The sequence below is a fragment of the Gouania willdenowi genome, chromosome 9 (genome assembly GCF_900634775.1).
Source record: "Gouania willdenowi chromosome 9, fGouWil2.1, whole genome shotgun sequence".
Lineage (NCBI taxonomy): Eukaryota > Metazoa > Chordata > Actinopteri > Blenniiformes > Gobiesocidae > Gouania > Gouania willdenowi.
Genome location: NC_041052.1, coordinates 12718898 through 12780837, shown reverse-complemented (window position 1 = coordinate 12780837; position 61940 = coordinate 12718898). Strand labels below are relative to the sequence as shown.

The window sequence follows — 61940 nt, the reverse complement described above, 5'->3', positions numbered from 1 at the left end:
TGTTTACCTCCACTGGCGCGTGCTTGTGATGTCATCTGTTTGCAACGAGAACCGCAGTGTGACGTTTTTACTGTTTACACGGTGGCGAGACATTGGAGGGTCACCAGGTTTCCCACTTTGGAAGGTGGTCCGGGAATCTTGCGTTTTTACCTCGTGAAAACCCCGGCGCCGTCTAAACGATACGGAAATCTGGGAAAATATTTTGCTGTTTTCACCCGTGAGCGTTCTCGTGTAAACAGGGCCTTAGAATCAGGAGGCCTGACTGGGGTTGTGGCTGTGGTTGTTCTAGTTGGTGTTGAAGCAGGGCTGGTTAGGAGAGGAGCTGTCTGTCAGTGTGTCAGCTGACAGTGCACTTATGATTTCAGTTTTGGCTCTAATTATTGCTTCATAATTGTCACAGTGTGGTGTAGGTGTGACCCAAAAGCAGAGAGCGATGGAGGAAGCAGGCAGATGTAGCGTTGTGTTATGGCAATTTTTATATTCATCATCATATCGTCAAATGTATGTTCATGTGTACAATTTGTCATGTTTTAATACATGATGACTCCATTACTCTTTGCACTTTTGAACAGCTGAGTCACGTTAGATTAAACAGTACAGATCGTATTGTACTCAGTGCAACACAGAGTCTCTGCTGAAGGCCAAAACTCAAACTCACACGCAGATATACACGAACACACACACCATCAAGGATAGATAAGAGTGGCGCCCAATCTTCCTCATAATATACACGTCTTCATCATCCTCAAATGTTTCCACTGTTGGGCATCTGACTCCCTCCTTCTCCTCACCTCAGGGTGGAACTTTTCTGTTATCTGTATAAAAGCTTAAGCTGTGAAACTGTTAGAGTGGGTCTTGCCTTTTTGCTCTTTCAGGATGGAAGCTTCTTTTTTACTCCTTTTTATTTTATTTTATAATAAATCTTTTTTATAAAATCATCAATGCCTCGCCTGGACTCCATCATTCAACCAGAGCAATAGAACATGTCTCCAAATAAGGTCAACCGCAAATTTGCCGTGACAGTTGGTAGTAGTCCATTTTTAATAATGAAACCCAAAAAGACTCAAGGAAGCACAGGGAAAACTGGGAGCAGGAAACAAAACACATCAGGACACAATGAGGGTAGACAATGCAATGATCCGGCAAACATTCAGTGTTCAAGCACTCAGCTAAATAGTGGAGGAGGCCTGATCGGGAACGGCCCACACCTGGGTGGAAACATGAGGGAGCTAATCAGTCACAAACCAAGCACACAGACATCACTAGGGGGTGGAGCCACAAGCAGGAATACCTGAAACACAAAGACAAGAGTCAAACACAGGAGGCCAGACTCAAACAGAATAAACAAAGACACAGAATAACAACAAAACAGAACCTGACAAAACTCTATTATTATAAATGGGTAGAAAACAACCCAAACAACACAAAGGTCATAATATCAACCAGCGCATTTTATTATTTAGTGAAAACTTTTTTATTTTTTTTTATTTTCTTGAAATAGAGGTTCCTGACAAAGTCAAAAAGCCTTGATGCAATAAACACATTTATGTGACTCTTTTATGCATTTAAAAAGTAAAAACAGGTCAGTGCCGACCCTAACACAAGACGAAGGTTAACAATTCTACATGCAAATGACCTAATATATCTTAAGGTTTAGGGAATTCAGTTACAGATACCTAGAACTGAACTAAGTAGTTTATTAGAAGATACTTATTATGATACTATTTACTTTACTTTGCTTAATAATCTAAGTATCATATGTGTTACATAATCCTACATTTCCCATGAACACCATATCGTGACGTGTCATACAACAATTGGCTATGTGATTACGTTAGCGTGATTGTTATGGTTTGGTATCAGAAGACAAACAGAACGACACAAAACAAACAGCAGGAGCTGAACTGAAGTTGTAAAATTAGTTAGGAAAAACCAAACGTGGATATATTTATCGGGTGTTGAAAAACCAAACATGTGGATATATTTATCGGGTGTTGAAAAACCAGAACTGCAAAACAAGGAAGGCTGCTGCTGACACAGCAGAAAATGAAGATGAAAAAAGACCTGAAAAGAAGAAGAAATTGAGGAGTTTTAATACTAAATGGATGTCGGGTCATGAGTGGCTGGTATTCGACCATATGTTCATCTTTAAAATGTGCACTATACAGTTTGTGGGGAGTGGGATTTGTTTACATTTGAAGATCATGCATGTTAGTAAAACATTTTTTCTCTACATTACATGTAATTCTTCTTGCTGATTACTTCTATTCTTTCTAACTTTAGTGTTCCAGGGATTCAATTTTCCTCCGAGTTAAGTTTGTTTATTAAGTTATGAGAATATACTGTACTTCATAAAAGGTTCACTTCTCCGACACACCCAAAGTTCAATATTACATCTTTTAGGCATTGTTACAACATTGTTTTTGAATTCAATGTTTATGCTTTTACCATTTTAATGTATTTATGCAATCAACTAAAATAAAAACACGAACGCCTAATTATTTTCTGTGGCACTCATAATGGAGTTTATTTTTGCTGGAAAAGTTTTGGCTGGTGGAAAATCTGGTTGGCTGGTATCCTTAAGAATCTACTAGTCACAGTGACGTGACTAGGGTTGGGTAGGCAGGGCGTTGCAAATCAAGACCACCAATGACATTTCCAATGATGTTTCTGCTGGCAAGTGTTAATTCAATTCAATTCAACTTCATTTGTATAGCGCAATTTACGACAAAGTCATCTCAATGCGCTTGTCAGAATATAAAATTCATAATAAGAAAGAAAAAACCCAACAAGATCCACATGAACAAGCATTTAACCATCTAACAAAATCAACATTGTAAAACACCATGAAAGAAACATAAACAATTATTCAATATAGACTCCATACTCTCCCAACAATATATATCTCATGACACAACAGCGCAACAACAAAGCCAATCCTTCATTTTGATCCATTCACTGTGGAAAATACGAACAATTTTCTGTTCTTACCTTTGCTAAAGCTCTGGTTGCTCAGGTGTTAGTTTCCCATCTTTTAAAAGCTGCCGTTTTTCCTCAAAATAAAGTTTCTTTATCATCTCTAGCGCTGTCATCCTGCCTGTACTGTTATAATCCCACCCACTCGCTAGAGAACGTAGCAGCAGCGGTCACGTGATATCAATTCACTAATGCACTGTGAACTTACGTATAGCATTTAGCATAGCGCGGTTACGTCCAAAGGCAGCGTAGAGAGCTGAATTCTTACGTAAATGGTTTTCATTTTGGGGAACTGACTGCACGTGCACAAACACATAAAAGCACGCTAAGGAAACAGAGGCAGAGCAGCAATGTGCTTCTGGGAGAGGGTGTGGCCTGTGAGACTGTGCAGCATCTCACAGCGATGTTTAGTCATTTGGGCTATGAAAAGCACAAAATGCTGACACTTTCAAACTTATAGTTACTGCAGGCTATTGGAAATAAAAAATATATATGTATATGTAATTAAAACAAATATTAATAATAATAATAATAATAATAATAATAATAATAATAATAATAATAATAATAATAATAATAATAATAATAATACGTCACTGACTAGCCATGCTGGCTGGTGATCTAAAAGGTCAAATTAAAGCCCTGCATACAGGTATAGTAATCATTACCTTGAACCCTTAAGTAGCCTACAGTAAAATAATTACAGCAGTATAGTGATTTTACAGCATGTAGTGATTTTAATGCAAACAGGCCATTGATACAATCAAATTTGGCTGACCCACCACCCCAACCAAGCTCCACTATCCCTTATATTTTAAGACAAGTGTACAGGAAATCTAAAATAACCACTTGTCAATCACTTACTAAATACAATTATGTGTGTACAATTATCTGGTAGGCCAACCTTCATTAACAATGCAATGCTGTAAACATTCCTACTAGACCTGGGCGATGTGGACCAAAACTCACATCTCAATATACAGTATTTTCTCAAATGGTGATATACAAAATAATTTGCTGATCCAACATGCCATACAGACTCATTTATTAGCACACAGCTGCACAACATGCACCACTTTTGGTTTTTTTCACCTGTTAGGGACAGCACATGTGAGTGAGTTTTGTAGTGTGGCTTGTTATGGGGAAGGTCTGTGTTGGGACACACTCATTGATTCATTTAACTTAGCTTTACATGCTGTTCTGAGAAGTAAAAGCAGCGACTCCTACAATAAGTATTTTTTATACAAAATACGATATATATCGATATATGCAATATTGTAGTTTTCTATATCGACAAAATAGAAAACTTGATACATCTTGAATCTTGATATATTGCCCAGCCCTAATTCCTAAATTTTAATACAGCCTAATTACAAACATAAATGGGTATATGAAGCACATTTGTTTATTTAATATACTGACAGTTCATATACAAGTTAATACGTTGCATATTTACTGTTAATTTCAAGTTGCTTGTCTTTAAATTAGACATTAACATATTATTTTCATTGCCTTGAATTTTAAATAAATAATCTAAAACCCATGTCTTGTTATATGTAAGACATATCATCAGATTATAACTGACATAAAACAGACACTCTGTGGTTCTAGAAAAAAAAAGATCAGAGACATTTTTTATCCACATTATGTTTTATTCAATATACAGTATATCATATCAGTGAGTAGAATGTGAGTGTGAGCAACCATTCTCAATCTTTTAGTTTCACTTATGTTCCAGCTGAGTACAGTGGTTCTCACCCTGGGGTCCACATTTTGCCACAATCATTAAATCGCGACCCACATTTTGTTAGAAGTCAACCAATCAAAATTAGTTGAAAACACATGTATAATCTTTTTTTTTTTTTTTTTTAAAAAAAACTTGCATCTATATATTTTCCTGTGCAACATGCATTTCACAGCATTCCTGTCAAAATAAAAGTTTCTTTCAAAATAAAAGAGTCCAACATGAGAGACAATAAGTATTTATTTATTTATTTTTGACCAGCTTTCTGTGACCCACCCAGTACATGTCCGTGACCCACTTTTGGGTCCCGACCCACCAGTTGAGAATCACTAGCCACTTTTCTTTTGATTTACATTCAAACTTTATGATTATTCAGATTATATCAGCATAAAGTGTTATAAATGAGCTTTTAGTCCATTTTCGGAAATGTGTAGTTGTTTTTGTTTTTTTTTCTCTAACCTTCGGCCGTCAGATTATTACGTCACCTAGTGGAAGTGCGTCTGAATGTCAAAACAAACGTGAAGGCCTTTCCGCAACTCCTCTCCTAACACCTTTCCTTAACCCCGTGACGTCATCCATGGAAAAGTGGATAGGAAAGGAGATAGGAGGGACTATCAAGATGACTTGATTTCATTTATGAGAGCTATATTTGATAGTTTATAGACCTACAAGCTCTTTTAATCTATTACAATATCCTTAAAGGGCCAATACGATCTAACAATTGATTGTATTGGCCCTTTAAGGATATTGTAATAAATTAAAAGAGCTTATTTAGCATTAAACTGTCAAATATAATTCAATGAATGACTTCAAGTTCTTTTGAAGAAGAAAGCACTAACCCTAATCCTTTCAGTCTCTTTTTTATAAGGTGGAAAATTACCTGTTATTGGTTGTATTTGCCCTTTAAAGATATTTTAGCAGGTCTGTTTGTTTGTTTATTTATTTATTCATTTATTTCAGCAAAAAACAAAAAAAAAAAACACATTTTATGTACAATACATAACACGTATTCAAAGGAGAAAGTGCTCAAGAGGAGGAGGCAGAACTATTATACTACCTCTCCTTCACAAAATAACATTTTAAATTAAATTAAACTTTGCTGTTTCAAAATAAGGATACTATACAAACATATACAGTGCATATACATACCTTTTTTTATCGTTTATGTTCGTTTGTAATAAAAATGGAAAAATAAACCAGAATATTTTCTTTTTTAAAACGTTTATGGTTGTTCGAAACAAAAAGTAATAGAATATTTTCTTTTCTTTTTTATCGTTTATGTTCGTTTGTATCAAAAAAAGTAATGGAAAGATAAACCAGAATATTGTAATCTGCCGATAAAACGTTTTCATATGGAAACCAGCAGTTGTTGAATTGTGTGTATAATTTGTTCTATTTATTAACCATCACCATGTAAATCTGAGCCATTTTGTGTTCTGTTAACAAAGCACAATTGATGCAAATCTCTGTCATTTCAACGTCTTTATTCAGGTCTTATTAACATAGTTCCTTATTTTGTTCAGTAAGCTCTTTTGTCAATGATCACAAAAGTTCAAATTTAGCATAAATAAATAAATATCAAACTTATAAATATAACTGACTAATATAAATTGATAAATATAATAATAAATACACTTCAGTGTAATAAATAGCTCCTCAGACAGCTCCAGGCTGCCACCTTGTGATGAAACTTGACATTGTCAATACATAGGCACTTGGTACAAACAGTAAACAGATAGATCTGTAATCATCAATCACAAGTTAGTGCAGCTAATAAGCTGTTCCACTGTCCATCTGGTATCACAGCGGTCCTTCAGATCAGGGATATGTGGCGTCTGTGTAACTCTCTCGCTGGATGTTGAAGGTTTGGTAGCAGGAAGATGCTTCCTGAGACATGATTACAGCCTTGTTGTCTTCCTCCGCTGTGCTGATGTACCAGTCTGGGTAGCAGGCGGACATTAGGGTGCTGTTGTTCACGCCCGTGTCCTGTTTGTAGAAGAGAAAGCGCAGCATCTCGCTGTCATCGCTAATCCTCGACAGACTGCTTTTGTCTTCCACTTCCTTAAAAATAGGAGAAACAAACATGGTGAGAAGGTTCTGTGGAAGGACAACTTTTGAAACTGCAGCGTGTGTTTAAAAAAGAGATGTTTGTGTGAGAGGTGAGATGTTTACCTCCAGGTGAAGTGTGGGTTCATCACCCTCTAGGTGACAGGACAGATAGAGGTTAGTGTCCTTGATACCCAGAACTACCGGTCTGGCGTCGACGGGGGGCATTGGGTGCACATAGGTGGACATGTTCAGGTGAACTGAGGAGAGAAGATGAGATGATATATCAATTTCATGCACAGACGTTTCTGGCTATAGGCAAACTACATGCAATTGCATGTAGGTGTGTGCCAAGCTGAGGTTTTGTTAATGCTGACAAGGCTTTTTCAGGAAATGTTCAGGAATGTTTTGACTGTCAATTGCCAGTCTTTGTCAGAGGAGTTCTGCTGATCATCTATGATGGCTCCTTTAAAGTTCCACTTGACTTCCATGTAATAATTCCATCTAGATTCATTTTGTCTACTTTTTGGATGTTATGTTATGTTGAGGTTTTCCTTTATTCAGATTTAAGGTGTAGATAAGTTTTAATCAATGGACTCCCAAAGTTTTCACAGTCTGTGACGTCAGAACGACATTTAACAGTTAATGGGTGATTTAATGGATTCAGAATCTCTCCATAAAGTTTGGCAAACTCGGGGCCCCCCAAACGGTATTTTGCATAGGGTCCCCACAAAGCTAGAAATGGCTTTGCTTTGAGAAAACTGATAAGAGTTCTACTTGAGTACTGAGATTTAGTTTGAGGTAAAATTATGTCTACTTGAGGTCTTGCCAACCTTGCCTTTAGGCCTGAACAACATTGAGGCAACGTTTCCCAGTGAATTAACACCAATAGGGTGTTACACTACTAAACCATAATTCTATGAAAGTCAAACCAGACTTTCTTAAATAATACAACCAGAAGAATTTCATTGAATGGTATGAATCTTTCAGTTTTCATAGCTCAGGTTTCCAGATTGTTACTTTTGTATTTACCTTTCCGCTTTCCGCTGCCGCCCTGCAGTAACACTGCATGAAGCTCCATGCTGTCTTTGACCAGAACCAAGTTCCTCTTCTCACTGTCCATCACGCTACATGTATGCACACCCGTCCGTCTGAAGTGAGGGGGCGGAGCCGAATACGTCTCATACACTATTTGTTTTGAGGGAGATGAAAGAGTGCATTGTTAATTCATGCTCTGGGATTATTAACAGAGTGACTCAGCTCTGATGATTGGATCGTCTTACACGCAGATAATGGTTTTTAAATGTTTTATATGATTAGTACCTTCCATGAAGCCATCCAACATGATGCTGAGCAGGTTCTGGTCTCTGAAGTCGGTCCTCAGCACAGACCTGGACCTGCTGCCTTTTAGCCTTTCCATGGCGATGATGAGGTGGGCGACCTTCTTCATTGTGAGTGGATGATGGGAGATCTCCAAGTCTACTCCTTCAGGCATCTTGTGGCTCCATGTATTGCTTGAGTTAGAGTTACACCTTTTCAGAGATCCCATTGTTTTCTTATTTGAGGAAAAATCTGCTGCCGGACACAGAGAAGGAACATGTTCAGGTAAGAAAAGCTGTACTTTCATGTTAAACTTGAACTTAATTCTCTATTAATGCTACATTGCAATTCAACTGAATATATTTCCTATAGTGTAGCAGAGTGAAGCTGCTCCAAACACAACAAGGTTTACCTGTTGAATCCTGTCGATCAGAGGCTGTTTGCTTCCTTTAGTCTCTTTAGTTCAGTGCTGGTGACTGATGTGTCAGGCTGTGTGAACGCTGCTCTTTTATCCTCTCCCTCTTTGACGTCACAGACAGGAAGCTGGAGTTTCTCGCTGTGATCTTGTGCAATGATGAAATTCTGTACTTACACACAGGCTGAAGAAAAGACAAGAGCAGCATTGTGACGTGGCGGTTTTATGTAAGGGAGATAAGATGCTTTAAAAAAAAACAAAAAAAAACCTTTTCATCATTCTAAATCGTAATTCTATCCATTGATAATTAAAAACCTAATATATTAGACATCTATTATGTATTACCGTTTATCAAAATTATTATTATTTTATATTACTGGAAGAAAACATATTTCATTTTATGTATTGGTTTATTTAACAAGGACAGTGCACATGAATATCCATACAGAAAATATATAGCCTAAACTGAAGAACTGTTCTCCTCCATGAACCGCCACCTTAACGTGGTGGAGGGGTTTGAGTACCCGAATGATCCTGGGAGCTATGTTGTCGGGGGCTTAATGCCCCTGGTAGGGTCTCCCAAGGCAAACAGGTCCCAGGTGACGGGTCCGATGAAGAGCGGTTCAATAGCCATACATGTACATAAAACAACAAAGGCAGTTCACGTCGCCCGGATTGGCGCTACCGGGGCCCCACCTTGGAGCCAGGCCCGGGGTTGAGGCTCGAGTGCGAGCGCCTGGTGGCCGGGGCTTTGCCCACGGGCCCCGGCCGGGCAGAGCCCGAAAGGACGACATGGGCCCGCCCTCCCGTAGGCCCACCACCTGCAAGAGGGATCATATGAGGCCGGTGCAATGTGGATCGGGCAGTCGTCCAGGGCAGGGGCCTTGGCGATCTGATCCCCGGCTACAGAAGCTAGCGTTAGGGACGTGGAATGTCACCTCTCTGGCGGGGAAGGAGCCTGAGCTTGTGTGCGAGGTGGAGACGTTCGGACTAGATATAGTCGGTCTCACCTCGACACATAACAAGGGCTCTGGAACCAGCCTTCTCGACAGGGGTTGGACTCTCTTCTACTCTGGAGTCGCCAATGGTGAGAGGCGCCGGGCCGGGGTGGCTATACTTCTTGCCCCCCGACTTAGTGCCTGTACGTTGGAGTTTACCCCGGTAGACGAGAGGGTAGCCTCCCTCTGCCTTCGGGTGGGGGGACGGATCATGACTGTTGTTTGTGCCTATGGGCCAAACAGCAGCTCGGAGTATCCACCCTTCTTGGATTCCTTAGAGGGAGTACTGGAGAGTGCTCCTTCTGGGGATTCCCTCGTTCTGCTGGGGGACTTCAACGCTCACGTTGGCAGCGACAGTGAGACCTGGAGGGGCGTGATTGGGAGGAACGGCCCCCCTGATGGGAACCCGAGCAGTGTTTTGTTGTTGGACTTCTGTGCTCGTCACAGATTGTCCATAACGAACACCATGTTCAAGCATAAGGGTGTCCATATGTGCACTTGGCACCAGGACACCCTAGGCCGCAGTTCGATGATCGACTTCGTAGTCGTGTCATCGGACTTGCGGCCGCATGTCTTGGACACTCGGGTAAAGAGAGGGGCGGAGCTGCCAACTGATCACCACCTGGTGGTGAGTTGGCTCCGATGGCGGGGGAGGATGCCGGTTAGACCTGGCAGACCCAAACGTATAGTGAGGGTCTGCTGGGAACGCCTGGCAGAGTCTCCCGTCAGAAGGAGCTTCAACTCCCACCTCCGGGAAAACTTCAACCATGTCTCGGAGGAGGCGGGGGACATTGAGTCCGAGTGGGCCATGTTCCGTGCCTCTGTTGCTGAGGCGGCTGATCGGTGCTGTGGCCGCAAGGTAGTCGGTGCCTGTCGTGGCGGCAATACCTGAACCCGTTGGTGGACACCGGCGGTGAGGGATGCAGTCAAGCTGAAGAAGGAGTCCTACCGGGCCTTTTTGGCCTGTGAGACTCCGGAGGCAGCAGACAGGTACCGACGGGCCAAGCGGAGTGCAGCCACGGCGGTCGCCGAGGCAAAAGCCTGTATGGGAGGAGTTTGGTGAGGCCATGGAGAACGACTTCCGGACGGCTTCGAAGAGATTCTGGACCACCATGGTGGAAGTGGCCGGGGAGAGGGAAGTCTGGGCCTCCCTACTGAGGATGCTGCCCCCGCGACCCGGAAACGGCTAAGCGGGAGAAGATGGATGGATGGATGGATGAAGAACTGTAAAAAGTACATCTGAACATCCACAAAAACAATAATACAGGGAATACAATGACCCACAAACCCCTACAAATGTGACAAATTGAGCCAAATTTAGAAGCTAAACTGTAATAAATAGAAACTCCTTAAGTTAAAGGGATAAAATGTAAAATCATACAATAGCGTTTAGAAAAGGGTTCTCAATAGAAATGGGCTACGTGATGCTAACAGCCTGCTTCTTTAGTGCCATTGAGCACGTTGTTGGAAAATGTCCACACACTATGATAATGGTTAGATGTTTACGGATGGGATTATTGTGGTTATGAGGTGTTGAAAGGGAGGAAATACACTATTACTGAACTCTACAAGTCATGGCACGCTGCTGGCACCATCCACCATGTTGGAGGAAGAAGAGTTTATACCAGAGGTAATGCATAATGGTACAGTGAGGAAACACAAGAGATAAATAGTTAGTTAACCAACATGTTATTATAACACATTGTTAAAAAGTAACTTTTCAATGTGGCTTATAAAAATGATGCTGATTGGCTGCTGGGTTGTTTTTCACAAAAGTCTCAGATAGCATCAATCACCCATTGATAAAGCTTTCAAAGATTTTAGAAACAATATCAGTAAAACTAAGTACTTAGTGTAAGTAAACTAAGGCTTTAGGTCTCCTTAAAAATTCCATTACAGCAGAAGTGCGGAAGTACACGTCCAGTGTCTACAGGAAAATGTAACAAACTGCAAAGCCACTTTTGGAAAAGAGAATCTAATTGATGAACAATCAGAAGCAGTTTGTATATATTTGATTTAAATGTGTAAAAAATGAAAATAATCGTTACCAAACACAATAACAAACCCCAATATTGTGAAATCATTAGTACATTTTCACTCGTGCGAGGAATGTGCTGTCAATGTGTGGCACACTTTGTTTGTTTCTGGGTGTGAATAACACGCCTTTACTATTAGTTGACTAATATCGTTTGTCGTTACTATCTTGAGTTTCTTTCTTGTTGAATGAATACACTTTCACAATAGAAACTGGGCATGTTATTGCTCTGAGAGTCTCACACAGGAAAAACAAAAACCTGGATCACAACAACATAGTCGCCGTTGTGATGTAACGACTTTCGTAGTGTGGGCGACACTTTTAATATTCACAGCGATCCTTCAAAAGCTTTTATTTTCAGGTCCATTTCTTTAAAAGTTGTCTACAATTTTATATAAAGCTCGAGCCACATAATATCTGATTTACCTGGAAATGAAGTCAATAAGATGTCAGATCAGATTAAAGAGGAAAAGCCTTTTAGTGGATAATGTGTTAGTTATGTTAAACATACAGTAATCACTGAGATTACAGCTTTCTACTTAGTCTGTGGGTTTTTTAAAAGCAAAACTTGCGCCTTTTGGAAGCTAAGTTCAATAATTTGTAGGTCAAAGGAGGAACAACAGATCTTTAAGCGCTTGTGTATACATACATTTTCTAACCTTCAAAAGCAATGTCATCAAAGCTTCAAATAAGAATGATTCATTTCAATTCAATTCAACTTTATTTGTATAGCGCAATTTACAACAAAGTCATCTCAATGCGCTTATCAAAATATAAAATTCATAATAAGAAAGAAAAAACCCAACAAGATCCACATGAACAAGCATTTAGCGACAGTGGGGAGAAACAACTCCATTTTAACAGGAAGAAATCTCCAGCTGAACCAAGTTCAGAGGTGGCAGCCATCTGCGTCGACTGGTTGGGGTTAGTGAACAGAACAGGATAGAGAGATAGAACATCAGAGTGTTCCAGACTAGTTGAGCCGTGAACAACAGATCAGGAACTGCCATCATCAGCTTCATGACACCTGAAACAGAGCAGAGAGAGAAGGACGAGGAGAAGGCACTGACTGCAGAAAAACATGATACGATAATATCAAGTCAGCCTGCCTTGGCCTTGGGCCTCACTGCCAGTGGACTAGTCAACACTTATTATAAAGGTGACGAATCTCTTCCTGTTTATTGGTAAGCAAACAGCGACTCCAAGGTCTGTAAATGCGACCGTTCACAGACCAGCCCGTATCCGCTCTAGTGGTTATGTTATGTTATGTTATGTTATGTTATGTTATGTTATGTTATGATTCAGTCCTGTTTATGCGGACTGTAAATCATAACCAGCTACATCAGAATTTGAATCTCTTCCCGATCTTTCATTGCTGATGTTTCAATGACCTGGACATCAGTCAATTTCTTTCTTTCATCACCTCACACAGATGACTAAATGTATTAACATGATCAATAAACCTGATACATGTAAAGCTGCAGCTCAATCGAGGTTCTCTACGTCTTTCGCAGCAGACTGCTCCGCATGTAAAGACATGTTTCTCTATCAGATTCCACTCTTCATCTGTCTGACTCTTGTTTTTTCACCTACAGTTCTGAGTTCAGGGGTGGGAGTTTGACCATATTAAGGGATTTTATGCGTGTTTGAAAACCAAAGGTTGATATAAATGACTCCGAAGACAATCCTGAGATGAATTATTGACAAAATTATCCAGCTTATCGCTTCAAGCTACCTTTAGGAATGTGTGTGTGCACGTACGTGTGAGGGTCGCCCTCGCCTTAAGCTTGAGTCAGATGCGATAAGAACACACCTGCCCGGAACTCTTATCTTCATTTCCCATCAGCTATTCTTTTTTATTGCTTTTAGCCTTTTCTTGGATGAACCTTGCAATATTTTAACCTTCAATGATCCCTACTCTCCTTCTAAAAAATAACTCCTAAATTTATTGACAGAAAACTTCTTAAATCATTGAACATTAAACGAAACATGTACAAAATATCTTCTGAAGTATTTAATGGCCTGTTTAGGTTTTTGATACTCATCAGTGTAAACAGTTGTGAAATGACGTAAGAAGACAAATGAACTTAAACGCTCAATTTTCTAAATTAGCGCAAAGAATGTGTTTACTGTACAAACTTAATATGTTTCTATTATACACCAGTTTAATAGGTCATTAAAATTTTTGAGAAGTTATTCTTTTCATATTTTAAAAAAACACGTTTCACATTCTGTGATCTGGGTTTATTTTCCTGTAATATGTACACAGTGGAAAATAACCCTTAGGGGATGGATTGGAAGCTGAAATAATCCACATTTGGCACAGGGCCTGTATGTTTTGTCCTGACACACCCTTCCTGGCTATGCGATGACTTCCCACATCAGGGTAAGTCCCAGTGCAAAAGGCTTTTTATCATCAAACAATGTGTGATTACTGCCCCCGCATTTTCTCTCCTCCTCCTTTGTACGTCCTCCCAACAGGTTTCACAAACAAAATTCCCAGTCGTAACAGGAGCTGCACCTGTGGAGTTTCTGCAGGTTCAAAATTCACCCGACTTCCTACTGACGGCTGAATTGCATTTCCCCTCCCACGCCTGAATCTGTGGTCATTCTGCCTGCAACAACGACGACACATTTTGTCATCCTGTGGCACAGATTGGGTTCCTGAGTGAGTCAATAGAGGAGGAAAAATACAAGATGGATTTTTATTTATTGAACCTTGATAGGATAAGACATTGAAGTGAGGACTGACACAAAAAAAGTAAAGCGAAGTATAAGTAAATAATAATAGGATCAATGGGGTTTATAACAAAAAAAATAAAGAAAATGGTTACTTTTTCCATATTTCCACAAAAATGCACAAAATGACATCAAAAACACATTACACAAAATATACCGTAAATGAACAGAGAATATTAATCAACATGGGAACAAAAATTACCCTAAAACACACACACAAAAAAAATAAACAACACAAATATGACAGAATGACAAAAAATATACAGTAAGAACAAAAATATACAAAATCATTTAAAAAAAAAAAAAAACCCTCACAAAATGAAAGAAAACAAATGCACACAATGACTCTTAAAACACATGAAACAAACACAAAAACTCCCAAAATGAGAGAAAAATATACAAAATGACAAAATCTTATACAAAAGGAAGACAAAATTCTACCTATAAAACAAAAGGAAGACAAAATTCTACCTATAAAGCAAAAGATCTGTCTGTGTGTGGCTCAACTACAAACAGAGCTGAGACTTTCAACACGGCTGCTGCTTGGTTCAAAAGTGTGCAATGTCGGATTTGTTTGGACTTCAACGATGCCGATAATGAATTATTTCATAACATTGTCCACCAGAGCCTTTGCTGGCTTTGATCAAGCGGAACAGCTGGCTGGGTTAGAGGCAGCCTGTAGGCGCACCAGAGCCAATCACTTTGTGGGCAGGGCGGACGGTGTCCGGCTGGGGGCAGCCTGTCCTGGGTGGAGGCGCCGCGGCGGCCCAGGGCTGCGGCACCGCGTGTGTGTGTTTAATTCAGAACTTAATTTGCATTAGGAATTAAATAATTACAAGGTCAGTTTAAAGAGGATTTAACTTTTATTCTGAATTAAAGAGGAATTAAAGCTCCCATGTAAACCATCTATCTCATCTGGATCAGTGATCCCGATCATGGTACTATGATCATTAAGACTTTAAAGGCTTGGCAGATATTGACATCTCTATTAATAACAATACAGTAGGTCCAAATGAATGGACATCACATTTCTTCAAAAACACTGCCATGAACTGCACAATCCCAATGCAATCTGGATGAAACTTGATGGGGTTACTGAGAAACCAACTCGACAAAAGTCATATTTCAAAAGTTCAGTCAATTACGAACTGAGATATAATTTTTTGAAATATCGCCAATGATGAGAGTTAGGGATTTTTTAATTATTGAAACTGATCCAGAATCAGTATATTGATCTGGATCCTTTCCAAAATGTAATGGAATCTTCCTCCAGATGTGTAAAGATGACTTAAAGGAGTGGTCAGTGATATATGTGTATATACACAGTATATACTATGCAAAAGCACACAGAATGAGAATTAGAATTGGGTTTTGGATTAAGTAACTAGGAAAAGTTATCAGTTGATGACCAATATTTTTTGGAGGTTATGCTCAGCCCGATTGGAGAGCTGTATTTTCTTTCTTTCTTTTTTTTTTTTTAAGAATAAACCTCTTGAATTTCAACTAGTTTTCTCTTTTGATCACTTTAAACAATACTAAAACCATACCAAGGATCCGGGAAGACAAGAAGGACCCTCAGACGTCAAAGGAGAAGATAAAACAATTCCTAGATGTGTAGTGAACTAAACAGTTCTGCTTCAGTGCAAGAAACGGAATAAATCAGGACAATCCCAAAGTTCTATAGAGAAATATATCTCATATTTATTTATTAATAACTTTCTTTGTCTTCAAAAGTCATTAAGACTGAAATTATAAAACAGTATTTACAGCGTAATTCTCTGTTTTTAAATTAAAGCATGCCAGAGAGAATGAAGAACAATCATCACTTTCCCTCTGAAGGCCCCATCGCTCCATTCGCCCTGTTCCCAAAAAATGAAATCATGACAATTAAAAAATATCAAAATAAAAAAATGGTTGAGCACAATCACTGACACTTTTCTGAGGTACAAAACATAACCGCACTCGATTTTTTTTTTTTTTTTTTTACATCATTTCACACACACACACACACACACACACACACACACACACACACACACACACACACACACACACACACACACACACACACACACACACACACACACACACACACACACACACACACACACACACATAACACAAACAAACCCAGTATAAGTCAGAACAGGTACACAGTGAGTGACCACAACAATCTGTACAACAAAACAAAGAAGCCACTTTTAAAATTGGAGCATAAAGGCAACAAATCGCTGACTCAGTAAAAGCCACAGACGTGTGAGAGGAAATGTGAAATGAAAAAAAAACAAAAAAAACCAAACCAAACAAACCCCAGTCAGGTCTGGGAGAAGTTGGTTGAGTAATCCTGGTAAGTGACGATGTTGCAACAACGACACCAGCAATTTTGGCAAATCAGTCGCTCTTTGGAAAAACACTGCTTTGTTCAACACAGGAGTGAAATCAAAGCTCCTGTTTGGGCTTCAGTCAGTGTGTGAAAGTTTAACATGGCCTGGATGTGGTTATTATTCAGTTACAAAACATTTCGAGATGATCAGCCATCTACAATCAAGAATTAAGTCCAAAACTTTATTTATCCTGAAGTTTAGAAAAGCAAACTACTCTATTTTACAGTTTTCCCATACTTATTGTATTTGTTTAGAAAATATACAATTTCATTGGCTTAATATTGCTCAGATTTGAAATATTCTGATGTAATATGTGAGGTTTTTTTTATTGCTGCAGGCAAATAAATTGAAATTAAGATAACAGTTTAGTCTGAGTGAAGTAACTATACAGTTTTTTTTTTTTTACTTTTATGATTGTGTTGACTATTTTATGCTTATTTTCCTCTTCAACAGGAACCAAAGTGTGACTGTCTGTTGTGTAGCACCTGATTTCTCATGTGTTCATTCATTGGTCAGAGTTTATCACAAGTGATGCATTGAGGGAGTGAATGAAGAGTCACTCCATTTGAGCTTCCTGCTATATTATATCACCTTACCTAGGAAAAAACTACAGTACTTAGTTATTCTGTCAAAATGGGATGTGAAACACATTTTTTTCCATACATCACATTGTTCACTTTGCCTTTAACATGTTATTTAAAGGACAATAAAAGTTGTTTTGAAAGCCTTTCTGTTGGTATTTTTCTAATTATCTTCTATCATGAGTATAAAAGTCTCAGTCAGCTGTTTGTGAATTGAAGACTGCCTCAGCTCTTAAGACAGGAATAAAAAAATTAATCTAAAAAAAAATCTGAGATTTTATCCTCCCCATTCATTGGTTTAATCGCTTTTCATTTCCAAACCAAATTAAAATATTAATTTATACATACTGGCAAAAAAATATTGCTCAACGTGTATGTGCAGTTCCTCCATTCCATTATAGGAACTCAAATTGACATTAATACAGCAGATAAATATATTACATTTATTTTAGTCTTTCCCTGTTGATGTGGAGTAACTATCACGCAAAAAGAGCATTTTGTTGTATTAAAAAAAACAAAAAACAAACTTGTTTTAAATATGAAAGAAAGAAGATGACGTTTTGGATTAAAGTACAGGACAGAATGATAAAATATTTGACCATTTATAAATGTAGGTCAAAAAATTCCATTAAAAAAAGAATATTTGGTGGTTATTTGAGGGAATTTTGGGAAAAATAATTTGTAGAATTAAGGGAGACCGTGGCTCAGGTGATAGTGGATCGTCTTCTGATAGAGAGGTTGGGGGTTCAATCCCAGTACCTGACTATGTGTCGAAGTGTCCTTGGGCAAGACACTGAACCCTAAGTTGCTCCCAGTGGTCGACTAGCGCCTTGTCCTGTCCCACTGGTGTGTGATTGGGTGAATGAGCTGATATGTAAAGCGCTTTGAGACTGCTTCAGTGTGGTGATAAAGCTCTATATAAAATCAAGTCCAAGTAAATTTTGCATCTGTGGGAAATTCCTGTCCGGTCATTTGTGAAATGTATGTTTTACCACCGGGAGATTGAGAAACTCTTTAAAAAGACATTTAACTCACGAGCTTGGGTTTCAAAATCCTGCTGGAAACAGGGAAACAAGTCCTCTGTGCTTCCTCCTTTTCAGAAGCGGGAAATTAAAAGCTGACACGACTGATGGTCAAGGATTTTTTTTTTTAAAGTTCCCGTTACCTCAAACAACAATTTTTTATTTTACTTAAATGGCCAAATAAGTAGCCTTACATCAAAATAAATACCCTTTGAAAGTAGTTTCCTTATCTGCTGCTGGATTGGCAGCCATCCTAAATGAACACACCTGAATCTAATATAAAATGTAATTATCAGGGGCTGCAAAGGGTCTGATAACGAACTATTGATAGCTTTCAGGTGTGTTTGAGCTGCTAAAAAAGCAGTACAGCAGCTCTACATTATAGCTACTCCTCATGCACTACATAACCCAGAATGCCTTTCAGCTCAGACATTGAAAGCTGTGAATAATAAAATAATCTGTAAAGTGGCCACCAGCAGGGGAAGGTCCATGTAAAAAAAAAAAAAAAAGTGTCTAAATCAATGATTTTAGTGTCTAAATCAAGTTACACCATCAAACATGAACGTCCGAGATTGTAAAACAATGAATTGTGAAAGCTCTCTCCTCTGAAAGTGCAATGACATTAACAGTGGAGTGTACGCAGTGCACAGTCATCAAATGTAGCCATGCCCAGCTTTGAAAATGGATACCCAAACAGAACCAGTGAAAAATCTCACATTGACGCCTCCCCACCCCTAAAATATCTCAACAAAAATCTGTACACATTAAAAAACACACACGCACGCACGCATTACATTGAATAAATAAAATAATCTGATTTCTACTTTCATTTTGGGAGGTGAGCAGGCTTCCCTCATTTGGTTTTTCTTACCATCAGGTTATTTTTGGTCTCTTTCGCACTCACACAAAATGGCGGCGCGAGCAAACGCAACGGTCAGGCACTCCTCCGTCACTATCAGCAGAAATAGGGAAAACCTCTTCCTCTCGGGCCAAAATCCTTCAGCTACGAGGCTTTAGGATTATATGTATAATGTATTTCTTGTATATATTTTATGTTTTATTGTACAGTACTTTGGTCAAACCTTGTTTGTGTTTAAACATGTTTTTATAAATAAATGGAAATAGGAATATACGTCCATCGATTCCATTCAAAACCATTCTGGTGGAAATCACTCGTTCCTCAGCGTTTCCTGCCTAATGCCTGCTCAATCAACAAGATGGACAATATACGTTCATGGACTAACTGTCATCAGACGGCCAGCTGTGTTATGGTTATTACAAAGACCTGGCTACATGGAAACATCCCAGATGTAGCGGTGGAGCTAGCTGGCTGTAGCCTCTTCAGAGCCGACTGAACAACCGACTCTGGGAAGACGAGAGGCGGAGGTGTGTGTGTTTGTCAATAACCTGTGGTGCACAGATTGTCAAGAGACACTGCGTGTTATCTGTGTCTGTTTTTGTGTCACTTTCTGTTCAGAAATCCTAACACGCCTTCAAGGACGCACTGCATCTACTAAAGATTTTTCATTTTACTTAAATGGGCAAACAAGTGGTCTAAAATAAATGGGCAACTAGTGGTTAAGGACAGCGGGCTTGTAATCAGGGAATCACTGGTTCGACTCTCACCTGGGCCATCACTGTGGGATGTTGATGAATGAGTGGTGTGTCAAATGCAGAGAACAAATTTTATGTATATATCTGACGAAAAGGATTAATTATTATTTAAATTCACTTTTCAAAGTAGTTTCCTAATCTGCTGCTGGATTGGGAGCCACCATGAATTAACACACCTGAATCTAATCTAAATATCTAATTATCAGGGGCTACAGCATCTGTCCTGATGTGGAACACTGACTGCTGAAATGTAGACCTTTTTACCAGCCCCGCAAGTTCAGTGCCATCTATATCATGGCTGTATACGTGCACCCTCGGGCCAACGCTACGGTTGCCATGGGAACTTTGTGTAACGTCATCGCCAGGGAATAGAATAGGTATCCTTAGAGCACTTTTGTTGTGACGGGGGATTTTAACCGCACCAATATGAAAGACGTGTTACCCAGGTTTTACAAAAACTTTAAGGGAAAAATAAAACTCTTGACACACAAACATATCTGGAGCATACAAAACCAGTGTGCCCCCACCTGGGACAGTCTTATAATTTCTCCATGTTTTTAACACCAGCCTACAGTCCAATCATTGCCACAACAAAGCCTAAGATAAAAACCGTACAGATATAGAGGAAGGAGGACACTTCATCACTCCAAAACTGCTTTGATGACACAAAATGGAAAGTTTTCATGAACTTGGACATTGAGCCGTACTCCTCCACAGTGTTAAAAAGACAATCACAGTGTTCTCAAACCAGAAGCCCTGGTTCAAGAACACAGTCCGCAATGCTGCACTCAGACAGATCCGGGGACACCTACAGGCAGGCCAGAGCTGCACTAACCAGGGGCATCAAAACTGTAAAAAGAGGCAGTATAAAGAAATAGTTGAGGATGATTTCCAGGGAAACAACAGCTCAGACATGTGGAGAGGAATCTGGACCCTCACAGACTACAAACAGCATTGTTCTGCCTCAGCAATAAAGCTTTTAAGTGACAGTAAACATCCACACACACTAAAATTGGACCTAAAAAAAAAAAAGTCATTGTGCACCTTTTTTTCCCTTTCAGCAGTTCAAAAAAAGGGCGTCACGAATAACGTACCTACACATTCAGAACGTTGATGATTGTCAAAAAACTAAAATAAAAATTTAAAACAAATCACAATACAGACTGGCTGTCTATTATCAGCAGGAAATCTCTTTACAACTCGGGTTTCAAGGCTCTATATACGTATATACAGGCATGTGCAAGAGGAAGAATAACCCTGAGGACACCATTGTCATCTCTGCAATAGTGCAGCACGCATTTGATTCGAACAAATACCTGGTATAAGTGGGCAACATTGGGCAAAAAAAAAAGAGGGGGATTTCGTTACAGATTTTTGGATCTCACGCAGTAGAATTTGATGGGATGTCACATGTGCAAACCTCCGATTCTAATCTGGATAATCTCATCGTGGTCATTGAGTGTAATTCCAAGTCGAAGAGTCTCCCCTGGACGCACATGTCTGTATATATATATCTACATATATATTTATCTATGTACAGAGTTCAACCCCCAACTTCAGTTCCATTTATATAAATACAGTCCCTGGGGGTTCTGTGTCCCTCCCCCTCAGAATGCATCAATAAACACATCACTAGGAGTTTCTACAGGTCATAGGTTACGTTCTTTCGCTTCTGTCGACATGCTGGGCTCGTCTTTGTCTTCTAGCTGTATGGATGCGGTGGGAGGGGGTGGAGGTGACGGCAGGTCAGTTTTAAAACCACACTTGCATGTATGTACATCATAAAAGGACTGGAGTGTGGGGAAGGGGGCGGAGTCTCCCTGAGTCTCTGACTGGAGGTCCTTGGACTGGAAGCGATACAGAGGAAGAAGCGCAAGTTGAAACTTGTCTGAAGGTTTGTGGGCTGAGTGGCTGACTTGGAATACATGCGTTTACAGTTTAAAAAAAAAAGAGGATGAGGTGTTGTATTTGGATGCACACTGATGAGTCAAAACAAGTCAGAAAATTCCAATAAAGATCAGATTATTCAGGCTAAAACTACCTCGACTTGAAAACCAGTTCACAGGGTCACAGGACGCTGACAGAGCACCAGTCCGCCACAGAGTTACCTCATTTGTAAGGCACTGCTTTTCATTTCTTTCGGCCACAAACGACCAGTCACACGTTTGACTGTCCTGTGGCCAGGTGTGTAAAGGATGAGCTTAACCAGTTTATCCAAACAGTGACACCTGGTGGTTCTCTCACAAAATGGAAACAATAGAAACAGAATGGATAAAGTTGCTTAAGTGAAATTTCTCCCATAGTCCTATTTAAATGCAAAAAAAAAAAACAACAACTCATGGCATTTGTAGAGATGGAATCTATTAGTATAAAACTATAATTAAAACCAAACGGAGCATTAGCCGACACTTTATTAACAATTAGAGATATTTTAAAAAAAACAAAAAAAAAAAAAAAACAAGAAACTGCTTAAAATAATTAAAACTCTGGTTAGGAGGCATTCTGTACTGTATTTAATAAACTACAACCAAACCCCACCAGGAGGTGCTGAAGCTGCCATTATTCTCTCTGCCTCGTCACCAATACCAGATGTTGACTTGCAAAGTCTTTACTTCCTTTAGTTTTGACTCAGCAGTGTGACTTGTGTTGGATTCGTTAGAATTATCGCAAAGATCTGCAGGCACAGGTCCGTCTCTTTGCATCTTCACTCAACCACATACAAATACACAATCCTCCTTTTCCTCCGCACATACCCGAGCAAACCAAGTGCATGTGTGCAGGCATATAGCGGAAGATCAGGCAGGTTGGGATGGCGGCGTGGAGGGGAGGAAGGGGGTCAAACGTTATTTTCCAGCTGGCTGTGGTGGTTGGTTGTGTGCGGTGAGTTCTGCTCGTTGAGGAGGAGAAGCGTCATCTCATCCGGCCCGTTTTCCAACGGGTTCTGGCTTTCAGGGTCTGTGATGTTGGCGAGGGGAGTCGTCTGGTTGTGTCCGGACTCTGGGGACTGAGGCGTGCTGTCCAGACGCGACGTCATCAGGCCGTTTTGGTATTGAGCTCGTGTGATCTACGGGAAGGAAGGAGATGGAAACGTTATGGGGTTTGTCTTCAGTAGGAGGCGGAAAAAACACTCGTGGTGTGAAGCTGGGTGTGATGGTCCTGTGTGAGGTTTATCACAAGCGTCTCCAGCCACTTTGGTTTGCTTCATTTAAATTATTTTACACTTGTCTTACCGTATTTGAGTTACTGTGTAGGAGTTTGGGGAAAAATGTACAGAACTAACATCCAACAGTTATTCATAATGCAAAAAAAAAAAAAGAGCCATCAGGATTGGATTATTCTTCAACATAGCAGATTTTAAACTCCCAGACCTCATCCAACTCAAAACTGTCCAAATGATACATAAAGCACTTCCAAAACAGTTGCAGAAAAGATTTCCAGAGAGAGAAGGGGAATATAATTTAAGAGGAAAACGACATTTCAAGATGCAACGTGCTAGAACAACAATGAAAAGGATGAATTATTAAATTATGGAAGTGCCGAAATGATGAAATAAAACAAAGCAGCATCATAAACCAGTTGAACAAGCTTTATAAATCATATACCGTACAACAACAATTTTACCTAGGATGTATATGTATATAATAGTATAAAATATATTAATACTCAAACATGAGAAAAGGTATATATTGTGATAGAGCATATTATGAATTTAAATATTGCCACTATATTTTGTATTATTTCAAATTCAATTGATGACATTTGTGTAGTAGTGTATAATGAGCAGTAAAATATTAATATTATGTACATGCATGTGTATGTACTGTATGTATGTGCATACATGTACAGACCCTTTCCAAAAAATTAGAATATCATGGAAAAGTTGTTTAATTTCCATAATTCCATTCAAAAGGTTAAACTTTCATAGATTATAGATTCAGGGCCCACAATTTAAACGATTTCAAGTATTTATTTGTTTATTTTTACATAAATTGGGCTTCCAGCTCATAAAACTCATGAAAACAGGAATTCAAAAATTTAGAATACTGTGAAGAAATCACCATTTACTTCTCAATTTTTGCAGAAAAAAGTGAGAGCATTGCAACCCAAATCATGACTGACTGTGGATATTTCACACTGGACCTCAAGCAGCTTGGGTTCTAATCCTCAGCCGTCTTCCTCCAAACTCTTGGACCTTGATTCCAGAATGAAAGACACGCTTCACTTTCATCAGAAAAGAGGACCATAGACCACTGGCCAACAGTCCAGTCCTTCTTCTCCTCTTTTTTTCTGCAAAAACTGAGAAGTAAATGGTGATTTCTTCATAGTATTCTAATTTTTTAAATTTCTGTTTTCGTGGGTTTTATGAGCTGGAAGCCCAAATTATGTAAAAACAAACAAATAAATACTTGAAATTGTTTAAATTGTGGGCCCTGAATCTATAATCTATGAAAGTTTAACTTTTTGAATGGAATTATGGAAATTAATCAACTTTTCCATGATATTCTAATTTTTTGGAAAAGGTCTGTATATGTATGTTTGAACCGACACCATTTTGGCTGATTAGTTGGACAATTGAGTGTGGTTTGTTGTCATGTGCCTGTGTTAACATCGTGTCAGGATGGCCGAGTGGTCTAAGGTCATAGACTCAAAGATTTTTCCTTCCGCTGGTGTGGGTTTGAGTCCGGTGTGGTGTCGAATCCCACTTCTGACATTTATTTTTTTTTTACATATTAAACACAGCAAATTCCACCTTTAAAAATGCATAAACAAAAATAAAAGAAACATTTTAGGTTATTTCCTAGGTTAATGTTAGGGATAGGGTTAAAGTTTCATTTATTCAGACTGACAGTTGGCAGTCCAGACATGTCGGGAAATCAAAGTAAATTGTCTGAATAAATTAAACCTTAACATATTATTTAAAAGAAAAAAAAGGTAAAATTAAGTTGCTGGAGTTAAATCTAAATGCACCGTGTGGGACAATGATACATTGATAATATCTATAATAGATCCAACCTTGACAAACTGCACGTCGGTGAGAGCTCGAACATAGAAGTCAGGCGTGTACTGCTGAACGGGGATGATGTTGTTGATCTGGCTGTTGCTGCCGCTGATGGAGAGAGACTCCGTCCGATCAGCTCCACTCAGGGAGGCGGTGCGGTTCAACCCACTGATGTGTGACGGAGAACGAAACTCTGCACACAAAATGAAGAAAGAACATGTTGGTAACGGACTCCACTCAAAAGTGTGTTCAAGTGATAACCGTCTTTTAGATTGTCCTGCATACTAAACACTACAAAAGCAAATCACATGATCCTTCATGTAATGATGTGAAATCATATCAAAAGAGGCCTTGTAAGTACTAGATGCAGTGCGTCCTTGAAGGCGTGTTAGGATTTCTGAAAAGAATAATTAGTGACACAAAAACAAGACACACACATACGCAAATGTCAGAAAAATGCAAAGTGAACCAAGTCTTAGTCGGCGGGATGAAGGAGGAGCGAGTCATGTTATTTCAATCAATATCTGCATCACATCTAAAACTCAATGGCACGCGTCAGGTGTCTACATCTACACGAGCATTCTGTGTGTTAATCAACACGAGAATGATTCATTCCTCTACAGACGAGTGTTGTTGGACTAAAAGTGGTGCATGCTGCCCACAGAAGTGGAAGTAACACTCAAGTTCAATGACATCAGAACAAAAATCCTTAAACTCTCGTTAAAACACAAAAAAACTCTAATCCCTAAAAAAGTGAACTGTTATTTGGTGCCCTTTGTGGGCTATTAAGGTATTGCACCCAGGACTGGCTACAGGATTAAACATGTTTAACAGATACTTTATTCCCTCAAAAAAAGATTACATTTGATAACACAAGGGGGAATAAATGCCAGTTGTGCTCATTTTTAAGGATGTCCCGATACAGCTACTTTAACTTCTGATATGATACAAATATTACAGCTTTGGATATTGTGCAATACTGATATTGATCAGATGGGATTTCAGCATGAATCATACATACTTTCAATACTTACTTTGTGTGTCGAATGTTAGAAAAGGTTTAATCAAGTGACATTAGTCAAAATGAGTCAAACCAAAGTCAGCAGCAGTAGTTATGAGTAAAACTGACCCATTGGTTCTTAACCAATGGGTTGCACAAACTTTAACCAGCTTAAACTTAATAATATTTTACAATTGAATAAAATAAATGAAAACTAAATTAGAAGACACTGACAAATAACCTCAATAAATCCAATAAAAAAAAACATGTATTGAAGTGCTAATATTAGAGATTTACTCTTTTTTTTGGTGATATTGGATCGATATTAGATATTAATATTGGATCGAGACACCCATACTATTTTCAGCATCATATTTTCATAAGAATTAATATTCTAGTGTGGGGATTCATTCTGATTGGGTCATAGTGGACTTAATTAGGAATAGATGATCAAAATACTAAAAGGAAAATAAATATAAAATTTGCCTAATACTGGCAGAACTTTCTATGGTTGTGGTATCAGGTACTATTATGGGATGTTTTTTCTACCTAACCAGGGTAGCTACCGGTATATAGAAAGGCAGATAAAGTGTGTAGAGTTGAGTGAACCTTGTTTTGTTAAGTTTCTTGATCCTAAGGACATTACAGCACATTTTTTAGCACACTGAAACATCATCCAGACATTTGACTTTCCATCCACAGCGTCTCATTTCATCTACACTACAGAATCTTCCACACGTGTCACTCACACACACTCATCTCCAGTCACGGATGCAGGCTTGTTACAAGGTGTGTGTTATTACCAGTTGGCGTGAGTCGTCCAGCGGGGTGCCTCAGTGAGTCATAGGAAACAGTTTTACCTGGACACGTCAGCGGCATTAGCTTCATCAACGTCAACTAGTCTACTCAATTCTATCTAGTGACTAGTAGTTAGATTTCATTGTATTAGTTAAGAGCTTTGATTTTAGTTTTTAAAATCTAAAAACATTAAAGATCCAGCAGGCGCCGTTTGATTTCATCCCTTATTTAAAGCCCACCACAACATGATTATCATCCTATGCTAGTTAGCATTAGCAACAGGAGAAATATAAGTAAAGGTTGGTTGGTTTGACAATTAATGCATGTTTGTGTCTGGAGCTTTGTTTTTTTTAATATATTGATAATAAACATGCATACACAGGTTAGCTAAATCTCTTAAGTTCATTTAACTTCCTTGAGTCAAAAACTGTGAAATATCAAACCAACCAAATACATGTAGTGTGCTCTTTATTCCATTAACAGTTTATATACTGAAGCAAAACAAAAATATTAAAACATATTTATATATTTTTTTCTCTCCACGTCAGCATTTGTCTTAGACTTGTTAGACCTCGATAGGAAATTATTCAAGGAGCCATTTCTTTAGACGTACCATACTTTTGACACTAGGTGGCAGAAATGTGGTAGTTATCAAATAATACAACTTAAAAGCGGCTTATTTGGTTACGTAACAATGACACAAAATGTAACAAGACCCGAATTGTTATTTGAAAAAAAAAAAAAAGATTTAATAAAACCCAAAATGTAATAACTGGTCAATAATGTGACAAAAGTGCTGAGGCCAAAATGTAAAAAACAAAAAAAAATGTGATAAAAACCTAAAATTTTTACAACTGCTCAATGATGTAACAAGATGCCGAGCCCAAAATGTAAAAACTTTAAGCGTTATTACATATATTAAAGCCTTATGGGGAACCTTGACATTGACACTTACCTTCAAATAAATATATATAAATAGAAAGTTTATAGAGCGTCTTGCTACATTACTGACTAAATTTAACATTTTGTGTTTTATTACCTTATTTTTTTTTAAAAAATTTTTTTTTATTACATTTCGGGCTCAGCACTTTTGTTACAATATTGAACAGCCATTACATTTCTGGTTTTATTACAATTTTTTAATAATAATTCAGGACTTGTGACATTTTGGGTCGTTGTTACATAACCAAATAAACTATTTGATAACTACCACATTTCTACCAACAAGTGCCAGAAGTATGATACGTCTAAAAAAAAAATGGCTACTTGAATAAATCTTTTTTTTTTTAAAAAACAAAACTTCTTTTCTCACCTTGGCAAACACTTGAACCTAATTTTAGGTCCCAACCCACAAGTTGAGAACCTCTGCCCTGTAATGAATTCCCCCACTGGATCTTTAAGCATTGTAGGTGTGAGAGGTTTATGGTTAGCCTACCTGTGATGAGTTAGTGTGAATAAAGTTATTATGGATGAATGAAGTGACCCAGTTCCAAAACAACAACTTTCACTACAAACCTGTGAGATCTTCACAACACTAAAGGAGTAAAGTGGTGCTTTTTGGAGCTGGGCAGTGAAATTATAAGTCTATGATCTAATAAGAAAGCTAATGATTTTTAATTATTAAACCACTGGTTCTCAACTGCTCTTGGATCGGGACGCAACTCCTCCTAAAAATAACAAGCCATGGCCTAAACCTAGAAAACTGTTCAAATGTGAACGTGAAATAATCAAGATTATAATAGAGCAACATTAGAAAAAAAATGTAATGTACACAGTAAAACATTTAAACTCTAATTATTTTCTATGGAGCACAAATATTTCCTTGAGTACTAAACTACTACCCCATTATTTAGACAATAATAAACAAAGTGCAACAAAAAAATAAAAATGCGTTACTACTTAATCACTGAAAAAGTGTAATTTATTGGACCTTTTACCAACACAATGAGATTCACCACCAATTGTTAGAGATGTTGATTTCTGATATAAAGATTTTATTTTAAAGGATACAAAAATATCCTTCAAAATAAGAGGACAGTTCTCTTTTCTTGACCAAGGAAAGACCTGCGACCTACTGTAAATATGTCTGTGTCCCACTTTGGTGTTCTGACCCACAAGTAGAGAACCACTGGATTAAACAGTATTGATGTAAGAAAGAGGAACATAATTACTAAAATTAGGTTGGAATAAACAATCACCCCAAAGCGTTACGTTTTTTTTTTAGCCGACATAAAAATGGTGACGTAAAGAAACGAGAGAAATAACTTGACGCTACGCGGAAGCATCTTCTGTAGCTTTGGTCGTTTAAAGATGAGACCACTTGATCCTTGCAGGGGATTCACATCCCACCCTCTTCTTTAAAAGCTCAGACAATCATTTCCTATTCCTCTGGTTTAAAGCCAGTTTTGCACTAAAAACACTAAGTTTTTAGTAATTCTCTCATAATAACTCAATTTGAACAAAATTTATGAAGGTAAATATATATTGGGAAAATAGGAAAATAGAATGTGATGTGAGAAGTTGAAGGAAACATTTCTACAGGTACTAGGGCTGGGCAAAAAAATAAATCAATTTAATCGATTTATTGAATTTGTAGGAAAAAACCATTTTTATTTTGCAAATTTGAGTTTAAAATATATATATATATATATATATATATATTTTTTTTTTTTTCCCATTTTCATTCCATCCTTGTGAGTTCCTGTGGTGCAATGTGAGCCAGCCCCCTCTTTGTTTAACCTTTTAATTGTAATGTTATATGTTATAAAATATGTAGTTATCTGATTTCTCAATCAAAATTGAAGCTATTGTGAAGTTGCTGTTGCACTTTTGCTTAAACCTGGGTTAAAGCTTGAAATTGTTGAATGACAGAGCCTTATTTACTTTTTATTTTGGGATTGTTCTATACATTTTACCTCCTGAGGACAATCACAGCAATAAAGTTGCACTTTTGATATCATATCTGATGTTGGCAGTCATTTTTAACTGCATGGATCTGAGATTTTTTTTTAGCGAAAATCCCCCAGCCCTATCAGGTACAAATTAGTTTTGCTATGACTGTAAATATCAGTATATACTTTTGTAAATATTTTTTTCTGTGACTTCATATTCAGATCACGCACGTGTGAATATTTTCTTTGGGTTTAATTTTAACTTTACCGGTTCACATTTCTTCCCATCATAAAAATAAATAATATTTTTATACAAGTTAAAATGTTAACATGCATGTACACATGTTTTTCCTTCAAGTTCTCGCATCCGATTCTACAAGTTCTCTCCAATTTTGCAAAAATATCTACCTTCTTAAAATATAGTGCAATAATCTGCATGTACAGCAGGTGGCAGACATGAGGTAGTGTAACAGCAATGAGGAAAAGCTCAAGGACAACAACACCTAGTGTTTTTGAGTAAGTGTGGGGAAGTTAAACAATAGTTTAGGCTGCACGTGTTTGTTTTGAAATTAAATCCAGTGTCAGTAAAAATATTACCTTAGACTTATCTTAATAATGTATGCATTCAATGGTAATATTAGATATAAAATAACTGCAGAAAGAAGAAGAAAAAAAAGATGATACGCGCAAATAAGTCTACACAAATCCCTTTGGAGAAACAAGTCTCCTTAAAGTCCTTGAGCATGAGTGAAGAAACCTTACCCATGACCTACTATTAAACCTTTCAGGAATCTCGTTCCCCCTCTGTTATCAGATGTTCATTAACCCTGCCTTACAGCACCCAGACATGCCGGCGTTTTACCTGGCAACCGAGAGAACAGAGAAAACCTCTTAAAGGAGAGGAGGCGAGGACGAGGTACAGCCACTGAGAGGAGAGAGGGAGGTGGGGAGGGGAGGGAGGGAGGAGATGAATGATGGGACACAGGGGAGGGAGAGGGAGGACAGTCAATGAGAGCAAAGGGAGACAGATCTGTTTCCAGAAAGGACCAGGACATGCACCACCATGATGAGATGCTGCTCCGCTGAAAGAACATCACATCAGGTTACACGCTGTTTGGAGATGAGGTGGAAATGGGACCACTAACTGTTACGGAGCCTTTTCTGGACGTTGACTGGGTCAAACGATTGATGAAGTGAATAAATGTGGCTCATGAAGAACAGAAGGTCAAGCAAATATAAAAACATGCTTCACAAAAGTCTCCTCGACACCTAAAAGACTAAAGTATGAAATGAGCTGAGGAAAAAAGGCCAGGAATCAATGTCTGTTTTATTCTGAAAGCTGCATTTTAATCTGTCGTAGTTTATTGTTGTTAAAGTTATAAATAGCCATGAAAAGGTTGAGACCAACACAAAAATGCATCATCCAAAGACAAAAACTTGGACTTCCTTAAACCTTTGCATTATTCTCAATTTTTTGCAATGTAAATCAGCACTTAATGCAATAAACAAGTACAGTGTGTGTGTGTGTGTGTGTGTGTGTGTGTGTGTGTGTGTGCGTGTGTCAAAAGGAACTAAAAGGAGAAATGATTCCATCAGTGAAAGACAGAAGTCACAGTATTGTTTCACTTCCCCATAATGAACACAAGTCCCTACTTGTGCTCTCGAAGAACTCTTCATTTTTCAAAAAATTTACCGAAGTTAGGGCAGCTCAATTAATTAAATTAAATAAATATATTTTTTGCATATGTTTTATTCGCTAAATAAAACAAACCCACTATTTCGTACATCTGCAAATAATGAAGCTCGGCACACACATGTTATTAATACTAACTTTGAGTTGTTTAATTCATGCACATGCAAACTCCTCCCCTCCGCCCCGCCCCCTCAAAGCCAAAGTTCGCCTGCAGGCCAACACGAGGAAAGTTGTTGCTCGTGGTCTTGAAACAAGGCAGGAGAAACGCATCAAAAATGCTTGGTAAACTTCTATGGGAACACTGTGTTTAGTTTTGTGCAATAGTGAACATTCATTATTTTAGTGTGTTTAAAGGGGACATATTATGCTAAATCCACTTTTTTAGTCCTTAAATGCATTTTGCTGTATATTTAGAGTGTTTAGAAGTACACAAAAGTTCAAATTAATCTCTTAAGGTGCTCTGTTGATATCTTCAGATTCTGTTTTGGTCATATTTTTCAATCTGTTTTGATTTTTCTATTCTCTATTACGTTTTTTGAACAATAACATCACAGTATTTGCAGCGGAACTGCCAAATTAGGATATCGACTCCAGGCCCAACACTTCGAGCAATCCACCATTTTTATTTCTCGCTTTTATTTTGTAGTCCAAGCTCAAGGATACCAAAATGTTTGGTTGTTGGATGTAGTAACCCACACGCTTCATTACACCGTCTCCCAGCATCAGAACCCTTTCGAAGTGTCTGGTTGAGTTTTATTTTTCACGGAAATGTACCCACATCTGTGGGTAAGGTCATTTCTGTGTGTGCAAAGCACTTCAAGGATGACTGCTTCGCCAGTATAAAGAAGGATTTGCAGAAAGACTTTGTCTGATTGAGGGTTCAATTCCTTCTATCTTAGGAGACGACGAACAGAGCACTTCGGTAAGCTATAAAAAAATGCTAAAAAGTGTGATAAGACGTACCTGTCATTGTTTTGTTAGCATTAGCAGTTGCACCGTCTTCATATGTTAGCGCTGTGTGCTCGTTTTAGATCCTGGATGATATGGCCTACGTGATTTAATTTAAGTCTAAAGTTTTCATTAGTCATTTCATTTTGCCGTTTTTGTCTCTGAAAAGACTGTATTAAAATGCATTTCGTGACGTTAGCTTGGCGCTAGCGTTAGCTCACTTGTTAGGGTTCTGCAGGTTCATCATCATCATTTTCATCTCGCTCCGCTGGGTCAGACTCTGGCTCGAACATGTAAGGCTGGATGGACAAGTCTTCCGTTGTTGACATTTTGTAAATAACGTGTGAATAAACATTTTCTGCGCCGCTAAATAATCGTATCTCTTCTATCAAACTACAAAAAGGACGAACAGGGTGGAGTTGAACCGAGTGTCACCTCTGCAACCTGGAGTGGGGGCGGGGTATGAAGTGTTTCATTTGCATTTAAAGAGACCACACCAAAACAGGTTGCTCTCAGAAGCACATCAGAAAAGGGGCCTGTGGAGCTACAATAATGAGGAATTCAGACCCAAGCATTGCAGTTCCTCTTTATATAGACCACAACTGTATGATTTCTATCTAAAAAGGAAGGACTTAAATGCATGATATGTCTCCTTTAAGGATTTTATTTATTTATTATGTTTAAAGAATATATTTTATGCTTTTATTGTACAAAAAATAAATAACTATTTGGTTGACAAATAACAAGTTGACAAAGGGTAGTGATTTCAATTATGACTAAAACAATATTTCTATAATCGAGCAGCCCTAACCAAAGTTCACTGTAAGTTTACCAAAAGAAAAAACTAATTGTTTCATTTCAAACTTGGTTTGAAATTTATAAACTTAAAATTTTAACTGTACAGAGTGAACAAATAATAAATATGGAAATACAACTCTAGAAAAGTACATGTGGAATTACATTAAAATCATTCCAACAAAACTAACACAAAAGTTTATCCTCAATTTTCATCAATGAGGTATGAGTCAAACAAATGCCTTGATAAAAAAATGATTGTACTAACGTGAACTAACAGTGATAAAGTGAACAATAAGGATTCTCTGATCATCTCAAGCACAAAATGAAATACATTTGACCACAACAATACTAAACATTACTCCAATCCTTTAAATCAGGATGAACAAAAACATGGAATAGTGCTTAGGGTTGATAATATATGCCTCTCAATAAATACACTGTTCACTACAACGTAATTTCACTGCTAGAGGAGTGGAGTGGGAAAAGGTTGTAACTCACCCAGCGTGGGAGCACTAAGCGCCATGACGCCGTAGAACGAGAAAGGTCCGGTCTCAAACTTCATGTTCTCATTGCCGGCCTCGACCTCTACTCGACCCTGAGGAAATAAACACAAACTTAGACATTCAATAATCAGCTCAATTTAATCAGTACAACCAATAAAATAAAAAGATAAAAATATAGACAATAAATTGAGTAAATTCACACTTTAAATAGCTTTTGAAACTCACTGGGGTACTCGAGGAACCAATATGACATAATGATTTAAAAAAAAAAAAAAAATGTATTGACCCCAGGAAGATTAGCAACCACCATGGTGAAAGCTAATGGGGATCCAATGAACAAATAAACAAATTATGAACAGAAATATGACAAGAAAAGGGGATTTTTCAATTTTTAAGTTCTGCCTTTGGTTAAAATTTTGTCAAAATCCTTTTAATATTTTTGACATAATCCTCCTCACTGACAAACAACTGAATAAATAACGAAAGATATTACTTCCTGTGGGTATAATATGATATACTTCTGACTTTATCATAATATTCAAATGCTAGAATTTTAATTTATGTGATAAACTTTGTTTTTGGTTTGTCTGTTATCTGTTTTTGATGTTATCTTGATATTTCCTTTAAATTATTTATGTGTAATGTCAAACAGAAGTTTCTTAAGTTACTCATGCTAGTCTCTAGAGGGCAGTATAACACCAGGATACAAGAGATGAGGAACTGCATTTTTGCATTCTAAAGGACATCATTAGTAAGGGTAAACATACAGTCTATGGCTCCTTGTCTAGGACTAGAGTCAGCTTTTGGAAACCAGACTATAAATCTGGCCAAGCTACTGTCTACGAAGGAACGATGTGATGCAACTAAAAAAAGAAAGTTTAATCGTAGAGATTCACAAATTGGAACCGGCACAAAGGGAAGGAGAGAAAGAGGGAAAGAAGGGGGTTGGGAAGGCCTCAGCGTTGGTGGACAGAGCTGTCGAGAACGGGCCTGCTGGAATGTGTGAACTGCAGCAACAACATGGTACAGTTAATCCACACTGTCATCCTGCCTTCCCTTCATCCTTCCATGCCCACAACACACTAACAGACAAGGACCTGACCAGTGACAGCTTAGCACATGCTGAGGCAACAAAGACAACTGGACTGTTGTGTATAAAATACTCTGTGGTTCACTGCTCACTCTTGGATACAATGTGTCAAAAAACTAGAACAAAAACATGACCAAGCTCATTGTTCACGTATTACAAAAAACATATTTCTATATATTTTCATCACAAAACACAAAAATAACAATACTTGAATATATAATTATTTAATCAATGCTATGTCATATGGATTTGCTTTACCCTGGACATGATGCCAGTCTGTTATAGAACACCTACACACAGACAAAAGTCACAGTTACTCTCATAACCAATCTAGAGAAGATATCCAGATCCATAGCAGCAAAAAACTAGTATCGGAATATATCGGCCTGCCACCGCAATATGATATAGAGTATATTGTTTTTACTGGATTTATTGAGAACATTTTCTAATCATCCCCCACCACAAATGTGGAAGGGGGTTTGAGTTCCATCCATCCGAGTTAAAGGGAAACAGCTTTTCTCAGATAATGTTAAGATAGGATAACCGAATTCGGTGTGTGGCTTCAGGGTATCAATACCTTGATGGAGTTCGAAAGTGAGAAGTGCGCACTTATTTTTTCTGGAGTTATTGCCCTTGTTCAATTTTTTTTTAAACTCTGTTCAAGGTATCTTCAAAGGGGACAGCTTTACTCAAAACAGTTTAAGATAAGATAACCAAATTCAGTACGTGTGCTTCAGGGTATCAATACCTGATGGAGTTCAAAAATGAGAAGCGCGCAATAATTTTTTCAGAGTTTTGCTCGAGTTCCATTATTTTTTTACTCTGTTCGACGGTATCTTCAAAGGGGACCGCTTTTCTCCAGAAACCATTTGAGATAGGATAACCAAATTTTGCTGTGTGGCTTCAGGGTATCAATACCTTGATGGAGTTCAAAAATGAGAAGTGCACAATTCTTTCTTCCGCAGTTATTGCCCTTGTGTAATTTTTTTTTTTTTTTACTCTGTGGTATCTTCAAAAGAAACAGCTTTTCTTAGAAAATATTTAAGATAGTAAGTAATTTTATATTCTGATGTGATAATATTTTCTTATGTATACATCTACGTTACATTTAGGAAAAGGTTGTGAGTTATAATGAGAACCAATCTGGCGGGGGATGTTGATGACTGTCTTGTTTATTTTGTTGTTATTGTATTTATATGCAGAACATTCTTATGTTTAGGTTCAAATTTATACAACTCATTGGTTGACAATAAATGAGCCAGTTTTTTTCTCATACCTACTGCTGCCGACTATTGTTTTCCATTTGAGTAATATCATTTGATCGTTCCACACTAAAAAATAAGTCATTAAAGTAGATTTGATTCATGCTGTGCTCAATGTCATCAGCCAATATGCAAGGCTGCAAAATCGGTATCGTAAAAAAAAACATAACAAAAAAAACACTAATGATTTTACCTACTGAAAAAAAGTATTGTATCATTATGTGTGAATTATCAAAAAAAGTGTATTTCATTTCAAGTCAACATTGCATATCGCTGAATAGTGCATAGAATTAGGTCAAGAAATTGCTTTCTTTTGAGTTTTCCTGGACATTTTATTTGGGTCTTTGTGAAAAATGTAAATGTTATCCTAAAAAGAAAAGCAAATAAATACATAAAAAAAAAAATTTAAATAATAAAATACTAAAACTAGCCAGAACCAGCATACCAAACCATTCTGACCAGGACAGTGAGTTCCTTGAGCATATGACCAAAAGTTATTAAACCTTTATTTTACTGAAAGAAATATTTATCCTCCTCATTTGGTAGCTCTGTACTAGTATCAACAGTATTTTAAAGATAATGTACTATTTAAAAATGTAGAATAACCTAACAGCAGGCATTAAGCTTCAACAATACAAAAACCCAGTGAGGAACAGGACTGAAATATAGAGTAAGAAAGTGATAAAAGCCTTGTGATGTGTAAAACCAGCAGGCAAGCAGGGGTTAATATTTCTATTTTTCACAGATTAGTAACAGACAGCGGCCTTCAACTCAACCTCAAGACAAATATCTTTGTTTTCCCTTTGTTGCTGTCGATTTTTCTTTAAGATCTCAGACAGTTCTGTGGTTCAGACTTCAGACAAACAATATAATCAGAAATCACTCACGCTATTTTGGGCCACAAGGAGAGGTGAAGGAGAAGAAAGGGGCAATAATGCAATGTCAAAAGCCCAGTGCCATTTCCTTGCTCTTCTTAATCAGCATCATGACTGACCTGAGTGAGAATGCTAGAAGCCCACATGCTCGGCTGAAATAATCAAGCGAATCTTTCAGCGTAATAAAAATTAATAGAAAGATTTTGGAGACAAAAATCTAAAGTGTAAAGCTTGGAAAGACACAAAGCACACAAATCTCCTCAATTCTTCCAAACATTTTGATACCCTAATTTCTATAATCAGACAAATTCCAATACAGCATTCTCACAATTCCTATATATTATGCATTTCTATATCTATTATCTACAGAAGTGAAAAATTACCTATGAATCTATTTGTTTAAGTCCAATAACCCTTCGCTTTCTTTAATCATTTGTTATTAATTTTAATCAGAAAAAACCCCAACAACAAAATAGAATTTTTAAACAACCCATGACACAAGTAATCAGTTTATCAAATGGATGGTCTTCTCAAAAAATTATCAAAATGCAAAACAGATGGCATTGCACGAGATTACCATTAACAGATTCCTATAGCACCGTACAAGGCTTGTCCCACTTAATTAATTAATACATTTTCTAATTTATCCATTGTGTATTTCTGACCCCGCAACCCTGAAAAACAATAACAAGCGGGTCTGAAAATGGATGGTGCATTTTTGATCAAAGGAAGGGATTGATGCAGGGCATTGGTGCACAAATGAGATAATCACTTTAGAGATCTTTTAGGATAGGGGTGTTCTTTCACTTTTGTAAAGTTTACCAAATACTCCGAAACATTGTTGATTTCACAGTGAGGAACCAGAAACCCATCATATGTTATGGTTTCATTCATGAAAGTGTCTATTTGTATGGTTGCCGTATGGACAACCCCCGGTGCTATTGGTACGGTTACCGAAGTACATGTACGTAGCGTCTTAGGGTCAAGTTTAGGTTAGAACCCAATATCGCAACAATTTTTAGGGTTAGGGCAAGGTTTAGCCTTAGTCACGTGACCTACACTGACCAATGGGCCTCTGCGTACGGACATAGAATGTCGGTATAATTGATACGGCAAACCGTACGGATAGGCACTGCCTTCATTTAATGGGACTGTTTTTCAGGAAATTTACTTTTAATCTCCTGAAATGTTTCAACTGCCAGTCTTCTTCAGAAGCGTCTGCCAATCGCTTTGATGAGAATGTCTGAATAAATGAAACTTTATCATATCATTTAGAACAAAGGCGCAAAAAACTTTCTGGAATTCAAAGCCATCAGTTTGACTTTGTTCCTTAATGAAGAGTCGTTCCCTTCAAATTAAAATGAGTGGATATTCTAATCTCCTCTCGACACATGGTCCACCCTGAGAGAGTCTGCTGAGGTCAAATATTTGGCCCGCTGCACACACGCTACCCAGTAGCATGTTTGGAGTTAAATTTAAAAGGAGGGGTGGAAAACAGGGAGACAAAGGGTAGACGCTGAGAAAGGTGGAGGACAGCTAGTCAGACTTGTTCTCCCAGATCTGTGCACGCTACGTTGACAGTTAACAAGACACCAGTATGGCTCTGACTGTGGGCTATATTTTTATGACATATATACAAATAAATGTATTTGTTTTAATTACGGTAATATGAAATTAACTCTATGTCAAGAAATCATTTTTTACTGGTACAGGCCGACACCTAACACCAGTACGAGTTTCTAATTTCAAACAAACATACACCGTAAAACCCAGATGAAGCTCACATTACCTCCAGGCCAGTTTGGACACGCACACACAAACTTTTTAACCCTTTTTCATTTTCTTTGGCTACTTTGCAACTTCCTTTGTCCCATTTTTGCCCCTTTTCAAAAACTTCTGAAACTTTTTTCAAGATTTCAGCAACCTTTTGCAAATAAATATCCCCCCCCCTTTTTTCTTCTATTTTTGTCCATTTTCATTGCCTTTTGACACTTTTGATCCTTTCTTTAATACTTTGTAACTTTTCATCCAAAAATACTAACTTTTGCCCAATAAATACCCACTTGTTTCCTTTTTCACAATACTTTGCCTCTTTTTGTTTAATATTTTTGCCCTTTTTCACTATTGTTTGTCACATTTTGCCCATTTAAGCCACCTTTTGCCATTACATATCACCCGTTTCCTCTTTTTTTGCCTAATTATTTGTCACTCTTGACCTGCTTTTGCCAATTTAGTCACTTTTCACAATTTTCTTGCAATGTTTTTGCAACCCGTTAATAAATTCTTGTGACTCGCATTGAAGGGAGTTTAGAAAATGAAGAAACTTGCACCGCCCCACATAAGCCGTCAGACGGGTCATGTAAGAAAAAAATAATTTAAAAAAAACAAAAAAATAAAAACTTAGCGGACCACACCGGCCCACTTTAAGTCAACGGCTCACCGAGACGATGCCCAGTATGCCAGATGGCTAGTCCACCCCTGGTTTCTAGTAGCTTAAAGTCCACACCATACAATGAACATCACTGGATTTAGCCTTTCCCTTTCATGAAAAAGTTTTCCGGTGTCACGGACTGAGTTTACCTCATACTGAGATCGATGATGAGCATATATGAGCATGCACACTACCGGAAAATTAATTTTTGCTAAAAATTTTTTTTTTTTTTTTAAATTCAGTTTTGTTTTTTTTTTTTTTGTTTCAAAGTGAACAGGCATTTTTTTGTTTATTGGATTAGGTTAGGGTCAGGTTACAATCTCAGTACAGAGGTAAACTAAGTCAGTGACACCGGGTTAGGGTTTTGTGCATTCAAACCAATTTGTTCACAGAAACTCTGTTGCCTCATAATGGTTTGTAAAGGCTCTGCAGGAATCACTGCAGTGCGTATCATGATAAAAAGTGGGTGAGGGACTTCTTGGTAAAAAATTTACCTAAAAAACGATACTTTGGACACCTTTATGTAATTTTTAATTTAACATAATAAAACATGTTTTTAGAACCAGAGAGCACAATACTCACTTCATGAACAAAGCAATAAATGAAGTTAATGGAGGGGGGGGAAGTCACTATAAGCCCCCAGTTGTTGGAAACGTGTAATTGCTGCTACGTTACAAGAAGAGCAAGTGTAGAAGATGAATGAATAAATGAATGGATTAATGGATAATGAGATGTCTGAGCTTGTGCGTTTGTCTTGCCACTTTGTAATTACCAGTTAAGACTAAGATATTGTAGCAAACATTCATGAATGATTCAGCTTAATTTAAAACATGTGTCATTACTGGTTCTATGTGTATGTGTGTGAGTTTTACTTGTTGCTTTTGAGCACGAGACCTACACTAAGTCTTGGCCAAAGTTCAAACCAGAGCACTGCAACTCATCAACGTGAGAAAGAACTCTGTGTCCCTCTGAGGCAACAATCCATCAACTTGTGTCGCACAGGCGTTGGTGAATGATGCCTTCACAACAGGTTTGAAAGCAAAGTGACGCGGTCCTATTATATATACCGAGGTGTGACACTAAAGATTAAGAACTGGTTACGGCAAGTTTTGAAATCAAGTGACAAAACAAAGGTCATTAAATGCAGACGTAGGATTATGGAATGAAGGGAAGTCAGTAAATAGTTTTGAAATCTTTAAAAAAAGGGCTAAAGTGTTTTATAATTTCTTGTTTGCCAACAGATAAGATGTGTACAAGAGGTTCATTCTAAAAGCAGAGCAGTGGGACTGAAGATTTATTGTAGATCTTATGAAAAGCTCAAACACGGGAACACAGAAATATAAGCCTTGTGACGGCTGTGATTATCCACATCATAGAGATGTCTTTGTTTTGACTTTTATTCTTCAACCTGTCTCCAAGGCTAAGTTCTTTGCAGAAAACTGATTTTTTATTCAAAATATTGTTCTATGACTCATCACCCAAAATGAATGGCCCTATGGAATAGGCCAGTTGATCGACAGGTTGATTTTAATTCTTTACCTTCTTATTTAGTCCCCTAGAGATACAACCTATCAAACTTCATTGATATAAAGCTAGAATGATTACTGAAGTAATCCCAAGCTTTATAATAATAGCTACATTGACCAATTCACTCAAATACAATGACAAAACTGTAATGTCAAGTGTTAATCTTTCATGAGGAGCAAATTAGGGTTCAGCGTCTTGCCCACAAACACTTTGTCACATCAACAGATGGAATCTTGGAGCTAAACCCCCAACCTTTGCATCAGAAGACAGAAGTTATTTAGGTCTTAAATGTGTGTACGTGTTCATTTGCACGTTTTATGATGTTTCACTGTCACACCTCTTGCCATTGCCTAATAACATTTACACTTTGGCACAAGACAAGAAAATGTTGATCACTGCTCATGTGTTACACTGTAACATCACACACAGTTCTGTCTAACAGCAGCAAGATATTACAGCCTGTGACCCAATTAAAAATTCAACAAGAAAAGAAAGTTTAAGAAAAAGAGTGACAAAGATGATCTTAATTACTACATACATAAATCATGAAATCTGCTATATAGACAACATAAATAAAAATTGTTAATCTAGCAGCATTTGATGTGCTGTGCAGTTGATAGTAGAAAAAATATTGTATTTCATAGCAGTAATGCACAGTGCAGTAATGCACAGTGCAGTATTGCAATGGCCCTGGGGTACGTGGTATTTTTCAGTCAATTTGTTTTTGGCTTTTTTGTCCTATACTGCCTTCCTGAGGCTAACAGCTGGAACAGGTGATGTGCAGGGTGGGATGAGTGCTCAAGGATCAGTGACGTGCCGTGAGCACTAGGTTTGGGTAGGCAGGGTGTTGCAAATCGAGACCACCAATGTCGACATCAATGACAATTTCATATGTTTCGGCTGGCAAGTGTTAATCAAACAAAATCAACATCGTAAAACACCAATAAAGAAACAAACAATTATTCAATATAGACTGCATACTCTCCCAACAAGATATATCTCATGACACGGCAGCACATCCTATGTTGTTGGAAACTCAGAAACACGAAGAAAATGACAACAACAACAACTCAGAAGCCAATCCTTCCTTTTGTACCATTCACTGTGGAAAGTATGAACAATTTTCTGACCTTACCTTTGTTGAAGGTCTGGTAGCTCAGGTGTTAGTTTCCCATCTTTTAAAAGCTGTCATTTTTCCTCAAAAGAATGTTTCTTTATTGTCTCTAGCGCTGTCATCCTGCCTGTAGTGTTATCCCACCCACTCGCAAGAGAACGTAGCACGCAGTATCAATTTACTAATGCACTGTGAACGTACGTATAGCATTTAGCATAGCACGGTTACGTCCAAAGGCAGCGTAGAGAGCTGCCTTTTTACATAAAGATCTCCACAAGTGCAGCATCGCCATTCCGCAGCAATGAATGTGGGTTTGTACTTTGTAGTTGGTGATGAGGGGAGAACTCTGAGCCACTGCGACTGAGTGTGCCGCCATCTTTAAAGTTGATCTAAAACCAGGAACACATTGTTCTTGGATGACTGCATTTTCAATCTCCGTGCTCTCCCCTTGATATTTCAACACCCCAGACAAATAGATAACCTGACCTTAAGACATATTTAAACCAGATTTTTATTCTACATTTTGCTACCCACTTTTGATGTACAATTAAATTTTTGCCATATTTAATTACATTAATTTTCTACTAATACTAAGATGTCTTTATTAGCATTTTAATCTGAGGGTGTGTAGATGCGCAATAACTCATTTGTTGAAACGTCACCATTTTCCTTGCTCTGTTTTTAAATGCATTGTGAGGCATCTTTGAAATGTGATCATACTAGCGGACTACAGAGATAAGAAAACAAGAACAAGTTAATAAAATGTTAGTAAAAAAATCAACTCATTTATCATCAACAAAGCTGTCATTTTAAACAGCATAATAAAATAACACTAAAGACATGAGCCTAGAAACGTTTTCCACAATGTGTCAAACATAGGCAAACTTCCTCAAGCCTGAAAAATAAATAATTGTGTCTAGACTCTGCACTTGTTTGAATTAAATATTTACAGGCAAAGAATATAATTGATAGAGTTACTATTCTCTGATGTTTCCAACAAACTTTTGCAAATGCGCGGCAAGAAACCCCAAATTGCTCGTCTTTGGTGTTTTAGTGTCATTACAGGATTTCTCTTCATCCAAGTTAATAATAAAAACTAACGGTGTTCAGAGTAAAACATGACAATAATGATATTAAAAAGGCACCGACCACGTGTGAGGTCCACAGAAACCTGAGTTCAGCCTCCCTCACAGAACAACAAAAAGCTTTTAGAGCTCCCAGGATTACTGGACTTGGCAAATGATTGTTTGTGGACTAAATGGGTACTGATGTGTGTGAAGTAAATACAAGTTTAAATCAATGGAGCTGCAACTTTCCCATTCAGTGGGAGGCATAGAAGATACAGTTAAATATAAAGCAGCTAAAAACACAGCAGTTCTATTTATGTTACAGGTGGAAAAAAATAGGAGAGTTTCTTTTATTGAAGGTTGTTGAGCTTTGCGTTGATTAAACATATGGGCACCATTGACTGGTTGACAGAGGGATGAACGGATGCTGCCTAACTTTCAAGCTGTGCTGTTAGGTGAGCGGATGAATCAACAGAAGGTAGAAGGTCAAAGGAATGGAGAAGAGCACTCTCCTAAAGGTTGATCTCATTATCCAAGTTGCTCATCTTTTATTCTGGGATGAAGCAGCGGGAATCCGACATTTTGAAAGCCAAGTATGGATCAAGCTGAGTAAACAGCTACAGCAGTTTGTGTTTATGAATTTTTATACTCCTCAATATGTCCGCACGCACAGCAGAAATTCACCATTTCATTCCGTTTTTATCAACCAGGGAGGAAAAAAAAAATCATTGAATTACTGGAAAAATTTGTAGATTATAACAATTCATGCAAACTGATGGACAGCGACAGTCTAAGTTTAAGTTGTTTAAACTTGGTCACAGCCGTGCAGGAGAGTCAGATTGTACAGAGAATCATTTGAAACCTTCAGGATTGCAGCCCTCTAGGACACAGCTTGGACAGCTCTTATAGATAGATTCAACTTAGAAATAAAAAAGAATGACATGGTTTACTTTAGGTCTCGTCAACTTGGTCCAAGATCATACAGCAGAAGAAAACTCTTCATCACATAACAGCACGACAACTACTAAATACAGTAATTCCTAACCTTTTTTGGGTCGTGACCCCACTTTGATATCACAAATTTCTGGCAACCCCAGTCTTTTTTTAATTAATTTTTGATCATGTTTGTGATAGTGTTCATAGCACTAGTTTTGAGATGCAGCTCAAATATTTTGATAATGTTTTAACTCATATTTGAGGAAGTGAAAGTATAGAATACAGTTGTTTGAGATTTTGTGTGGTGTTTTAATTTGAAAAAGAATAATCTAGAAAATGTGAAAAATATCATTTTAATCAGTAATTTCTTTTAATCAATTACTAGATATTTCAGGCAACCCCACATGGAGTCACGACCCCAAGGTTGGAAATACCCTGACGTAATGTGTGGCTGTTAGTTTGAAGGTTAAAAAATGTACTGTACCCAATATGCCCCTAATCAAATGACTTACTTATATGTGGGTATATAATATATATAGGCTGACAAACTCACATAAAAACAAAATTTAATGTAAAAGTTTATCACACTGCCAGTAAGTCTCACTAATAGCCATTCATCCCATGCCCTCCTCCCCCAGTTCATTGCATACCTGCAGGATGAGAATGAAGTAGTCCACAGCCTTTCCTCTTTGGTAGATGTAGTGGTGGGAAGAGCGTTTCTCGTTTTCGTTGAACTTGATCTCGTGGATCACGTCGGGGTGGCGAAGAATTCGTAAAAGCACCTTTTCTGAGATCAATGAAGGGTTGAACAAGCTCACCTCTGCAGGACATGGAAAAGATACACAATCATTTACCAATGTTACAAATGGATCTGCCTATTCACTCGGCTGTTTGTATGAAAACATGTGGACGATTACATAATGTTCTCAGCAGAAACATTCACACTGCAGGTGAGAACACTTTTCACACTCCAGCCTCACACTTATCAAAACCTTACAAGGGTTTTAAAAACAAAATGTGTTGCTCACATATTGTAAAGTGTGAATCAGAACCCATTACATTCCGTGTGTGTTGAAGGTCTGATGAGTCCAAGATTCTCCAATTCCTGAGTAGCACTGTAAACTAGTCTAACCTCTACCCATGAAGGCTAGTTAAGATGATAAAGTTTATACAATTTTCAAGTACTGCTGGCCAAATTGCTGAGAGCTGTTTAAGAGATAAGTTTACTCTGAAATCCCTCAAATACGTCATAGATTAGTTCTGTGTGTTGGAGCTAGGGCTGGGCGATAATGACCAAAATCTATATCTCAATATTTTTTTCTCAAAATGGCAATACACAATATAAATCTCAATATTTTTAACTCAATAAAGTCTTACCAGAAAAATAATTCTTGGTTGATGCAAAATGCCATACAGTAACATTTATTGACAAACAGGTGTACATAATGTGCCACTTTTGGCTTTTTCTCCTATAAGGGACAGCATGTGTGAGTGAGTTCTATAGTGTGGCTTGTTTAGGGGTAGGTCTGGTTTAGGACACACTCAGCAATCCATCAAACTGTGTTTTTCAAGCTATTCTGAGAAGTAGTCAAATAAGCAACTCCTAAAATGAGTATTATAATACAACATTTTAAGCGATATTGGAATTTTCCATATTGCCAATATAGAAATCTCGATATATCTTTAAGTTCAATATATTTCCCAGGCCTAATGGTAATGGTTACACATCATTTTATTTATACCGCATATTCACGTTGTTGTGCAAGAAGTTACTAACAGCCTTAAAAAAGCATGCATTTAAAGTGATTTTTATTGCACATGCAGCTTCCAAATCGCCTCTCATTCCTACTAATAAAGGTGACAAATAAGAGTCGTTCAGTTGAGTAGTCTTCTATTGCTTGAGTTGAATATCAGCACATGTACAGAGAGAAGTTGATGTATTCGACTTGTCGTATGTATATAAATGAAGTCCTGAGGCATATTGGCTTTACATTCATTACTCAACTAAGTTAAGCCTGGTTTTTGCAATCAGAGCTCAGTTATGAATGCCCGGACCCCACCCAAACTGAAAACAAAGAAGCGGTGCACCCTGCAAACTAAACCGCAGCACACACAGAGAGTGGTGAGCATATACAACCAACGATGGTAATCATCATCCACAAGACAAACAAAGTCCATTCACTCATGTTTACATATTAGGTCACAAGTTCAACCTCTGCACTAGAATAATAAACTTTCCACAACCTTTACAAATCATTTTCTGCAGTATTTCCTTTTTTTTCCATTGTTGTTTTAGCAGAAAGAAAAAACAAAAACAGAAACTCAACAAACTGGCTAAGCTTGATGGTCTGTTCCCAAAGTGATGTAAAAATACATTCCCTGTGCAAAATTAGTTTGAGAGGCCAACTGTCTAATGTGAAATATTGGCTAGGAAATATAAATATGCATTCTTGGACACTTAAAATGAGGGCAAACAAATATGGGATTCGTCACACATGATCTAGAGAAAACAAACCTTCTGGAAAACTAAAATAGTCCAATTCCTGCATAATGAATCAAGATGGAAAAATTATGAAAAAGCAAACCCAAATCAAGTGAGTAGACGGTGATGCGATACTCCCACAGTACATACCACACTATGTGGGAGAGGAAGTGCTACATCATGCTAGCTTACATTACCGCTTTTGGCAGGGGAAGGCTGGCCAACGCGTGCTAACTCAACAACTTACACCATGAATTTAAGTAGTGTCAGCATCTTGTCCAGCATGTGTTTGTGTGTAGAGGTTGGGAGAGGCAGACACAGGACGTTCAAATCTAAAACATGCAAGTTCATATGAGTCACTCAAATCAAGGAGTGTTTCCATTTACATTTAAAGGTCCACTGGGCTAATATTAGCATGCTCATGTTTTGTCATGCTATACATTGCCACTTTGTGTTCATCGTTATTTTACACAAACCTAATGTTATAGCAAATGCCTTTCTACTTTATTATGCTATGCTGCATTAGGGTAATTTATGCTACCAAATGCTAGCAAAATTAGGATAAACACAAAAATGAACTATGTCCATTTTTTTTTCTTTTTCTTCCCAACAGAACAGCTGATTCGCTGTATGATACATTACATTGCTTAGAGGACTAAATTGTGATGCCTTTTAATGTGCGTTTCCTCGTGGACCTACAGTTTAAAAACAATCACTTGGCCATAAGGTGTGTTTTTATTTTCCGTTTGTGTTGCTTTGTTCCTCACCTGTTGCCAGGAAGCGATGGGCGGCCAACAAAAGCTGAGGAGAGATCTTCACTTTGGATTCACTCTCGTGCTTGAAGGCGGAGAAGTCTCTCTTGTTCTTATTGGGTGCCACCTTTTTCCTGTTGCGGTTGTCAGCTGAGTGACACACCAAATGTAACTTAGATTACAATCAAATATCTATGAATAAAGACTATTGGTATTTATATCTGAACCAGTTTCTTTTCGTTTCCCACAGTGCTAACATTAACATTGAATTTTTAACTACGACTTCAAAGAACTATTGTCCTATATGCATGTAAACAGGTTAGCTCTGCTGGAATTTGACTTTCCGCAGCTTTAATACAGAACCCAGATAATCTGATTGACAATTGAGCTAATATAGCATGTAGGCACATTAACTAGATAAAAATCCAACAAATTATTCTGTCCATGCACAACTTTTTTTCCAGCAACTGTCCCCCAGAAAAAGGAGATTGACAGTGGGTGAAAAGCAGGAGACGCACGAGGTAAATTACCTGAACATCTTAGAAAAACGCTGAAAATAATAGCCAATTATAAAGACAGAGTCGGATAAAATTGGTCAAAAGTTTGTTTTTAACCCTTTATGTACTCTCAGACAAGACGAGAAAGCTCCTTAATAATTTGTTAGCATAGCTCGATAGCTTCGTGCCTTTAAAAACACACTGAGTGAGAAGCCAAAAAGACAGCAGAAAAACTTACTGTAAAGATCGGATTCATCCAAGATCTCCGACTTGATAATCTCCTCAATAACATCCTCCAAGGTGACTAATCCGAACACTTCGTAGAAAGGATCCCCCTCCCCCTCGTTGTTCACCTTTTGGACAATAGCCAGGTGAGACTTTCCTAAAGTGGAAAACAAAAGGATAACTAGTTGGAATAGCAGTTATTATTCAAAGATTTGCATTCAGTAGATGTACACTTGTAGAGAAAACGAAAGATTTGAGTTGTGTGTTTACATCAAGAAGGGTTACTTGTTTAGGCAGTACTAAGGCTACAGTATTCTGCACAAGTTGGATACGACTAAGGGAAGACTGAGATGCACCAAAATAGAGTTTAAAACACAGTAGCAAAGCAAAAAAAAGTTTAACTGAAGGGGGCTTTCCAACTTACAAGTAGAAGAATGGTAACTATACATCCCAAGATGTATAGTTAAGGGTATGAGTGGTATTGCGAGAGTTGAAAAGGTCATACTCAGAGTAAATATGCATGTCTGTCCAGAGTTAATGTCAAATAACAACACTTATTATTTCTAACATTAGTTTATTTCTCACTTTTTTCTTCACAAAAATATCACATTGTACCGTTATTGCGAGCTCGGTCGTCTATAGTATCGTAACGTGAACTTCGATGGTAAGGCTACAACACCTACACCACAGCATTGTGAGCTTGTTTGTCTAGGTATCTGCTCATCATAAACCCTTCATTCCTTAAACCAATAATTGCCATATGTACCAAGATTACGGTACAAGCATTAAGGCGACTAAGCTTTTTCAGTTGCTACATCACGACTCTGGAACAAAAGCTGTCTTTTACCTTGTTTTTGATCACATACATTATGATGAACACTGATTAGGGTTAGGGTTAGATACACAGGCATTGTCAGGTAAACATGTCAGAAACTAGAGACAATCCCCAAAGCCTTCAATCATAATGAGCAACTATAATAAAAACTCCCTACTAACATGAACCCATCCGCCCCCACCCTTTGCTTGCACCACAAATAGATTGTTAATGTGTACAAGTCATTATAGCCAAGGTTGGGTCCGGACTTTGGTCACGAGTTGCACTGCACGACACAAAGAGACACGTGCACATAACACACCCTGTTTAGGCCTTCACGAGTGCTGATGAACGCTGTCTGGATTTGATGGTTTTGAATTATTAACAATGCTGACAAAAAAGTGAGGCAAAGTGCATGGGCTCCCTGACGGGCACAGCTATAAAGTGCTAAAAAAAGAGTCACCAAAAACTGTAGCATTGTTGACATACCTTAAGATCATCCCCTTATGCGTATTATCATCACTCGCCTCTATGGATGTTTGGAAGTGATAAACCTAGAAAATTTTACTTTTTGAATAAAGATTTTAATTACCGAGGTTAAAAAATGAAAATGATTTCATTCTAACCCTAAACACCCTAAGTTCTTCAATTGTAGCCTATAAGATGGTTTATTTTAATCGTAAACCCTTGCAGGTGGCTTTGTAACCATTTCACACTTTTTCTGTTTTAAAATTCCTAGAGATATGTTGATTTGTAGAACCATTCACTTTGAGGAGGAAGTTAAGCAAAGGAGAAATATCAAAGGCCTATCTTTGCTGTTATAATGCAAATTCTTGATCTTGAGCTGTCTGCCTGCTTGATCTTAAACAATTATCTTTGTGCATTTCTGTGGTTATGAATCACCATTTAGTGTTTCTTATATTAGAGCTGGGCCACCCCCGATTGTTGATCTTATGGAAGAGGCCATGAGAGGTGACAGCAAGGCTGAGTATTTATTTATAACCAAATGTAAACTTTCCAACGAGGCCCATTCCTAGCATCGTCAGACTCATTTTTTTGAGATTACCTCATGACAGATGAAATGGATGTGGGATGCCAAGTGTGGGAAATGCTAAGTTACCCTCCTTCCCCCAAACACACTGTCATGTGTGCATATCAGCTTGTGTGTAAATTATGAATTGTGTTATAAACTTTTGAATATCTGTGTTTGTTTGCCTGGTGAGTGCAGATACATACCAGCTGTCAGCTAACTCTAGTGCGATTGAAAAAAGTGCGCAATGTTCCTGTCAAATACAAAATAAACATAGTGTTGTGGGATACATGCAATGTTATTGTTTAATTAATATGTACAATAGTTGATAAGCAAGCATGACTGCATGAGAGGTTCTGACGTGATTTTATCAGAATGATGCAAGTCTGTCAATAGTGCGTCACATTAAGAAAGTAGTCAAGTGCACTTATAAGTTAAAGGCAGCAAAGTGACAGTGTAGCAACAGAAACTGAGACATTATGTAATGGAAATTGTTGAACTGTGTGTGTGTGTGTGTGTGTGTGTAAGAAAGCAAAGAGAGCTTTCTCCCCGTTGTGCCGAGTCAATATTTTAGAGGAAGTGAGACCTCAAGGGACCCACTTACCCACAGTTCCTGGAGACTCATTTGAGTCTATTCACACACAACTACATTAAAAAACATTTGGTAGGCAAGTCTCTGATAAATGATTTGCTCATTTAAATAAATAAAAATCTCTCCACAGATGCCATCACATGCATATTATCAGATACATTCACTTCACTTAAGGGCACTTAAGGGCATCAAGAGCAAAGGGGAAACTCCTGAATCACACATCTTGCCAATTTGGGCAAAGATGTGAGCAGGTGCATTTCCTAACATATTTCTCACTATAAGCACAAGGAAAATCAGGCTGGGACCAGTTCATGTTTCATTCCATTTGACTGTGACATTAGGCACAATGTTAATCAGAAAGTACAAAACGTGACAGTAAAGCAGAAGAGTTTAGTGACAACAGGAACTAAGCAACATGTTGACCTTTGTCATAAACAGTAAAACCTGAAGTCTCTCCTCTTTCCTAAGATGCATTTTCATAGCATTTACAGCCAAATGACCACTAAACCCTTCACATGCAGCAGGTAAAGATTTCATATTACAGAGATTGAAAATACAAGAGACTTATTATTCCTAATTAAAGATTATAACTTAAGTCTTGTGTTGTAGAGATCTTTGCAGATATGCCCAGCCGGTCAGGTGACCTTGCAGTTTGGTCCTCTGTCAGCAGCCTTTGAGCCAGCTGGTTTGTTGACTCCAAACATCGGCAACAAAATGAAGCCATGAGTCTGTATGGGGAAAGGAATGCCACACATGTACAGCTCGTGCAAAAATCCCAACTGGGTGGCCGGCCGCGTACCCGCAACATTGACCACAGCCACCAAACATCCTCCTGCAGCGTGTGGTGGGATGCACCAAACACTGCAGAATCCAGGGGGCTACTAGTCTAAGCACTTTTCAAAAGTCACACTCCTGTATCTACCAGTGCAATATTGTTAATATTTACACTTTTCTTTTGTTAGAAAGCCCTAGACCTTCTCCACCACTGAATAAAGTCAGATTTGTGGTATGCCAAGAGAACAGAGGTCTGTAACAAAAGCAATCCAATACTTTAACAGATGTAACGCTCTGTTTAAAAGATTGTTAATTTTGTGGTTGACACATGTTGGGCCATAAAACTTGAACTACTCCCATCTCGTCTGGAATCATTTCAATAATAATTTAAGTATGCAAGAGATTTTATAAATCAATTTATTAAAAATACTTATTCTGAAAGACAGAATAATTCATGCGCTCACAAACAAATGTAGACGGCTGATATTGCCACTCGCAAGATTGTTTGACTCCATCACCAACAATGGGTTTGTTAATAAATGGTCATGTGACTTAAACTTTGAAAAAGTTTCGCGCACTGCATCGTGGAATTGAGAATCTCATAGAATGCAAAAATGGCACCAAAGACATTGTCTCGCTTGATGCCATTTTTGTTCTGGTTTGTTTATATTGTCCCCGGTTATACGAGATGTTAAATTTCGCCATATTCGTGTGTTTCCATGGAAGCCACAATATCAACATCCGCCATTGTTTGGTACAACTTTCAATTCGTGAAAACGCCAGAAATGTCTCGTTGGCAGTGTTTCTGGGGTCACACTATCATCAGTAGTGGAAGAGAACAACTTTTGGATGAAATACAGATACAGTTTTGATCACATTTTTGTCTCTCCAGCAGCTTTAAATAAAAATATGCCAAACTACATGGCAGCTCTTACTAGAGAATCACAAGATCTTTATCTCACTGTGAACCCTGATTTGATGATTGCACTTTAATATTTTACTACACAACAGCTGGTACTTGCCAATCTGTAAGTATCAATCTGTAAATATTTAATAATCCTATGCTTTATAATTTACCATTCAGAAGGATGCAAGACAGAATTTTACTGTATAGAAGACTTGTATCCATTGTAGAAGTTTGACATTAACGGCTTTGTCTTTTACCCTTCTGGACAATGAGCTGACAATCGTGAGTCACTGGTGGTGGCGAGTGTGTTTACTCACCATGACTCAGCAGATCACCTGAGGGGCCATCTCATAAAAATAGAATACCTGTTGACTGGCTCATTCAAACCACAAACTGAGGGCGAGTGGAGGAGCAGGCTTGAGCGAGCTAGGCAGAGACTGTAGATGCATCAGGCAGTTGTGCAAACCTCAACTTTGATGTTGGGAACTTGTTTGACCAGAATAAGAGGAATTTTTAATTAATTTAATAAGTAAAACACAAAATGGTGACAAGGAAAGGCAATGAGATGGTGACATACAGTATCTCCCATACACAAAATCTATGATGAATAAAACAGCAAATTGTGGGCCTACTTATTCTAAAAACCATAAATTTAACATAACTGATACATTTTAAGATAATATGCAAAAAGAACTCTTTACCTCCACCAAAGAGGTAAAGAGTTTGTTTGCAGGATTACATCGAAAGTTCTAAAAAGATCTTGACATTATATTGAGCATTTGTGGGATCGTTCATAAAGGCGCCGCCTTACAATTATCATAATCATTAACACACTCACTTGCTGTAAACATCTTGTTTAAGACGTCAGGTGTGCTTTTCACCACACCTAATAGCAAGGACGCTTGTTAACAGACCTGGTGCAAAACTGCATGATGATGTAATAATTAGATTCAGGTGGGTTGGAGCAAGAAGACACTGGCTGTGTTTGAAATGGCACAACACTACAAACTCAATGAGTATACTGTCTACTATATACTTTAGGTATGGTTAGGATAAATAGGATGATGACCATTCCCACTAAGTATACTTCCAAGTTTCCCAAGATGCATTTCAGACCTACAGCGACTAAGTAGAAAATCAACATCTGTTCATTTTATCCATAAAACTCACGTATACACATTTTAGGCCAAAATTTCGGAGATTTTCAGAGACCCTCCATTGTGCTACTGACAAAACTTCCAGTTAATTCAAAACAAGAGCTCTATTTACAAAAGCGTTAAAAATGTTAGAATGGAAGACAAGACGAGATGCTTTTGTTTTGAAAAGGGGATATTTGACTTTTAGCTTCAAGTCGGTCCCAGAACAATTTTATGTTCCGCTTGCATAGCATCGTGGCACAGTTGAGTATGACTAGTGTGCGGCGTGCACACTGTGCATACTTAAAACATTTACCTATACATTACACATCAGGTCCGGGTACTCAGTCTTTCTATATGATCTAAGGTGAATGCAATACTTACTAATTTGCACGTCAGCCATAGTATGAGTAGTACGTTAGTATGAGATTTCGAACCCAACATAATGGAGATGACTGGAGTTGTGGACTTCCTTGTCTCAAAATGTCTAAGCTGATTAGGCAGCAAAAGGTGGACACACAAAATCCTCTATTGTTTTGGATGATTGTGGAAATCCTGGAAAAGTCACGCACCAACTTGGAGCTCTAGTTTTTCCTTTAATTCTACACTGGTTTATAGGGATGTAACGATTCACTCAACTCCCGATACGATTCGATTCACGATACTGGGTTCACGATATGATTCTCTCACAATTTAGAAAATACTGTACTATTTTCCTTTTATTTTTCATTGTCAAAATAATCCATTGATAAACTATTCAAAACAATGCAATTTAACTAAAAATAAATCTTGAATGAAATAAATAAAGGAATAATACAAATGAAGAAACCAATTAATTTAAATTCTGGTTCTATAATAAACAACGCAAAATTGCATAATAGTTTTTTCTTTTTAAAAGTGCAACTGAAAATGTATTTTGTGCCTTAACAATTGGACTTCAAAAAAAAAAAAGTCATTGCCCTATATATACACGTCAGATATTTGTTTGAACCAGCAGAGGGCGCTGCTAGTAACCCAGTGGTCGGTTGCCATTCAGATATTCTGTGCAGTGAAGAAGCGATGCTATGTGCGAGCAGACAGAGCTAATAGAAAAACGTGACTTTACAGATATTCACGTAATATTACAGATATTCTTTCGGTGCTAAAGGGGTAAGGAATCATTTATGAACATGTTTAAGAGAAGAAGGCGGCCAGAAAAAAAGTAGTAGCAGATTCCGCCCGCCGCCTCAGCATTTGGACAAGAGAAGGATAAATATATAGCGCCCTCTGCTGTTTAAAAAAAGTACTGAGATTCAATTTTCAGAAAATCGATATCAACCGTGATACCTATGAATCGATTTTTAACTGCCTTACGATTAATCGTTACATCCCTACTGGTTTAACAAAGTAAAGACTGAGCCTTTGGGGACAAAATGTAGGTCAGAATAAGACATATCTGAGGGTCCACCATGTGACAGAGAGCAATGTGCCACTGTTAACCTTATGGTTCACTTGGTGTGTATCTATGATTAGACCAAAATGCTTTCTACAACTAACTTTTATACGTTTGTGTGTCATTAAAATAAGAAACAACAGTGCTAGAGCTATTTCCTCTAAACGTGTTACTTCACCATTTGTAATTATTTGTAAACTAAAAACAAGGTCAAACATTCAGGCTCTAAAACGTTAATACTAACACTGAGCAGAGCAGGATTTTTGAGCACAAGAAAAAAGTAACCTGCGTCCATGCACTGGCGCAGTAAGATGCCATTGCCGTGGTAACCGATGCCAGGAAGCAAGTGAGTGGAACTTAGGCAGCAGGTGGGGAGTCGGGTCAGAAGAGAACCAATCAAAGCTACGCGTAACCACGTCAACCACGTAACCACAGTGGGAGACAATGATATGCATATTTTCCTCACACAATCCAACAGACCATGCTGTGTTTTGGGTGTATTTTTTTTAATGCTACGATGAATTTGAATAAAGATGATCGCAAAAATACTGTCTGAAAAATTCTGAATGGCAAAGACTGATCACAAACTCCAGTAATTACATGTGCAATATGTCTTTTAGGGGAGGGGGCTTTTCCATAGCTACTTACACTAAATCCTTTGAGCCACTTAGATTGGTTTCCACCACTTTGTGTGTGTGTGTGTGTGTGTGTGTGTGTGTGTGTGTGTGTGTGTACAGCATTATTCTAGGCCCCCCACCTTGCGAGCTAATACCAGTATGATGATCTGCAGAGCCCCTTTTAGGTATAACAACAACAAAACATAGCATAGCAGTCAGCTAACGCAGCTCCTTGGTGATAATGAGAGAAGTGTGGAGAACAAAGGTGAATTCACTGGACACTTGTTTGTGCGTTTGACAATGATGATACTGCCAACAGTCACTATTTTCCTCCCAAGTGTGTGTTGTGGCTCCCTCTGTGACCTTAAGCTGAGCTGCCTGAGAAAAGGAAAACACGTCCCTGTGGGAGATGGCGTCAGTGCGAATGTGCACTCCCATGAGAGTGTGAGGCAAAGCGGAAAAAAAAAAAAAAAGAGGAAGACTCAAGAAGCTTCCTCATTTCACTGACTCCTTCCTAATATATTTATAGAAAGGCTTATTTAACTACCCGTACTTGGTGAAACTGTTAAAATGAACATATTCATGAACAGGACACTCTGATCCGTCACATTAGCCAGCTGTTGTAGCATTTCCTGCTATGGATCATTGGCCTGATCTGGTAAATGTTGAGGTTCTACTTCTTTACAGCGCCAAGTTGATATCAAAACAGGCAAACAAACACTGCAACATTGTTACATTGAAAAGGGCAGCCACCATGCTGATACGGCACGAAAACGTGTCAAACTTAAGGTCTGAGGGCCAAATCAGGCCCTTCAGAGTATCCAATATGGCCAGCAGGAGAAGGTAACAATGACAGAAAACATAATTGTATGATTTAGCAACTAATTAAGTTGTAGATATGTCATGATGTCATTAACTCAAAATACATAAAAATCAAAGAAACTTCACAATATTTGCAGAGCTCACAGTTTATGCTAATATCACATGATGGCTGCCATTTTTAATCTGAAATTGTTGAAAGAAATCTTAATTTTTCCTAAATCCTGCACGGTTTTCAAGATATTCCAAAACATTTCTCCAAGTTAAATATGAATTGGTCACTTGAGATAAAAATGGTGCATATTTAAAAGAGGGGGTGTCCCAATCCGATATTGATATCAGCCAGAAAACATATAACGGAATTTATTGGACTGCATGTAAAATCTCCGATATATATTGTATTAATTCAATTGTAGAATAATATAGATATTATGTTGGAGGTTAAAATGTAGGTAACCAATTGGTTAATAATAAATGGGTCAGTTTTTCTCATACCTACTGTTGCTGACTATTGTTCTCTGTTTGAGTGACATCACTTGATCAAGCCTTTTTTAACATTCCACACTACAAAATAAGTAATAAAAGTATGTATGATTCGTGCTGACATTGTATCGGTATCGGCAAATACGCAAGGCAGCAATATCAGTATCGAATCAGAAGTGCAAAAGCTGTATCGGGACATCCCTAATTTAAACTACCATGAACTAAAATGAGTTTGATACCCCCTGCTGTACGATCTTCCAGAGCGCTCTTAGCTTTTCTACAAATTAGTTGCTTTTCTTGCACATTTAATAAACCTGTTTTGTTGTTTTCAGTTTAACCCTAAGTTGTAATTGTGCAAATATACATGTGCCTAGAGAAACTGCGATGGATTGGTAACCTGTCTGAGGTGTGTGTGTGCCGCTTTGTGGTCTGAGAAAATTTTTCAAAAACTAGGAATGTCACTATTTCCATAACTGAGCAAGGTTGTTTTTACTTTAGATTACAAACAAATATGTCACATGTTTGGTTTGGCAAACTTCCTACCAGACGCACCAGCAGGCTTTTTTATAGTAAATAATGATAGAATAGAGTCTTGATGTAGTCAAAACACTCAGTAAGACACAGATGCACACACGTACAAATGCTACTCGAGTGCTACACTTGGACTGAGTCTATCTAGTGCAGGAAAGGAAGACGATTCATTTACTTCCAAACGTCTGAATGGATTGGTTGTAGCCAACAGGACACCAATGATCTATAATAAATCAATTAAAGCTGGCCTTTGGCTGCTGCTACAATGGTAACCTGTCAACTCACTTTGTCTATTTAAGCAGTTTATTAGTTTTAATGTCTAATTTTTAGCTCCTTTTTTTTTACTGCAAATCTTCAGATTTGGAGCTCACCATATGTTCAACCTTAGTTTAATATAACCATCTAACACTCAGGCTGTGCCCTCTTTACCTTAGGGAGCCATGGTGAACCACAACCTATTGTAAAACAATAAAAGAAAGTAACAATCCATCAATGGACACCATGGACTTTGGTAAATTATAACTGATTAATTATTGACAGCTGGTAACAAATCCAGATTGTATAGCAGTGATTGTCAACACACTGCAGGGGGTACTCAGAAACATTTATCAGTTCGTTAGAAAACACTTGGAAAACTTTCCTGGTTTCTTTTTAGGCTATTTTTTCCACACAAATTTAACACAAACCAATAGTACTATTGCTTAATATAATTACTTTCTTGTAACTTATCAAAGCAGGATACATTTATGCTTAAGAGGACATTTAGTCACACTTATGAAATTAGGGGACAATAATTAGTTATCCCAATATTTTACAAAAGAGATTTACATAGAATTTAAGTAATCACATTAAAGTTGCATTGCACACATGATTTGATAAAACTGCAAAGGTTGTACATGCCACAGGACAACAATGGTTGCGAGCAACAGTTGTGTTGGAAGTTACTCGGCCTTCCTTACATCATTCTCTGATAAATTCACAACAGCGATCCACCAGCGGGGTGTTTAGATCTATAGGTAAATAAAATGTTAACCACAACACAGCAAAAAATTTTGTATATTCAACTTATTTCATCCAGAATACCTTACCTGAAATGTAAACAGAACTGAATCATCAACACGACTTCAATCAAAACTTTATTTGCATAACTCAAAGCACTTTAACTTATTAGGTAATGATCTAAGTTCTCTAAACTTGTTAATTACAGTTTGTTTTGTATTCAATTTTTCTATTTTTGTTGTCATGTATTTAGGAAAGCATGTAGGTCTTATTCATTTTATTCACAACATTGTCAGCTAGGGATGTCCCGATACAACTTTTTCACTTCTGATATGATACCGATATTGCAGCCTTGCTTATCGGCCGATACCGATATTGATCCGATACAATATCTGCACAAATCATACATACTTTTATTACGTATTTTGTAGTGTGGAATGTTAGAAAGGCTTGATCAAGTGATGTTACTCAAACCGAGAACAATAGTCAGCAACAGTAGGTTAATTTGTTGGAGTGTGAACCACAGTCACCTATGGATAGAAGTGCTGGAGCGGAATTTTTTTTATCGGAGAGCTTATATCGGTGATTTTAGATGCAGTCCGATAAAATCTGATATTTGTTTTCTCGCTGAAATCAGACCGATATCAATATCAGATCGGACACCTATATTGTCGACCTTTGTTGTTATTGTTCATCCAATCTGATTATTTCCTAATCCATTAAACAAGGGTTGCACACATTCACATTAAGTTTGATGCACTGGTGAAATCCTGACACGTTAAAGTCTGTGCACACTGCACACACACTGCAGCAGCAATCTACTGTTGTTTGCTAGATATGTTGAGCAATAAATAAGATTACTGTGTGATATCATCAAGATGGGGTCACTAAATACAGCTTCTAACTTTACGAAATACCTTTTATTGAAGAGTGAAAATAAACTGAAGCACGGCCCGGGAATGATGGGGTCTGTATAAAATTGTTGAGAAGGAAAACACATTTTCCTCAATATTTTTCTTGATATAATCACTGAGCTCAGTGAGCTGTGGCAATGAGCAATGCGCACCAGTATGGTAAGAAATAACCAAGTACGATGGTGCATGAGGATGTTTTAAAAGCAGAGTTAGAAACACAATTATTTCTATTATTCAAATTACAACTGAGGTAATTACGTTTTCCGTGAATAGATAACATCTGTTTTGACAAAGACCTCCAACTTTGCTTTTCAGGGACTCACTTAAGTTTTTCTCAAATCTTAACCAAAAATAATCTCACAACTAATGATATTTTTGTGACATCACTAAAATGTGTTCACTTTAAAAAAATAAATAAATAAATTCAGGACCCATGTCTTTAATACATGGAAAGATGTATTTAACTCAGAAACAAGACAGCTACCACAGCAATTACATGTTAGAGCAAGTTTTTTTTTTTTTTTTTTTTATAGTAATGGCACTTTGAGCTCTGCTGACTTGCTGTAAAAAAAACATGACTTTATAAAATTGAAGCCAGAGTCTGACACTGAACACTGTGCAATGAAGTCATGAGTTTTTGAGAGATAAATTGGTTGAAATTCTCTAAATTTATAAAATTATTTCTATTGATGTATGTGATGACCCTTTGTGGGAAACGAAAGAGAGAAATGGACGACAAAAGAACAAACACGAGAATGAAGTTGAATCTTCCATTGTTGATCCTGAGGCTTCCCACAAGCACATCCCAATCCTCTGTTACCTAGCAACCAGAGAGACCTCCTCACATCATCAGCAGAGAAAGTCACAATCAATGCAGAAAAGATTACCACAAACCTTTCTTGAACTCCTCCAGCATGGAGTCCAGCTTTGTGTCATGGAAGACAAAGTGGACTGGGTGGTTGTAGAACTTGGTGATGGTCTTCAGGGGGGTGCAGTCATCTGGGTCCACGAAGGCCAGATCCTTGACAAAGAGGACGTCCACGATGTTGGAGCGTTCATCTTCATACACGGGTATCCTGGTGTATCCGCTCTCCATGATCTCTGACATGGTGTTGAAGTCCAGCACTGCGTCGCTGTGGATCATGAAGCAGTTGCTGACTGGTGTCATCACGTCCTCCACCGTTTTGGTCCTCAGCTCCAGGGCCCCTTGGATCATGTTGAGCTCCTCCTTGACCAGGTCGTTGTAGGGCTCGGTGACTTTCAGCATCTCCACCAGCTTCTCTCGGTTGTACACGGTGCCGATCTCCTGGCCCAGCACGCAGTCCAGGATCTTGCTGATGGGCCAGGACAGAGGGAAGGTAAGCAGCATGAATAACTTGGTGACCAGGATTGTGTTGGCTCCAACAGCCAGGCCGTGCCGAGAGCACAGGGCCTGGGGGACGATCTCCCCAAAGATGACGATCCCACAGGTGGATGCGACCACCGCCCCTAACCCAGAGCCGATCAGGTCATCCAGGAGGATGGTGAGGGTGGTGTTAACCAGGACGTTGCCTAGAAGTAGTGAACAGAGAAGATAATTCCCTTTCCTGCGGATGGGTTCTATCTTTCTAGCATACTTCTTCTCCTTCTCAGTTCCACAGCTCTGCACAATACGGAGCTCCATAGGGTCCAGAGCCATCAGACCCAGGTTGAGTCCACTAAACATCCCGGACAGCACCAACAGGAAGGAGATGAGGATCACCTGCAGCCAGATGGGCAACAGGGACTTCTTCACCTCCACCACCCGCAGTCTACCGTCCTTCTCATCCAGCAGCAGCCACTTCTGCTCGGCCCGGTCCAGCACACACAGCCCGAACACTTTAACCGCCTCGCTTTTTCGGAGCTGTTTGATGTTGAGGCTGACCACTCCGGCTGTGTTCTGGTTACTCACCTCCATGGGGCCATTCACCACTATATCCTTAGTGTGTTCGGGACAGGTTCTGTTCAGTGACACTTCTATGGCGCCCAGATCATCATCCTCTTCCTCGCTTGAATACAGCTCGGCGAAGGTGATGATTTCCGAGCTGTTAGGGAACAGGTGGAGCCCGTAGAACCTGACGAGGATGGGGCTTCCCTCCGTCACCTGAATAACTCCCTTCACGGTGGTCTCCGCGGGCTTGTCGCTCTTCTCCAGCCTCATGCCGAGTATCCGAGTGACATTTCTATTGTCTGAAACCGCCGCTTCGGTCCGTCTGCCCGCAAAAACACAGGAAAACACGAATAAAGTTAGCGTGAACCCTGGTCCACTCCAGTCTATCGCCATGTTTGTGTCGCTTTCTGCCAACAGGGGAACTGACGTCATCTACTGCTTTTCACGAGCACACCCCTCGTTTACATGCAGAGTTTTGACCAATGGGAAGCTTTGGCGTCACCTTCAAAGAGGGATCAAGCGCCTCTACTGGTAATATTTAAGGTCGACCAGCTGTTTCTCTTTTAAGATGGACTGAAAAGATGATGAGATTAACGCAATGTCCACAAAAAAACAAAACAAAAAAAAGTCGAACGACTTTTTGATTTTAAGTTTGTATTAAATTCAAGTAGAACGTTAGGTTATTTAAGAAAGTGACATTTATTAATTTGTTTAATATGGCAAAAAAGGATGTTAGATATTATAATTAGTAAACACTTTATCAATTCAAGTCAAATTACATTCAAAACAGCTTTATTGGCATGAGAAACAGGTTTATATTGCCAAAGCAAGTGTGACATAGAACGATGTACACACGAAAAGATTAAATGTTTAAAAAAAGAAGAAGCTACATTTGTGACGTGCAAAACAATAAGATAGAATAAAATACAATTTAAAAATGAATAAATTAAATTAAATTAAAATTAAAATAGGCTTTCACTATATATATGTAGAACACAATTTATAATTAAGTTATAAGTGTAATAAAAGGGAAAAAGTTTATGTACATAATTTTACATATATCAATATACACACACATATGCACACATATATACATACAGTAAATGTACACAAACACCTACATATTATGTATATATTCATACATGCATGGGCAGACTATCTATATATACATAAATGTAGTAAGAATCACTAAGTAAGTAGGGATGGGATGATATACGAAGT

The 61940-nt window shown here is 38.1% G+C and overlaps 2 protein-coding genes across 7 annotated transcripts; both read right to left on the bottom strand.

The window, feature by feature from the left end:
- Positions 1–6006: 6006 nt before the first annotated feature.
- On the bottom strand, positions 6007–8582 carry LOC114470316 (interleukin-1 beta-like). 2 transcript variants are annotated; one of them, XM_028458452.1, is made up of 5 exons: positions 8499–8582; positions 8090–8338; positions 7799–7954; positions 6893–7026; positions 6007–6781 (listed from the first exon to the last, which is right to left on the bottom strand). In XM_028458452.1, the coding sequence occupies exons 2-5, from the start codon at positions 8313–8315 to the stop codon at positions 6539–6541; spliced, it is 759 nt and encodes a 252-aa protein (XP_028314253.1). In that variant the 5' UTR covers positions 8316–8338; positions 8499–8582; the 3' UTR covers positions 6007–6538. The 2 variants fall into 2 exon arrangements, with proteins under 2 accessions (XP_028314253.1, XP_028314254.1); XM_028458453.1 differs by having other exon boundaries at positions 8090–8341; positions 8499–8573.
- On the bottom strand, positions 8574–61123 carry LOC114470315 (metal transporter CNNM4). 5 transcript variants are annotated; one of them, XR_003674859.1, is made up of 10 exons: positions 59705–61123; positions 47776–47919; positions 47056–47190; positions 44457–44626; positions 33500–33596; positions 30425–30487; positions 26677–26733; positions 24888–25066; positions 22628–22938; positions 8574–8685 (listed from the first exon to the last, which is right to left on the bottom strand). XR_003674859.1 is itself a non-coding variant. In XM_028458448.1 (9 exons), exons 1-9 carry the CDS (start codon positions 61110–61112, stop codon positions 22711–22713), a joined length of 2481 nt encoding a protein of 826 aa, XP_028314249.1. In that variant the 5' UTR covers positions 61113–61123; the 3' UTR covers positions 20688–22710. The 5 variants fall into 5 exon arrangements, 4 of the variants coding, with proteins under 4 accessions (XP_028314249.1, XP_028314250.1, XP_028314251.1 ...); XM_028458448.1 differs by lacking the exon at positions 8574–8685 and having other exon boundaries at positions 20688–22938; XM_028458449.1 differs by lacking the exons at positions 8574–8685; positions 30425–30487 and having other exon boundaries at positions 20688–22938.
- Between the last annotated feature and the right edge of the window lie 817 nt (positions 61124–61940).

Excerpts from the sequence above, each read along its gene's own strand:
- LOC114470315 (XM_028458448.1), bottom strand. The coding sequence starts at position 61,112 with ATGGCGATAGACTGGAGTGGACCAGGGTTCACGCTAACTTTATTCGTG. Across the intron at positions 47,920-59,704 it reads GCTGGAGGAGTTCAAGAAAG|GAAAGTCTCACCTGGCTATT; the intron begins GTTTGTGGTAAT and ends TTTCCACTTTAG. Across the intron at positions 44,627-47,055 it reads CCATCGCTTCCTGGCAACAG|AGGTGAGCTTGTTCAACCCT; the intron begins GTGAGGAACAAA and ends CATGTCCTGCAG.
- LOC114470316 (XM_028458452.1), bottom strand. The coding sequence starts at position 8,315 with ATGGGATCTCTGAAAAGGTGTAACTCTAACTCAAGCAATACATGGAGC. Across the intron at positions 7,027-7,798 it reads CGGCAGCGGAAAGCGGAAAG|TTCACCTGAACATGTCCACC; the intron begins GTAAATACAAAA and ends TTCTCTCCTCAG. Across the intron at positions 6,782-6,892 it reads AACCCACACTTCACCTGGAG|GAAGTGGAAGACAAAAGCAG; the intron begins GTAAACATCTCA and ends CCTATTTTTAAG.